Source organism: Henckelia pumila, chromosome 2 (genome assembly GCF_033568475.1).
Source record: "Henckelia pumila isolate YLH828 chromosome 2, ASM3356847v2, whole genome shotgun sequence".
In the NCBI taxonomy this organism is placed as follows: Eukaryota; Viridiplantae; Streptophyta; class Magnoliopsida; order Lamiales; family Gesneriaceae; genus Henckelia; species Henckelia pumila.
The window spans coordinates 53,781,860-53,853,948 of record NC_133121.1 but is presented as its reverse complement, the minus strand read 5'-3'; the positions used below and the strand labels follow the sequence as shown (position 1 = coordinate 53,853,948).

The following is a 72,089-nucleotide window of genomic DNA, read 5'->3' as shown; positions in this document are numbered from 1 at the left end:
TCTTGCTAGAAGGTTGACAGAAAATGCTATATCTGGTCGAGTACAATTTGCAAGATATGACAATGCACCAATTGCACTAAGATATGGTACTTCAGGACCAATGATATTTTCTCCATCTTCAAGTGGACGAAAAAGATCTTTATTAGTGTCAAGTGATCGTACGACCATTGGTGATGCTAATGGATGTTATTTGTCCATGTAAAAGCGTTTTAATATTTTCTCTGTGTATGAAGATTGATGAACAAATATTCCTTCTGATAAATGTTCGATTTGCAATTCGAGACAAAACTTTGTTTTTCCCAAATCTTTCATCTCAAATTCACTTTTTAAATAATTGGCAGTTTTAGTGAGCTATTCGGGAGTTCCTATAAGATTTAGATCATCTACATATACTGCCACGATTGCAAAACCCTCATCCGTCTTTTTTGTAAAAACGAATGGGCAAATAGCATTATTTGTGTAACCTTCTTGTAGTAAATATTTGCTAAGGCGAATGTACCACATTCGCTCAGATTGTTTTAATCCATATAATGATTTTTGCAATTTAATTGAGAACATGGTCTTGGGAATTGTATCACTTGATTCTGATGGTTTAAATCCTTCAGAAATTTTCATGTATATGTCGTTATCAAGTGAACCATATAAATATGCAGTGACCACATCCATAAGTCGCATATCCAAATTTTCTGATACAGCCAAACTAATCAAGAATCGAAAAGTGGTGGTATCCATCACAGGTGAATATGTTTACTCTTAATCGATTCCAGGTCTTTGAGAAAAACCTTGGGCTACAAGTCTGGCTTTGTATCTTACAATTTCGCCATTTTCATTTCTTTTTCGCACAAACACCCATTTGTATCCTACGGGGATTACATTTTTGGGTGTTTGAACTACGGGTCCAAACACTTTACGTTTTTCTAGAGAATCTAATTCAGCTTGTATAGATTCCTTCCATTTTGGCCAATCATTTCTTTGATGAAAATCTTTAACAGATTGTGGTTCGGGATCATCAATACCTTGCATGATATCAAGAGCCATGTTAAGTGCGAACACATTATCGATGTTCGTATTTCTGCGATCCCATATTTTACGAGATATCAAATAATTTGTTGAAGTCTCAATATTTTCATGTGGTTGTGATTCTTCATGGATCACGTTATCCACATATGTTTCATTTTCATGTAAGGTTTCTTCTTCTAGAGTTTTCAAACCTTGTTTTTCTTGTACCTATCTTTTTCTGGGTACTGTATCCTTTGAACCAATCGGTCGGCCACGCTTCTGGCGTATTTTAGATTCATTTGCGGGTAAAGTATTATATGGTCCTGCAGGGACATCGATCTTCACTGGGGTATTTTCTACTTGTATGTGTGACTTTGTTACATTTTTTGTATTAACAAAGGCATCAGGTAATTGATTTGCAATTCTTTGCAAGTGAATGATTCTTTCAACTTCTTGCTCACATTGATTGTTTCTGGGATCGTAATGAGTTAATGTTTTCTCATTCCAAAAGATTTTTCGTTGTTCTTCAGGATACAAATTTTCTCCACCCAATGTTGGAAAATTTGTTTCATCAAAATGGCAATCTGCAAATCTTGCATTAAACAAGTCGCCTGTTAAGGGTTCCAAATATCTAATGATAGACGGTGACTCATACCCCACATAAATTCCAAGTCTACGTTGGGGACCCATTTTGGTTCGTTGTGTAGGTGGGATAGGTACTTGTACCGCACAACCAAATACTCTAATGTGAGAAACTTCAGGTTCTTGACCATATGCAAGTTGCAATGGTGAATATTGGTGGTAATTAGTTGGTCTTACACGAATTAACGATGCAGCGTGTATGATAGCATGACCCCAGGCTGAAGATGGCGGTTTTGTTTTCATGATTAGTGGTCTTTCAATTAATTGCAGTCGCTTAATAAAGGATTCTGCAAGATCATTTTGTGTATGGACATGGGCTACTGAATGCTTGACCGAAGTCCCTATTGACATAAAAAAGTCATCAAATGCTTGTGATTTAAATTCAGCAGCATTATCAAGGCGAATTGCCTTAATTGAGTGGTCAAGGAATTGAGCTCGTAGTTTAATCATTTGCCCAAGTAGCTTTGCAAAAGCTATATTTCGAGTTGCAAGAAAACTAACATGTGACCACCTAGTTGATGCATCAATCAATACCATAAAGTATTGAAATGGACCACATGATGGGTGTATAGGCCCACAAATATCCCCATGAATTCTTTCCAAGAATGTTGGAATTTCAATATCAATCTTTGTTGGAGAAGGCCTTATAATTAGTTTACCTTGTGAACAAGCCACACATGAAAAGTCACCATTTACGAGAACCTTTTGATTCTTTAAGGGATGTCCACGCGAATTATCTATTATTCTTCGCATCATTTAACTCCTAGGGTGACCAAGTCGGTCGTGCCATAATATGAAAGTTTTCTTGTCAACAAACTTCTTGTTTGTGACTGTATTTGCCTCAATTGCCTTTATTATTGTGCAATACATCCCAAAAGAGAGTGCACGTAATTTTTTTTTTATATATTTTTTACCACATATCATAGATGTAATACAAAGGTATTCATTTTTACCTTGTTTACATTCAATGTTTCAATATGATATCCATTTATGCGGATATCTTTAAAGCTAAGCAAATTTCTACTGGATTTGCTAGCGTAGAGTGCATTTTCAATATATAGAATTGTCTCATTTGGCAGAATGATTTTTGCCTTTCCATGACCTTCAATAATTTTTGATGCACCCGATATTGTTATAACATTATTTTCAACTAATGTTATTTCCAAAAAATACCTTTTACTTTGAAGGATGGTGTGAGTTGTACCACTATCGGCTAGACATATGTCTTGGTATTCTCCCATTAATCTAAAAGAAATGCATAATAGATTAAGTTACAACTTCAATATTCATAAGAAGGAAATTATATTAAATAAAGTTCTCAAAACATTAACCACCATTATAACTGAAAATAAAATTGTACTGAATAAAACCAAAACCAAAAAGATAAATCTGACTATTATAGAAAAAAAACATAGATATCCAAAAGCACTAATCTTAGGGACACGAAAGCATTAAAGGTAGAACTTGATCACTCTATAATTTCTAGCACACCACCCCTAATCAAATGATCAATATTCCCGTCTGGTTGTGCAAAGAAATCAGAGACATCCAAGTGAGTTATATCAACAGGGCCATCATCATCAGCAAAATTTGTCTCTAATCAATATTCCCGTCTGGATGTATTGCACAATGTTATAAAATTAGTTAACAAATAATTATATATACGTGCAATATATATATATAATTATGTTAACAAGCATCTAATCACAATTATGGAATCATATTTATTAACTTTCCTAAGAATGATAAATCTTCACATAAACAAATATCAATTAATATCGAGTAAAAATAAATGCATAAAAAAATATAATATCCCAATATAAGACACAAGCATAAAAGTGTATAAAAGTCAATATTTTTCGGGAATATTGATAAACTTAAGATTTTGGATAATATTCTTCAGGAATATTGAAAATCTTATATATTTATATTGTATCCATAGATCTATCGAGATTTTCAATAAAAATATGTTGTGTTACTTCAAGAACATCAACATAAAATTAAAATTAATGCTTCTTCAGGAGCATAATATGAAACATAAAATATGAGATACTTTGAGAGCATCAATATTAACTTTTAATATTGTGCTACTACCGGATCATTGAAACTATTGGCAAAAAAATAATAATAATAATATTTGTGCTATTTCGAAAGCATCAATATGAAAGTTACGTATTGTGCTTTATCGAGAGCATCCACACAAAGATTACGAATGAAAATTATTTATGAGTTCTACCTTGAAGCTAGAGCACTCATGCTGATAACGTGTTATTAATTTAGTAGAAAAAGATGATAGAATAAAAGACAAGAGAGAATATAATAGAAGAAGATGAGTGTTTAATATATGGACTAAACACCTCTATTTATAGGGTAGAGGGATTAGTGTAGAAAAGGTAAATTACAATGAAATCAATCAACTATATTACATCTATATATAACAAAAATCAAGCAAAGGCAATTTTTTTTTTTTAAACCCATGGTGGCTCGCTCGAGCGAGCCTCACCTCTCGCTCGAGCGAGAGCCACTCGGGATGTCACACCCATGGCTCGCTCGAGCGAGCTGTGCTCTGTCCGGCCTGCTGAAAATCTGCTCTTGAGCTGTTCTAGGTTGGTTTATTCAAGTCTATCCATCTAAAAATACCAAATATGATATATAATGAAGACTTACACGAAACATTGCTGATATATAGATCTAGATTAAAGGCTAGTCTCAAGCTTTAATACAAACATCAAAACATGAAAATATATTAAAATCTCAACCAATGTTTCAACAACTCAACATTGGAATCCAAATCTAACATGTTTGACAAAACATAAACTTCTTCTAACACCCGAGTCTCCACTCTAATCTCTCAATCTCTCGCTTCCCTGTCAAGTCCGACTCGCTTACTCTTCAACCTGATGCAATGCACACATACAAGCAAAACAACAGCCGGATAACTCCGGTGAGAATAAATCTCATTATGAAAGACATCTATATAAATCCAGTAGATATAATTCAATTAAGAAATCACTATCAGAATCATCATTTCCTTATACCCTTACCTGTCGAATATAATTCAAAGAAAATTCATTCAATAACATAAAGACTCAAAGACAAGTCGAGGGTTAAAGGATTCAAGTCTCACAAAATCGATATTTTTAAAAATCATTTCGTTGGGATCCCGGGAATATAATAAGGCCAAAAATCAAGCCTCCCACCTACGCTTCCGCTCGAGGTGGTCAATCTCGTATTCCCTGGACTGTGAACACTATACTGAGAACCGTGGCAAAAGAAATCAAGTCAGATATCTAGCCTCTCATATACAAGTTCACCAAGTCCAATATCTTCTTTTCGATTCTGTTTTCAAGGTTTCGAAAGAATTATGGCTCAAGAGGTTTACTCTCAATTCTATAACCAATCTACCATAACTCAACAATTCAGAATAATCTAAACTCATCAATCTCAAATAAATATTCAATCATCAATATCAACAAGTAATCATGTTTAAATCAAACAACTCATATAAGATTAAGTAAAACAACTAATCATGCATGTATGTGATTTAATAAACTCGAAAACCACCACATTCTCGAGTTATTCTACCTGTCAAGGTTAATGTCGAATCATACCTTTAATCTGAACTCAAACCTCTGAAACTCTTGCACTACTTGATCAAACATAAGCTGTCCAGAATTCTGCTCAATCCTTTCAACATCTGCTCACTCAACCATTGCTAGTCCAAGGTGTTAGTTGATCCAACTTTGAATAAACTTCAATCAATTCGAACTCGTCGACTCGACTTCGATTTCCTTCAAGCTTATTCTGAAATGTCATAGAACATAGCTCAATATTAATTCCTCAAATTCCTTTCTACTCATCAAAGTTCATCAACTTCAAATCTTGTTCCAATAACCGAAAATTCATTCGACGGCATATCAATTCGAAACCAACTATACTAACAATTAAACATCATTCAAACAACATTCTAAATCACATATCATCATCAACTTTACAGCTAAATCTCGAAAATGGCAGCCCCTTATTTTCAGAATTTCAAATCAATTTACAATCTTCAATTCGGCGGCGTAACGGATCGAAACTGATATTTCCAAATAAATTAATATCATCATATCAATCATCTAAGTCCAACATCATACTTAAAATCATCCTTAAATTTCGAAATATGCAGCTCCCAAAAATCAGAATTATCAAAAATATTCAAAAATTGATAAACATGCCCAAACGACGATCTTTTCGCGATTCAACTTAAATATACTATCTTCGTTTATACTATAACACATTTATACAATCAAATATTAATTCTAACAATATCTTCAAAATTAAAACATCTCAGAATTTAGCCAAACTTACGTCAGAGTGTAGCACTCGAAGCCGTGATCGCAATTATACTATCAATTCGAAAATCTACCGGCCGGATCAAATTCTACAATTTTTGAAATGAAAAGAAACGGCCATGGAAGCTCATTTCTTGATATCTCGGCTTTGCTGCTGTGTTTGGAAAGTGAAGAAAGTGATTACACGTTTCAACACATGCAAACATATCTAAAGTTGACAAGTCAACTCTTTAATTGCACCTTGGTCCCTAAGCTTCCTTTGAAATTGAAATTTAATCTTAAATCAATCCTCCACCTTGGAGCTGAAATTCTGATACCCTTCCACCATTATACACGTATATATATCTATATACATGCCACCTTTCCAATAAAATAAGGTATTTGCATTTAATTCCCTAAAAATTTGATATTTGCAATTTAGTCCCTGCTCGAGTTTCTTCTTCAAATTAAATTATCTTTAATTTCCAAAACTCGGAATTTCAATCTTAATCCTATAAATATTCAATTAGAATATTTATTCTTTTAATTTAAGAATCCCGGAATTTAATTCTCAAATATCCGTAAATTCTCAAATTAAATATTTTCGGCTCGAAAATTACATCTCTAACTTCCATAATTTCCAAATTGAATATTTTCCAAATACGAAATTTAAATCTCTAATTCCGTAATTAATATTCATATTTTCAGGGCCTTACATTAGTTAACCCAAATGGCATAACCAACCACTCATACAACCCATACTTAATTTTGAAAGCAGTTTTTCATTCATCACCTTCTCTCATCCGAATTTGATGGTAACCACTTTTAAAATCAATTTTACTAAAGATGCTAGAACCATAAAATTCATCCAACATATCATCTAGTCTAGGAATACGATACCTATACTTGATGGTAATATTGTTAATGGCTCTACAATCAACACACATTCTCCATGAACCGTATTTTTTAGGAACCAACAAAAGGAGACAGCACAAGGAGACATAGACTCACGCACAAATCCCTTATCGAGAAGTTCACTTACATGCCTTTGTAGCTCTTTTGTTTCCTCCGGGTTAATCCTATAAGCTGGACGATTCGGCAATGCAATTCCGGGCACAAGATCAATTTGATGCTCAATTTCCCTCAAAGGTGGTAATCCTTGAGGTAGATCCTTCGGAAATAATTCTTCAAATTCCTGCAAGAGAGAAACAACACTGCTCGGAAGATTTCCGGCTATATCACTTGTGTTAAGGAGAATCTCCTTATAGAAAATCAACACAAGTGAAGTATGCACATGTAACATCTCTCGCAACTCACTCTTTTGGGCCATTTTTTTTTTTTTATCGGCCTCTTTTCTCTCAATTTTTTTCTCATCTTTTTTTCTTTCATTCTTTTTTTCTAAGGCCACCTCACTTTTTTGTTCACTCTTTTTTTCGGCCTCTTCTCTCTTTTTCTTTTTCAAATGATCCTCCAATACTTGCTTTGGAGTCAGAGGTAACAATACAACAGACTCTTTTTTCATAGTAAAAGAATAACGATTTTTAAAACCGTTATGTATCACCTTTCTATCAAATTGTCATGGCCTACCCAACAAGATATGACAAGCTTGCATAGGAACGACATCACACAACACTTCATCCTCGTACTTACCAATGGAAAAAGGTACCACAACTTGCCTAGTCACCCTCACCTTCGAACTATCATTAAACCACTGCAATCTATATGGTTGAGAATGCTTTAAAGTAGGCAAACTCAACTTTTCAACAAGCTCACTACTCATCACATTAGTACAACCACCCCCGTCAATGATAACACTACACACTTTGTTTTTCACAAAGCATCTAGTATGAAACAAATTTTCCCTTTGATTTTCTTCCTCCTCCTTTTTTTGCACATTCAACACTCTCCTAGTCACCAACAACTCTCCAACCACCACGTCATATCCCTCATCACCGGGATCCTCCAACGCAGGAATACCATCATAATTCTCCTCCTCACTCTCCGACTCAAACTCACCACAAGCATTTATAATCATAATTTTTTTATTTGGACACTGACTAGAAATATGACCAACACCTTGAAATCTAAAGTATTTGATATCTCTAGAACGATTAATATGAGTTTCAGATTTACCTTGCACTCCTTGCTTTGGTGTTTCTTGCTTAGTGTCAATTTTTGGTTAGGACACTGGCTTGACATCCTCTCATTTGCCAACGTTTGGATGCCAAGGAGTAGAAGAACCTCCAACAGTAGAGTTTCGACCCATGCCTCTTCTTTTGAGTTGATGTTCCACTTTCATGGCAATTTGCACCATCTCCTCAAGATCCATGCAATGTCTAAGCTCCACTTGGTCTTGAATCTCCCTATTCAAACCACATAAGAAATGAGCCATAGTTGTTTCACGATCCTCTTCAATATTAGCCCGGATCATAGTAACCTCCAACTCATTGAAATAATTCTCTACACTCTTTGGACCTTGCTTCAAATTCTGTAGCCTCCTAAACATGTCACGATAGTAGTAATTCGGCACAAATATTTTCCGCAAAACTTTCTTCATCTCATCCCATGTCTCAATAGGACGCTCTCGATTCCTCCTCCTAGAAATAACGAATTGATCCCACCAAATAAGAGCATAATCCTCAAACTCAACAACCACCAATTTTATTTTTTTTGAGTCACTGTAGTTGTGACAATCAAACATCGACTCCACTCTCATCTCCCACTCCAAATAAGCCTCCGGATCAGATTTCCCATGGAATGAAGTAATCTTCATCTTAATCCCACTTATATTTCCATCCTCTCGACCCCCTTCAATGTATCTTCCTCTCACCGCTCCCCTTCTATTTCTACCCCAATTTTCACCCAAACTTTCTTCACCCTCACCACCGTCATCCTCTTCTTCAAATATTTTATTTTTACTTTTACTACCACCCCCACTAACTTCAAGCTTATCCAACTTCTCATGTATTGGTCCCAAAGCCGCCATCATCATCTTGGTCAATTCATCCATTTGACCTTGAAAAAAATTTTGGCTAGAAGAACTCATTGTACCTGCAAGAAAACGTTAGTAATAAAATTCCTCATCCAAAATCTCACAAGTCACTCCAAAGGAATTCACTCAGCCACTTTTTTTCACTCGAAATTTGTGTAAAAGGCTTTTTGCCTTGTGTAGAAGTGAATCAAACTCTCAAGTTCACAACTTGTAAACACTTGAAGATTGACTCTCAAAGATTGACAAAAACAAGAAGAAGAAAATTATGGAATTGAATTTTTGACTTGCACCCAAGGATGAAAAAGAGCAAAGTAATTGACCACAAGTTATCTTGATTCTTCAATATAATTTTTTTTGAAGCTTTTTTTTCGGTCCTTCACGATTTGTGTGTTTTTTTTTTACGATTTTTCCACTATTTTTTTTTTGACTTTTTTCGAGATAACTTGTAGCACAAGCCACGAAAACTTGGGAGACAAGATTGACACAGAAATGACTTAGAAATTTGAAATAGAATAGACTCAGATGAAGAATGAAGAATGAAAGATGAAGAACGAAGAACACGAAGAACATGATGAACGAAAAGATATGAAGATAAGATACTTACTTGATTCAAAACCTTGACTTTGATACCAAATGATATGAATTCTTAATGTATGGAAGGCAAACACGACTATATTAAAATTGTACCCTCAATCCAATAACAAAAGAAATCAAGAAATTGCCCAATCTTGAAAACAAGTAAAGGTTTTGGATTATTCACCTCTAGTTTACTTGAAACTAGCAACAAACAATCACGAAGAAAAACAATTGATCACAACGGGACCTTCAGAAAACCTGTTTCTGACAACCCACGAGGATAATCAATCGACAAACGCCACAAAGTATGAACTTTGATAAGTTTGATGTTTGAACAAAGCACAAAGCTTCAATAAAAATTCTAAAGAGAATTTTGTGTAAAAAAATCTGAAATCTTAATTGTATTCAATAATGAATGTTTGTTGTATTTATAATACAACTACAAAAATAATAAAAGATATCTCAAAATATATCTAAAGATATAATAATATCTCCTAAAAGTTTTCTAGTAGGAATAAAAGACTCAAAATAGGAAAATAATGCCAAAAATATCAAAAAGTCTCGCACACATACAAAATGCCAAACTGTGTGAAAGAGAGTGCAGGCGCGGGCGCGCATAAGGTTCTGTCTGGAAATCTTGAAAACACTCGGAACAGGCGCGGGCGCGCACAAGGTTCTATCTGGAAATCTTCAAAATTGCAAGGACGCGCGGGCGCGCATGCTTCACGGACTATGTCACTTATTTTTGTGTTTTCTTTGACATTTTCTCCACTTTCTTGACGTCTTTGGACTTCAATAATATTGTAACATCCCTCAAAGTGATCTTAAAGCATTCCAATGCCTTCTTGACAATTCATCATCAACGATTGAAGCGCATCTTTGAATCTCTTAGCTCGACCTCTCGTAATTGATCCTCTTGGCATCTCCAACGGATCCTTAGCCACGTGATCAACATGCGAGCTATCCATGATCGCATCACACCTATCCCTGACAGCATCAGGCAATAGCTAATAGTAGTCACTGGCACTCATCTTGCGCCATTTTAGAACTACTAACCGCTACCTTGTTCACTCACAGCGAATCACCAAGGAGAAATAAAACCCAAGGAATTTCCCTCGATCTATCAACCTAGATCATCCCATGGAAAAATCCTATGCTTAGTCTCGGAAGAAATCAGAAGACACTCCGCGCCATCACTGATATAAATCCGACTACCTACTAGGTCCACTCATCAAGAAATATCTCATAGGTCAAACCTATCTACTCAGAGCACTCACTTGTCAAGGAAATCCCTCCAAGACTGGTTCTGACAGCAGAAAAACACAAACCAATATCTCTGACAAGGTCAGACGATAACTAAACCACTGATACCAAACCCGATATCTATCTATACCAAGGTCATACCTAGTTGTGACTGTTACCAAATCCCTAGAATGAGTATCCTTCCCACCGCCACTTCCTGAAGCGCAAGGGCTTCCAGGTACATCGGCATAAGGTCGCGCCTCCTCACGTCGCCTCCTGGTAATATCTCACAACTCTTGGTATATACTTGACCTGGTTTCTGATGAAAACCCATCATCACAAGGTCATAACCTAAGAAAGTCAAACTTTTTACTGTTCTAAGGAAAAAAACCTAGAACAATACCCATTTTTCTGATAAATCACTTCATCGCTGACACTAACTTAGTCCACCGACTAACTAGGCCATCCTAGGAAAACACCTAGAACCAATCAACTAAAACCATGCTAAACCTTAACAAAATTACTGCAGTCAAAAACTGACCAACAAATCGCTGGATTTATCTCCAAAATAATACATGTATCATTGTTTCAAGTTTATGTACAATTTATTTATTACAATCCCATGTAATACAAATTCAGTATCCAAAATACAAAAAATGTACAACCAAAAACTTGAAATGATACAATTAGTGTCTGATGATTCATTACAACTGAAATACTGTTTACAACAACACAGTATTAGTTCATTGCACTTATCTTGATTTTGAGAATGAAGTTTCTCATCTGTCTAAGCATCGATGTAAGCATACTCCGACAGACGTATTTATTCATGCTTCAAACCTAGACATTCTTTATCACTTAATCGGATGCGTCACTGATATATGCGCAACTCCCGATGGATGAGATAAAATCTCTATAACGATATCTCCAACTACAAGTGGAGAATATTCAGAGGTGTGTCATCATGGCCGAACAGAACAGATGCAAACATCAAGTGTGTCCCAACCAATCCTCTGCCACTGCCTCTGACATCTGGTACTCGATCCAAATCTAGGATCCACATGAGTAGAAATCTCAAAAAATCGGACACAATCCTTCGCTCCTGTCCGAACTTGCTGGAAACCCATAAGCCAAATCTTTAAAAATCCTGTCGATGATGATAGTCTTCGGAAAACCTAAACGCCTCATCATCATTACTTTTAAAGGTCTCATCATCTCTACAAGGATAACCCAAAGTCTCATTACTATGTCCCAAAAGTCTTGTGCATGCGCTCTGATACCAATAAATGTAGCGAACCAACCCAGATCCACTACCTAATCAGAGTTAGAGCATAATTAAGCATGCAATTAAAAATACACTGCAAAAGCGGAAAACTTAAATAAAAGCTGACCGGCAGAATACAACCGGTTAAAAAAATTCGATATACAACCAAATCGAATAAATCTTAACAACAATAATACCTACAGTTAATCCTATTGTCCTCACTGGTCGATGGCTTCTCCAAGCTACTGGGCACACTACTTGTGCCTCCACCTGGCCCGTCGAATGGGGTGTCCAGACATACAAAAAACACTGGATGTGAGTGACTACGCTCAATACGGAAGCAATGATATATAAAATATATGAAGCACATAAGTGACTTTAAAACAAGGGTAAATCAGTCTGCTCAGGGGAGCCACTGAATATAAAGCGCTGTGCTGGATAGCTAGTCCGCGGGGTCGCTCGTATATTCCCCTATCAACTATAGCGTCTACTCCACCATCGTGGTCGCTCCTAGTGATAGCAAAACCAGGGGCTGATCCTCCCCAGACCGAATCCATAAAGAGTAACTCATCACCGATGGAAACTGTCATGACTCATATCTCACGGGATGCAGTTTAGTATGTATAAAAACATGCATGTGCTAAAGCAGTAACACATGGTAAAACTCATAGCACATACTCATGCAACACATATATCATATATCATGTTGGCCATCCCAGTTAGTACTCACGTACCTCACTAAAGGCAGTCCTAGCAGTCCCACTCTAGGTTTCAAACCTATCATCAGCTCTACAATGCAAATATCCATGCATCATTATTTAAGCTCTAAAAGCCTTAACTAATCTTTTGCACACTCCTAAATAGTTTTAGGAAGCAAAAGCTATATCTGCGTCCGTTGTCTGCCTCCTGATGGCGATTTCTTCCAAAACTAAGGCACAGCTCCGCTACTAGCCCCGTAGCGCCTAGCCACTTCCGGTTTGCCAATAGGACGCCTAGATAGCCCCTAAAAAAGCTAAAAGACTACAAGAAGAAGAGGGGAAAGGGGAAAAAGTGCACTTGAAAATGGGCCTCGACACCCCCTTATATAGACGGAGATCGGACCGTCCGATCCCGTCATCGGAGCGTCCGTTCTCCATCGGACCGTCTGTTAGTGCTTCCGATCTCTCCTTTCCAACCACGTGTCCATGACACTGTTTGGAGTGTCCGATCGTCACCAACGGAGCGTCCGATGTCATCTCCTAAACGTCACTGCTTTCGTAATCATGATGACGTCACCTTGGACATCTGTCCGGTCCGGATCGGAGCGTCCGATCCTGCCGACGGATGATCCGATCTGTCCATCGGATGGTCCGTTTTCTATCGGGTCGTCCGATCCTAAGTGACCCTTCAGGCCACTTTCGAGTGTCCTGAGTTCGATTCTCAACTCCTTAATTCCTTTAGGAAATTCCTTAATCACATATTATTTAATCTAAGCATGATCACTTGATTACTTATCAATTAATCATTAATTCAGGATACAGGTTACTACATGAATTGACTACAACTACTGCGATTCAAGAAGCCTTCAAAGTTAAAAACAGTAGAGGTACAACATGCATCTCCCCTGCGAGTTCAGGTTCCAATTATTATTTAATGAAGAGAAGGACATTCATGTAAGGGTGTGTTTGGTATATAGGATAGACGTGGGATAAGGTAATAATCCCTCGTTTCTCCAATGTTTAGTTGGTTTTTTGTTTTAACTTTTGGGCCGTGAAATTAATGAAAAGGCCGCACTGTAGCTGTAATTTGTGGGACAAAGTAAACCCTCCACAGAGGTGTGATAAGTTCTCTCAACTTGTGATTGACATATGCATTTACTATAATACCCTCGAAAATATTACACAAGCAAATGGATGTTTTCTCGCTCCAAAGGTAAGGAAGGGGCAATTAAAAAAGTAGATCAATCTCAATATTTATTTTAAAAACTAGACCAACAAAAATTTTATTTTGGTCAAATGACCTCTTCAAAACAAAATTAATAAATAAAAATAAAAACCTATTGTATTTTATTATATTATATTGGCACAAAAGCGTGAAGCTCTTCCCTCCATCTTTCTCACAACAACGGCTCCTCCATCTTCTCACAACGGCTCTTCTTCTCATCTCCTCTTTTTTTTCTTTCTTCCTCCATATTAATCAAGATCACATTGTAGTTATTTTTTTCTACTACAAAGCCGCAACTTTTCTCAATATAAAAGAATGTGAAAGCTTTTAAATTAGGTACGATTTTAATTTTTGGCAAAAAATCTACTTGTTTATAGATTTACTGATCTGTATTATTGTGTATATATTGTAAACATAATTTTTCATATATTTTCATCCTCAATTGTTCAGTCGCCCCTAACACTATAAGTTCAGTCGCCCAACTATGTATTCAGTCGCCCAAAATTTTTATCGCAAAATTTATTTTTTTTCATTTATTGCTTTGTATTCTTGTGTACATATTGTAAACATAATTTTTTATATATTTTTGTCCTTAATTTTTCAGTCTCCCAATACAATAAATTCATTCGCCCAACTATGTATTCAGTCGCCTAAATTTTTTATCACAAAAATATGTTTTTTTATTTACTGCTTTGTATTCTTGTGTATATATTGTAAACATAATTTTTCAAATATTTTCATCCTTAATTGTTCAGTCGCCCAATACAATACATTGAGTCGCCCAACTATGTATTCAGTCGCCCAAATTTATATGGTATGCAATCTGTATTTTGTGACATGTTTATTACTTATTTTGTATAGGAATGACGATCATCCAGATATTGATTAATTCTAACGGGGAGTGGAAGATTGACAAACAAGACACTTATACATGGGTATGCAAATCAAAAGAATGGACGACTATTTCGATTGATGATTATAGTTTGACCATAGAAATTGTTATGAATGAAATATTTGAGATACTTGATCTAATTAAATTAGAATTTGAATTGAAGTTGAGTTATTTACCAGTAGTAGATACATGAAAACCATGTCCTATCTATATACGTCATTCACGATCGTTGGCAACATATTTATCATTTGGTGATTCACGTACTAGATAGACCTGTGTTGCATGTGGAAGTCATTAAGATTTGTGATATTGGAGTTCATAAAGAAAATAATAATGATTTTCATGTGCAATTTGGAGATGTGGATGTTATAAATGCAGATGTTAGAAGAGAAGAATGTGATTTTGATGAAAATGTAGAAAGTGGAAGAAAAGAGTTTGATTTGGATATGAATGGTTTAAATCAGGGTATACGTGATGAATATTTTGGTTGTACTTTTATCCAAGATGGTATTGAATTGTCTGCGGCAACGAAAGAAGTCATTGTTGAAGAAGATAATTCCAATGAAAATTTGAATCAAAATGATGATTTTGATCGACCAAGAACACAAAGTTCCACATATTGATTATCATCATTCTTATATAGTGGAAGTGATCACACAAAATTTGTTTGCAATCAGTGATGGTGTCGGTGCATATTCATTTACCGATGGATCGAATTTATCATTTGGTCAAGAGTTAAGCAGTAAAGCTGAACTTAAGAAAGAATTGACAAAGATTTCTCTGAATGCTTCATTTGAAACGTGGGTTGAAAGGTCGACAGAGAAAATTTATGTAGAGAGATGCATCACAAAAAAATGCAGTTGGAGAGTACGAGCAACAAAAAAAGAGAATTCAACTCAGTTTCAAATTCGAATTTATTGTAACACACACACTTGTGACCTTTCTCACAGACGAAGAAGACACCGACAAGCAACTTCTGTTGTAGTTATAGATGTGTTGGTAAAAATTTTAAAGGGCAACAAAGCATCCCCGCACCAAAAACTATAATGACGATGATGCAAAATAAAGGGCTTGGTGTTAGCTACTAAAAAGCTTTGATGGGCAAGCAACTAGTTCTTAAGCATTTGAGAGGACATCCGGAAGAGAGTTACATAATCATGGCAGCTTATTTATTTGTTGTTAAGCAGGTGAACAAAGATACTGTAACTCATTTGGAGATTGACTCTAGTGAAAGATTTAAATACATGTTCTTAGCTTATGGGGTATGCATATGTGGATTTCGTAGAATGCGAAAAGTTATAGCAATTGATGGTAATTTTTTGAAAGCAAAATATAGGGGTGTTTTACTTCTTGCAACAGCCCAAGATGGAGATTTACATCAATACCCCCATTGCATGGGCTGTCGTTGACTCGGAGAATGAAATGTCATGGACTTGGTTTTTGCAAAAATTGCATGAATTGATTCCAGATGATCCTGATTTGGTAATTATATACGATAGACATGCTGCCATTATCACTGCAGTGGCGGCGGTGTACGCCTAGGCATTCTCATCATCTACATTGCATATGGCACCTTTCACAAAATATTGCTACCCATTGTGGTAAAAAAAGGTGGAGGGGTTGAGTTGTTCATGAAGACTTCTTATGCATGCAAAGTATCTGACTTTAACATGTTGTACTAGAAGTTGAAAAATCAATATCCGAGTGTGGCTAGCTGCATATCTCGAGAAAAGCACATCACCGTACAAATGGTCTAGAGCTTCTGTCGAGGTAACCGATATGATATTATGACAACTAATGGGGCTGAGTCGATAAATTCTAGATTGTCCGAGGAAAGAGAGTTGCCAATCATAGCAATGGAATGCACTTCAAATAATGATTTCATTTTGGTTCAACAAACACCGCACATCGGCAGAGTTAGCTTCAAGCAGAACGAAGTTAACTCCATCGATAGAGTTGATTTTGCGAACCAGGTTTAATGAGTCACAATGCCTAAAGGTAACTCAATTAAATTATTGTGAATATCATGTAGTTGGCGATGATACGGATGAAGTGGTTGATTTCTCCACCTACTCGTGTAGTTGTTGTGTGTTCCAATGTGATAAAATCCCTTGTAAGCACGCATTAGCAGATTCCCGATGATATTTCTCGATCTCTCTTAATTTTTCTTTGGCTTATTTATCACTTGATTCAAATTTTGTAGCTTCATATCAATGTGAATATACAGTGAAAGATTGAATATATCAAATTTTGTAGCTTCACACTTGATTCAACATCCATTGACTCACTTTTTTTACTATATCACTCGGTCGCCCTCAGTCGCTCTTTGACTTATTTCATACTTATTCAAATTTTGTACAAACATATCCATGTTAATATACCGTAATAGAGTAAATATCCTTAAAAACATCCATTGACTCACGTTTTTTACTATATCACTCGGTCGCCATTCGGTCGCCCTCACTCGCTAATTATTTCACACTTGATTCAAATTTTGTACAATCATATCCATGTTAATATACCGTAATAGAGTAAATTAAACTTTCTTAAAAAAATTAAATGACTCACTTATATAAGACAATTACTAAATTGTGGGATCCAAAATAACACAAAACACTATTTCAATACAACCGCTGCAGATATTAGTTTTTGTTTGCACTTGTACGAAATTTTAAAGCTACAAAACATGCAACACCCACCAATTCATGTTTACAAAATCCAATCTCCATTCCAGACACATGCTGCTAAATAAGATCTTAATGAGTCGACTATCTTGTCATTTATTTCATACGGACTGAGCCATGCCAATGCAACCTCGATAGTCTTGATCACCCATGCACCGCAATCACCTCTACAAAAAACATGTTATTAAATTACACATCAAAGAATTGTAAAATAAAATTACATTAAAATTAGTAAACAAACCCAGCATTATTTTGAGGGAAAGACGGTGGCCGTGTAAACTTTTATGTTTCAGTTGTCTCTACACCCACAATATTCAATAATCGAGGAATAAGAACTTGCAGTGGACGAATATATGACTCCATATCAATATCTTTGTTCAAACTGATTCTGCAATCATAAATTATGATAGATGTGGACTTTATATCGATTTTAACAGCGACCCAGTGGTCGGGGACATGGTAAGGCACAAGGATAAATGATACATCTTTCCACGGTGCTACTTTTCATTTCCTAGATGATCCTCTAGCCATTTGAATTAATGTTTCCCATTGACAGTGAGCCATACCCTTTTCAATTCTTGAATGGACATCATCCATAGCTCCGCTAAAATAACCACCCATTATGGAAATGTCTTGTGGCACTAAATGAGGATGCTTCTTTTGAAGCAGCAAAAACCCATTCATGCACCCATCAATATGCTATAATAAGAAAAAAAATTAACGATTATCATAAAAACATGAAGAATTAATATATAAATTAAATAGATGAGATCACTTATACTCACAGAAGATCCAAGCCATGACCTAGGCAAGAGCAAATCATTAAACCATTCTTTATCGTATGCACCCATTAGGCATTGACGAAGACCTTTCATTTCTTTAATTTGCTCCTTCAAACCTATAATTAGCTTCGCTGAATTTGCTATTTGAAGTGGTTTAAATGTTCCATTATATGTTCCAAGTTGATGGCTAGCTAATACAGGGGGTGTCTTTGATAATTACATGAATGGCGACGATAGGTACGATGACTTCTTGATTTCCTTTTAACCGTGACATATATTAATAAAGCTTTCTTGTCACCATTATTGTTCACATCTCCAACTAACTGGGCATCAGAAGATCCTTCATCGACTATGACGTGTTGGGGAGTATGCATGATATGATTGCTTCTTTGGAACATGGAATGTCCATTTAGAGGAGATGTAAAACCTGTGTGTAAAATTATATATCTTAAAATATTTAATAAAGTAACATGACTTATTAACTAACACATGTGACTTATGGCAAAACTTCTTCATCAACACATTTTCTATCAAATATCTTTTGTCTTTTTGCTTTTGGAAGTATAATAGTTGGCCGAAAGGGTGTCTCTGCTAGTGTTTTTTCTTGCTTTTATACTTGTTCAGATACCTCCTTAAGCTTCTTCTCAATCTTTGCAAGTCTTTCATCCACACATGCTTGCAATTTTGTAAACTTCTCGTCAATATAATCTCGAAGTTAGATAAAATGATTTGGGACACTAGGAGAACATGGATCAATATGTGTGGAGGTATGTGGTTGACCTTCTTCTTGACGAAGTGGAGGCGACTGCTTGTCATGTACATCCACTCTTTGGGTTTGCATATTCTCAAAAGAATTTTTTTTCTTGGTGTGGTGCATCAAATGTTTCAGGGCATCTATCTCTTTCAGGACTGCTATCTACATAACAGTATACAATTTCTCTCTCCGATAGCAATGGCAGAATATGAGCTAAATCAGGGTCTGAATCATGAAATTGACAATTCAAAATGTACGGGGCTTCTAGTTCCAGTTTTGAAGGTGTCAACACACCAATAAACATCTGTAAATTTCAAATAACAATATTCCATTGGTTAATTACACTCGAGTATTCAAAATATTAAATAAATATATCATTGACTAAATATTCACCCGATTTAAAGACTCATGTGATGCTCTAACAACTTCATTGTACTTTGGAGATGATTTCACATGTCAATCATTTGAAATCCATCCACACATGCGCGGAAGTATTCTGTCAAATCCATCTCTTCGCTTGCCAAACTTCTTTTCAATGCCAGGAATACATTCATATGCAAGAATCTACATATAAAAAAGTATAACTAAGTTAATATCAAATATATTGATTTATAGATGAAAACAAATAAATATCTTACTTGTAACGGATGAACAAATCTGTAACACCCCGATTTTATCTTAATCAACTTTATTTGAGATAATCGGAGATTCCCGAGTTCAAGAGCCGACTTGATTTTGATCAGGGTTCTTTTTGCAAATTTTGGATTTTTTCAGGGACTAAAATGCAAATATGGACTTTTATATATTATCTTAGCCCTTTGACTAGTCTTCATTTCACCTCCTTCTTCCTTGCACGATTCCCCTCCATTGAAGACGCCTCCAAAGCTTTCCAAGCTTTGGGATTTCAGTTCGAGCTCGATCCGTCCGTTAGAAATTATTTCTGAAGGCAGATTAGCGATCACTGCAGCAAGAGCTCCGTTATATCGTAAGTTTTTCTACGATCAGGTTCTTTCTAGTTTTTGGATGTTGTTAGAATCGTTCGAGATTCGAGTATGTTGATCTTGGCAGAGTTCTGATCGATTATTATCTGTCGATTTTGAAATAGAGCGACGTTCGGAATTGTTATGAATTTTTGAAGGGATTTTCGAAAGTTGAGTTTTATGATTTGTTAGAATTGGTTTGTTTTGAGTGATTGTTGGTTGATTTGAGTCTATTGGATTGATATTAGGCTGTCTGCATTTCCGGATTGATCAGATTATAGCCGTTATGCCGTCAGTTTGAAGTTTGGATATCGTTTCGTAGTTTTGATTGAGTTATGTTTGATTGAGAGATTGAATGCAAATATTGATCTTGATGGCTTCTTTTGATAGATTGATTGAAGCTAGTGGAGTTGCAAGATTTCAACCTTGTGTAGCTTTGAAGATTGTAGCCAGTTTGGAGCATCGACATTGTTGAAAAGAGGTATAAGATGACTTAGATTGGAATGGAACGTGTGACTCGAATCCGACTTGATTCGAGTGTTCCAAAGAATCACATACTTGCATGTTATTTGCTTTTACTTGAATCTAGTTGATTGAGTTATGTTTGCATTGCATTCATCTTGAGCCAAGAATCATTGATTTGAGCAGCGGGTAGGACGGCCCTTTTATGATAAACGCTTTGGGGATTATATTGTGAGTGGCCTGGGTATAGCCGTTTCACCTAGTGCTAGCATACTCCTTATAGTCGCATCAAAGTCTAGAGGATGGAGATACGTAGCACCACCTCGATCGGGAGAGTCGGTGAGTTGTTTACGTGATCTCATCCTTGGGATCCCAAAAGCAAAAGCAGCAACTCTTTTGATTATCCGACTTGATAATCCCAGATTTCAAAGACATGCATTGCATTTATGCATATGAATTGAGTTTTAAACATGCTTGTGGAATTGCATGGTTGTTATTTGAATATTTGTAAGATGATACATTTCGTTTGAGATGTTTTTATGATATTGCATGATAGTCTCTTTTACTGGGAATATTATTCTCACCGGATTATCCGGCTGTTGTCTTTGTTTGTATGTGTACTTGGCGACAGGTGGGGCAGGACCGAGTCAGAGATTGCGTGACTAGGTGGAAGAGTTGATAGAGTGAGGCCTTGTTGTTTTATAAGTTGAGTTTGTAACCGAACTTAGATCGTATTCGAACTTGTTTTGTATTGAATAAGCTAGACGGAAGCATGTTCTATTAGTTTGAGATTGTATAACTTTAGAACTACTTTGTATTGGAGTATGCATGTGTATTAACGTTTTGAGTTGCGTTGTAATGCATGATTTCGTTTTGGAAGTTTTGGAGTCGAGCCTCCTTGTTTTTCTGCTGTTCCCTATTTCTGCAGCAGGGGGCGCTTGGGCTGCAGTTTTTAGCTGCACGGGTTCACACCTCCCCCCCACCCTCTCCTCGAGCAAAACAGCAGGTTGCTGTTTTGGAAGGCACCCGGGCTGCAGTTTTTAGCCGCCCGGGTGCACCCCCTGGTAAAAAAAAAAAAATTCTTGCTTTTAGTCTTGGATCTTTTTTGCTTGATTGTTGTCTAATCCAAGATTAGTTGTTTAGAATTGAGGTCTCACATTAAGTGGTATCAGAGCGATAAGATTCTTGGACTGAATTTAGAAGTGAGCGGGGTAGATCGAGTCCGCATGAATTGAATTCTCGCATGTGATTGAGTTATTTAAATTGATTTGTTTGAATACCATGCGAGCATGCTTTATTGTTGAGAATTATTTGAGTTACATGATTATGTGATTTAATTTGTAAAGCATGAATTATTTGAAATATGAAATGTAATTCACCTGTATCCGGAATTCTGAGAGGTTGCAAGGGCACCGATTGCAGCGATTGAGATATCTTGTGTCCTAACCTTTGATTATCAGATGGGTCCTCGACGAGTTATTAACAGGAACCCACCGCCAGTTACTCCTCCGAATGAGCAAGCTAGTACTGAGACTGATCAGATGGATGCCACAGCGACACCTATGGAAACCCTGCTGAAGAGGTTTCAATCGTTTAACCCTCCTTTGTTACTGGGTACAGAGAATCCCATTGACTGTGAGAGCTGGCTGGACGACATTGATCAGTTGTTTGATTCCCTGGACTATTTTGATGACCGCAGAACCAGGTTGGTCATTCATCAACTTCGTGGTGTTGCTAAGAACTGGTGGATCACGACGAAGAGGTCCATGGAGAACCGAGGTACAACTATTAACTGGAATCTGTTTAAGTCTGAGTTTTATAAACGGTTTTTTCCAGTTTCGTACCGAAAGGACAAGGGAGCCGAATTTGCAAATCTGAGACAAGGGAACTTGAACATTGAGGAATACGTAGCCAAGTTTCATAGCTTGTTGCGTTTTGCACCGCACATTGCCGACAATGAGGAAGCTAAAGCCGACCAGTTCATTAATGGTCTGAACCCTGATATCTTCACGCTGGTAAACACTTCTAGGCCTGATAATTTTGCGGATGCCATGAATCATGCAAAAGGTGCTGAAGCAGGTTTGTGGAGACAGAGAGGAGGTCAGTATGTGCCGCAACAGCAACAAGGACAGTTTCAGGCACAACCTTCTCAATACCAGAACCAACCATCGTATTACCAGAATCAGTCCTTTCAATTTCAGAATCAACCACTGAGTTTTGAAGGTTGTAGCAGTGGAAGTAATAGAAAGGATTACTATCATCCGAAGGGGAAGAAGTTTAAGAAGCACGGAACCAGTTCTTCGAGCTCTAGTGGCTCGAGACAGTTTGGATCGAGATAGAGTTCGGGACAGTCAGGCATGTCTTGTGCCAATTGCGGAGGTCGACACTCCAGTTATCAGTGTAGAGGTATTTTTGGAAGCTGTCATATTTGTAACCAGGCGGGGCACTTTGCAAGAACGTGTCCTCAGCGTGTCCCTGAGCAAGCACAAAGTGGAAGTTCTTCGAGACAGTCAGCTCAGCCTCAGCAGCAAGCACCTACCGTCCACTCTTTCCAACCTCAGCAGCAGAATTTTCAGGAAGGTAATCAGTATGGAAGCCAGCCTCCCAGACAATAGGCACGAGTTTTTGCTCTGTTTGAGGATCAGTAGACTCAGGCTGCACCCGATAATGATAGATCAGGTAACGTTTGAATTTGGTTTCCTATTCTTATTGGACTGTTAGATACTGGCGAGTTTCTTGCCTTCTTATTGAAGAATCTGTTTAATGTTTATCGTGCCTCTAATCAATTGTTGAAATCGTTCGAATTGATGAATACTCCAGTAGTGTTGTTAATTTCTATTCACCGGATTTTTTCAGAAGAATTAGTTGAGACTAGGAATTATTATCGTTGATTTCTTAGCTTTTTGGAATGAGAATTGTACCGATCTTTCAGAGTTTTTGAGAATCGTATTGCGGATATTGGTACCAAGCAGTTGTATGTTATTCTTCACCGTCTGAATTCTTTGGGATCGATTGGTCTTCTTCGATTGTGTGATTGATGTTGGAATTTAGGCCGATCAGTGATCTCTTCTTATCGAGATTTTGGGATATAATCTTATTCAGAGGAATCACGCTCTAGTCTAGTCATCGAAACAGCTGAAGACGCTCGAGACTCAATTTCTGAATCTGGACTTTGAGCTCGCTGCGATCTTATTGATCAGAAGATCTGTTATCTTTTGTCTTATGAGGAATTTTCATGATCTGTTCTAATCTTAGGAATTGGAGTACTTGTTTTCGCAGACGGAACTGATTTGGAAATAGAGAAGAGGATTAGATAATATGAGATTTCTGACTGCGAATATTTATCTGAGGAATTGTATGCAGCAACTGATGTTTTGAGCTGTTCTTATTTTATCTACTATCTAACTTCGATTGACCGATTATTGGAATCGGCTACCATTTTCTGTACAGAATGACTTTCAGTCAAGACTAGAGGATTGATATCTTGTTAGAGGTCGTCAGATGTCATGTTTTGCCGAAGTCTGTTAGTTTAGACAGATATCCTTGATGCACTCGTTCTTCGGCATAGATTATGATGATATTTTGTTGTCTGATTTCAACTTTTTTTAGTTCGATATCCTCAGAACGACGGAAAACCAGAGCAGATGAGTTGATCTTTTGAAGTTATGCCACGAGTTGTAGTGCTCGACTTAGCACTAGTTGGCAGAACTCCGAATTATTGTGGAGACTTCGTACAACGACAGTTTTTTTTTGGTGAATTCTTGAATGCACTTTTCAAGAGTTGTACGAGAAGAGAAGAAGATTTCCATTGATTGGAGGTGATTTTCTGTGTCACCTGTTTTGGAACCAAAGATGAATCGAATTGTGACTAAGCAGAGGAAGATTATTCTAACGAGAATGAGTCAACTTTGGATTGACGGACTTGAAGGAGTAAATTGGAGAGACACAGTTCGTGTTAGAACCGTGTTTGATTTCGAGGACGAAATCTTTTCTTAGAGGGGGAGAATTGTAACGCCCCGATTTTATCTTAATCAACTTTATTTGAGATAATCGGAGATTCCCGAGTTCAAGAGCCGACTGGATTTTGATCAGGGTCCTTTTTGCAAATTTCGGATTTTTTCAGGGACAAAAATGCAAATATGGACTTTTATATATTATCTTAGCCCTTTGACTAGTCTTCATTTCACCTCCTTCTTCCTTGCACGATTCCCCTCCATTGAAGATGCCTCCAAAGATTTCCAAGCTTTGGGATTTCAGTTCGAGCTCGATCCGTCCGTTAGAAATTATTTCTGAAGGCAGATTAGCGATCACTGCAGCAAGAGCTCCGTTATATCGTAAATTTTTCTACGATCAGGTTCTTTCTAGTTTTTGGATGTTGTTAGAATCGTTCGAGATTCGAGTATGTTGATCTTGGAAGAGTTCTGATCGTTTATTATCTGTCGGTTTTGAAATAGAGCGACGTTCGGAATTGTTATGAATTTTTGAAGGGATTTTCGAAAGTTGAGTTTTATGATTTGTTAGAATTGGTTTGTTTTGAGGTATTGTTGGTTGATTTGAGTCTATTGGATTGATATTAGGCTGTCTGCATTTCCGGATTGATCAGATTATAGCCGTTATGCCGTCAGTTTGAAGTTTGGATATCGTTTCATAGTTTTGATTGAGTTATGTTTGATTGAGAGATTGAATGCCAATATTGATCTTGATGGCTTCTTTTGATAGATTGATTGAAGCTACTGGAGTTGCAAGATTTCAACCTTGTGTAGCTTTGAAGATTGTAGCCGGTTTGGAGCATCGACGTTGTTGAAAAGAGGTATAAGATGACTTAGATTGGAATGGAACATTTGACTCGAATCCGACTTGATTCGAGTGTTCCAAAGAATCACATACTTGCATGTTATTTGCTTTTACTTGAATCTAGTTGATTGAGTTATGTTTGCATTGCATTCATCTTGAGCCAAGAATCATTGATTTAAGCAGCGGATAGGACGGCCCTTTTATGATAGACGTTTTGGGGATTATATTGTGAGTGGCCTGGGTGTAGCCGTTTCACCTAGTGCTAGCATACTCCTTATAGTCGCACCAAAGTCTAGAGGATGGAGATACGTAGCACCACCTCAATCGGGAGAGTCGGTGAGTTGTTTACGTGATCTCGTCCTCGGGATCCCAAAAGCAAAAGCAGCAATTCTTTTGATTATCCGACTTGATAATCCCATATTTCAAAGACATGCATTGCATTTATGCATATGAATTGAGTTTTAAACATGCTTGTGGAATTGCATGGTTGTTATTTGAATATCTGTAAGATGATACATTTCGTTTGAGATGTTTTTATGATATTGCATGATAGTCTCTTTTACTGGGAATATTATTCTCACCGGATTATCCGGCTGTTGTCTTTGTTTGTATGTGTACTTGGCGACAGGTGGGGCAGGACCGAGTCAGAGATTGCGTGACTAGGTGGAAGAGTTGATAGAGTGAGGCCTTGTTGTTTTATAAGTCGAGTTTGTAACCGAACTTAGATCGTATTCGAACTTGTTTTGTATTGAATAAGCTATACGGAAGCATGTTCTATTAGTTTGAGATTGTATAACTTTAGAACTACTTTGTATTGGAGTATGCATGTGTATTAACGTTTTGAGTTGCGTTGTAATGCATGATTTCGTTTTGTAAGTTTTGGAGTCAAGCCTCCTTGTTTTTCTGTTGTTCCCTAGTTTTGCAGCAGGGGGCGCTTGGGCTGCAGTTTTTAGTCGCCCGGGCGCAACCCCCCCCCCCCCCCTCGAGCAAAACAGCAGGTTGCTGTTTTGGGAGGCGCCCAGGCTGCAGTTTTTAGCCGCCCGGGCGCACCCCCTGGTAAAAAAAAAAAAAAAAATCTTGCTTTTAGTCTTGGATCTTGTTTGCTTGATTGTTGTCTAATCCAAGATTAGTTTTTTAGAATTGAGGTCTCACAAAATCCATTCAAGATAAACGCTCCATATTCGACAATCTTGTCTTTCTTCTTATTCGAGTTAAATCTCGCTTTAAACTTTTAAGCACTTCTCTATAAGCCATCGTTCCCCAAGGATATTTGTTAAAAAAATCCAAATCTTATACCAGACGCAAAAGCATATCATCAACTTGAGGAACAGTCTTTTGTCGAACTGGCCAAAGAACAGCTGCACCAAAATATTTACAAGATTTTCTGCCACCTCCTCAATACATACATTTTCATTTCCACCAAAATGTCTATCTCAAAATTGCATCGTCTCTCTAACTACAGGAAGCTCTTCCGAACAGTCAAGTCCAGTTATAAGTGCATACTCCATTTTTGAAAATCTCAAAGTGCGTTGATTCACAACCATCCACTACTCATCACTAGTAGATATGCATGTTTGTCTAGCCATTAAGAACCATATGATCTGGATGGATAAATTGTAATCTCCGACATACTTAATTAAATTACCAAATTGAGTTTCATCAACCATATTCATCATCTCCGCATCATTGAGGCATTCTTTGATTGTCTCTGATACACTTTTGAAATGAGAGTTTAAACTTAACTTGCATTCAAAGTGTTTCTTTCTCGATAATTGAGGCTTCAACTTTACCTACGCTAAAAAAAAATATAAAAACATAAATAACATAAAAAAATATTTTAAAAACTAAAGAACAATAAAATTTTGAACACAATTTCTCAACAAAACCACAAATAGGTTATTCATTTATTACTTACAAACATGTAAGCGATTTTAGGCATTAGACTCAATCGCATAAAAAATAAACTATAACTACGAGTAAAAACTCTATACAAATGATATAAAAATATAAACTTATCCAAACTTCTTCCTCTGCCATTTTAATTATATTATAAATTTTAAATGTATGGTTGTCGTTCGATGTTCAAATAGCCCTTGATCAGTGAACTTGACCATTGATTGATGGATAACTTCAATGGAGCTAAGAGAAAATAGCTCGATCACCTAAAGAGGGAAAAAATATATTGTTAGTTTGACATCACTCATAAAATACTCATAGTAAAGATAATCAAAATTAAGAATTGAACTCACAAATAAACAATTTTTTGAAAGATTTGTAAAAGAGAAGTAAATTAAACTCGAACAGAAATAATTTATTAATAATAATACATTTAGAAGAAAATTCTGAAAAATTGAGATCACACTTTTGGATAAATTTTAAGTGTGGCTAAGTAGAAACATATTATTGTTGGTGAAAGTTCTGATGTTGCTTCAGCAATATTGTGGAGAATATAAAAATCACACGATACTAGCCAGTTTTAGGTACAGTGAAATCTGTTGAAATAAAGGGGTTTTTTGGTTTTTTCTTTCAGACATGATGTATTTGAACAATTGAGGTGATTAATGGTTGAACTGTTTAAAGATTCACATCAAAAGAAATAAAAAAGGACAGAACTTCAAGTAATTTTTGCGAAAAAAGACATGTTTTTTTATGGGAAACAAAGAAACCAACTTTACATTCGTTCTTAAGAATTCCCAAGAAAGTAAATATTAGAGTTGGTCAAATTAGACCATTTTCGTTTATCTCATCATTTTTATTCTCTACAGAGGAACACACAAATAATTTGAAGTACAATGTTTAAAAATGTAAATTCCAACAAAACAGTATTGAGTTAACTTTATCCTAACCCGTCTCAATTCTCTACTCAGAACCAAAGTATATTAAAAACTACATCTCCACCAAATAAGAAAAGAGAGTATATATGGATATGCATATCAAACAATTTATTCAATATTTCAATGAGATTTTCACGATGTATAAACAACAAACCCAGAGAATGGTTAGCAAGAACCACACGCAAACAATAGTAAGATTAAATGTGAAAAAGAAAACAATGAAAACAAGCATAACGAGAAACCTAAAGTTTGGTATTTGCACAGTAATGGTGTTAAAAAAAAAAGAGGCAAAGATAGTCATTAGCATTTTATTTTGTGCTATCTAGAATTCAACCAAGAACAAATAAAAACCATCCCACCCCTTCCAACCCTTTTACCGATCATGTAAAGTAAGAGAAGAAAAATTTTATTCAAAATAACTCGAAAAAAAAATAATGGAGAATGGGAAGAAAACAGATTAATCAATGTTACCATTTATTCTTGAACACCAAAGTTGATGATGTTGATTTTTTCCTCCGGGTTCGGTCTGGTAGAGCGAATCTCCAAATCCTCCACAAAACGGGTCGGGTCGGGTCTCACATGCACTGCACGGACAAAAGCCAAGTTAGGGGACACCGAAAGTGTTTTCGGCGTGACCCCTCCGATGCCTAAGTCAGTGCTCGAAAGTAAAAGAGCGTGACTATAAGGAAGAACAAGAGAATATGCGTGCGTGAGTGTGTGAGCAAGAAGTGAATATATGAGATGAATCCACAAACCATGAACCATACCTATATTTATAGGGGCTGGAGGGGTAAGTTACCTTGTCAAGGTAGAACATGTGTTAGAGTAGGACTCTACTCGGGTAGGAGTCCTGACCAAGCAAAATTCTAATCATCAACTTTAAAGATAGTACCAAATCTTGAATTCATAAGATATTGTCCTTATCTGTTAAGGATCTTCATGTACCCGATAGTAGCGGAAAGTTCTAGATATTGGGCCCTTCCTGGGCTCGGGTTGGGCTCCGACCGAATTAGCTAGGACTCAAGCCCATGAATTTTTGTTTATGATCTCCTTCCCTAACAGGACCATTTTCAGACTGGGTTTTTCGTAAAATAAACTAAATGGGCCTCAAAGTTTACTTCCCAAAAATATGGATCATTGGGCTTGGGTCGGGTTAGACCCGTATATTTTTTAGGGGCATCAATAGTACCTCCCCCTACTGGTCTAAAAGAAGTATGAAGTTTAGACCATGTGGTCTGGTCGGATCCCGAGCCCCATATATTATGATTGTAATGCAATATACCCCAAAGTGTTTTTCTCTGGATGGTTCGGATCTCAATCTCCGTCATGTGCTTTCTCTGAACGGTGAAGATCTCGCGACTGTACGATTCCCGAGAGATTCCTTAGGTGACGTGGCCCATCCCGGACCGCTGATCGGGATTATCATCCAACGGCCAAGATCAATCCCATCTTCCTATAAATAGGTCAGGAAAAAACTTCATTTTTACTTTTACAAACTGGACGTTACTCTGTTAAAATTTTGAGAGCTCTCCCGACCCGAGCTGATATTCCCGTATTTTCTCTGATCGGTCAGTTATCAAGCTTCTCTTTTGTAATTCCCTACCAACCATCTTTTTACGTAAGCTTTTATATTAAATATTAACTTAAGATATCCTCCCCTGATGAGTCTAATATTAGGGAATTAGCCCTTTTTATAGATGCTCCTTCCTCTCCTCATCCCGATTCCCCTGAACCCTCTGATCAGGCAGAATCGGATGCCGACCCGAGCCCGTCTGAGACTCGGGAAGCTAAGATGAGGAGACTTCATCGGCTTAGGAATGACGAAGCCCAATTAAGAGAAGATGGGAAGCATTGGTTCGAGGTACTTGCTTCCCATCTTAGCCCGGACATGGGTCCAATAATTAGAGATAGGTCGGGCATGCCCGAAGCCTATACATTGATAATCCCGGGACGTCATGACCGGGCTCATAAACCCCCCAAGGGTTTTCTAAGTTTTAGCTTAGACCAAGTGAAAATGGGCCTTAGGTTCCCCATCCCGAACATCATCCTTGCTCTATGTCAGTATTTTTGCATATGCCCGAGCCAACTTACTCCCAATTCCTTTAGTTCGATATTATCTTTAGGGGTTTTATTCTGTTTTTTCCGAGTCCCCTTGGACATAGGGAATTTTACCAAATTTCTCCAAATCAAGAAAACCGCCCCGGGCAGATTTTATATTTCCCTTCGATCTGAATACCAATTTCTGAAGGGAAAACCAAGTTCCCATAAAGGTTGGAACAATAGATACTTCTTTGTTAGGCCCGAGCCCAAACAACCTTGGTTGTGTCGATCCAATTGGGCTATGAAATTTACTTCCCCTGATCTCCCTGCTCAGCCTAGCCACAATTTTACCAACTTCTTGGCCACCCTTTCTGTTAAAATCTTCAATATTGAGGGCTTGATCAAGGATGATCTCTTATGCACATATGGCTTCTGTAAAAAAGGAGTAGAAGTCCAGGGTGATTTAGGTAGGAATACTTAACATTTAATCACTTGTTACTTTACTCCCCCGTGCACCCCTTATTTATTTATTCCCCCCTCTTATTTTTTTTTTTTATTTTTTTTTTACATATGCCTATATATGTTTAACTTATTATATATATATTTTTTTCTAGGTGACCGAATAGCTCAAGCAGAGATGCCAGCCGATTTCCGAGCTGCGGCCAAGAGGTTGAAAAGAAAGAAACCCGAGGCCTCTGCGGAATCTGCCACTGGGTCCGACCCGAATATTCCCGAGATGACCTCCAAGAAGACCTCTAAAAAGGTCCAAGGAGATGAAACCCTAAGCAAGACTGAACCTCTTTCTCAGGCCAACATGGCTGTACCCAGGAAGGGTAAGGAAAAGGTTTTCATTGATCTCGGGTCTCTTCCCGAGCATATGGAACGAGGTGACCCTGATCACCCATACAGTCCAGGAATCTCCTTCTTCGCCCGTCCAGACCAAGTCGGGAGTTTGAATATTCTACAGCACCTGGTCTCTACTGAGGACCTAGACATAATCCGGGCAGTCCCGAACAAAGAGGCTGAGGAATCCTTGGCTCTGTCTTTTATGCAGGTAATTCCTTATAATTCTTACTTAGAATTTTTTCTTTCCTTGAATAATACTTTGGCCTTTCATTTGCAGAACATGGTCTGGGCAGGAGAGGTCACCGCTCGCTCCTACCAAGCCCGGGCAGACCACTCTCTGAACCAGGATGCTCTGATAAAATGGATAACCGCCCTCACCAAACAGATCCGTGACCTTAAAGATGCTCATGGCCAAGAAATACATGACATGAGGTCGGACATCGAGACTGCTCAGGATGGATGGGATGGAGCTAAAGAGCGCATTAAAGAGTTGGAGAATGCTCTCCTAGCCAAGGATCAGGAATTCGAGGCTGGATGGGCTAAGAGGAAGAATGACTTTCTCACTTCCTCTGATTTTGCCGACCTGTGTGCTGAGAAGAACTTGGCCTTTTTTGAGGACGGCTTCAAGGGATGTTTAGCCCAGATCAGAGCTGAAGGATATTCCGCGGCCAAACATCCTTTCTCCTCCCTGGATTCTGCCAAGGCCTTGGATGACTTTCCTGACGAGGAAGATAAATCAGAGCAAGAAAAACTTGAGCAAGAAAGGAAGAAACCCGAGCCGGAGGCGGAGAAACCCGAGCAAGAAGAAGATGTTGCTTCTTAATATTTTTTCTCTTTTAATGTTGAAGGCAATTTCCCGAACAAGTTCTGTTTTAAGACCCTGCTTGGTCATCTTTCCGATTTTTAACTTGTATAGTACTGTTTATGAATGAATGATCCGGGTGGGGTGTATGAATTATTAAAATTTTTTCAGAGTATAATATTAAATCCCGAGCTGGAATATAAACAAGATTTTGCTAAGTATTGAATGAGTTCCCGAGCATGAATGTTAACAAAATTTTGCCAAGTATAAGATTGATTCCCACGCTGGAATATAAACAAACTATGACATAGGATTGATTCCCGAGCTGGGATCTTAACCAAATTATGACAAGTATATGATTGATTCCCGAGCTGGGATCTTAACCAAATTATGACAAGTATACGATTTATTCCCGAGCTGGGATCTTTTATGATATCCCCTTTACTGTGAACTTTAGTCTGATCCCAAAATACGTGGTGAGTGTCGAACTGATCGGGCTATGATTTTAATTTGACCACGAATGGCGTGTTGTGTGCCGAGTTGATCGGGCTTTAATTTTGATTTGACCACGAATGGCGTGGTGTGTGCCGAGTTGATCGGGCTTGGTTTCTGACCATGAATGGCATGGTATGTGCCGAGTTGATCGGGCTTGGTTTTTGACCACGAATGGCGTGGTATGTGCCGAGTTGATCGGGCTTGGTTTCTGACCACGAATGGCGTGGTATGTGCCGAGTTGATCGGGCTTGGTTTCTGACCACGAATGGCGTGGTATGTGCCGAGTTGATCGGGCTTTAATTTTGATTTGACCACGAATGGCGTGGTGTGTGCCGAGTTGATCGGGCAAAACATGTCATTTTTTCATTGATAATTCACAAAACATATCTCAAAGATTTAAGAAATAACAGAAGAACTCAACTACTACTACTATCAAATTTAAAACAAAAAATAACAAAATAACTCACAACCCCGTGCTCTTTATGAGGTCGGTTGATGCCCTAACTCTGGTTAGGATCTTAGGAGTAATATTTCTTCAAATGTTGAGCATTCCACGGCCTTTTTCCTTTCTTTCCTTGCGAATCTTCCAAGTAATAAGCAGCCACTCCTGCTTTCCCTACCACCTTGAAGGGTCCTTCATATTTTGCTTCTAGTTTTCCTCTCTCCCCATGGTGTTGAATTTTCCTCATAACCAAGTCCCCCTCTTGAAAGGCCCGAGGGTAGACCCGTTTGTTATAGGCTCGGGTCATTCTTTTATGATAAGCTGTTAACCGAACTGCTGCTCTAGCTCGGTTTTCTTCCACCAAATCTAAATCCATGGCCCTCAGTTTATTGTTATCCGGGCCGTAGGCTATGATCCGGGCACTTTCTTATCCAATCTCAGCAGGAAGGACTGCCTCCGTCCCGTACACCATATTATATGGTGTTTCATCCGTTCCGGACCTTGTTGTAGTTCGATAAGACCATAATACGGATGGAAGCTCATCCACCCATTTTCCCTTAGCTGAATCTAACCTGGTCTTGAGTGTTTGCACAATAGTTCTGTTAGTAACCTCCACTTGTCCATTCCCTTGGGGGTAAGCAACAGATGTAAAAATTTGTTCAATTTTCATCTGTTTACACCAAGCTTGGACCTTAGAGCCACAAAATTGTCTTCCATTGTCTGATATGAGCCTGCGCGGTATTCCGAACCGACAAACAATATTCTTCCATAAGAAATTCAAGACTTCTTTTTCTGTGATTTTGGCTAATGGCTCGGCCTCGACCCACTTTGAGAAATAATCCACGGCCACCAATAAGAATTTTCTCTGACCCGTGCTGACCAGGAATGGCCCGACAATATCCATTCCCCATTGATCGAAAGGACAGGCGGCTACTACTGCCTTCATAAACCTGTAAATTGGCATGCCTCTGGAAATTGTAGCATGAATTGACCAGGACAGAAGCATCCTTCTTCATAGTGGGCCAGAAGAAACCGGCCAGGAGGGCTTTCCGAGCTAGGGCTATGCTACCCAAGTGATTCCCACAACAGCCTTCATGAATCTCTCGCAAAACATAATTAGCTTCATCCGAGCCAAGACACTTGAGCAGAGGTTGAGAGAATGACCTTTTGAAAAGTATCTTGTCAACCATCACAAAACGCAAAGCTCTCCTTTTAATTTCTCGAGCCTTCTTGTTATCGTTCGGGAGCTCATCCTTAGTCAGATATTTGTGGATGTCATACCTCCAATCTCCTTCAGGTACGTCTGCTATCAGGTCGTCCAAACTTTCAAGTTGGGATACCAGCTCTTTCCCTTTTAGTCCGGGCTCGAGTGGCTCACCCACGAAACTTGCGAGACGGGCCAAGTAATCGGCTTTCGTATTTTCAGTTCTCGGGATCAACTCCATAGTGAGCTCGGTAAACTCTTCCTTAGCTTTATCTAATGTTTGAGCATATTTTATCATATTTTCATTCTTGGTTTCAAACTTCCCCTTGCTCTGTTGTATGGCCAATTGTGAGTCTGAATAAAGGGTAGCTCGGGATATACCAAGATTCCGAGCAGCTTTTAGTCCGAGCAAGAGGGCTTCATATTCTGCTTCATTATTAGATGCTCGGAAATCCAACCTTATCGAGATGTTGGTTTCCTCGCCCCAGGGTGATATTATCACAATCCCAACCCCGCTTCCTGTTTGACAAGATGATCCGTCTACAAATATCTTCCAATGGTCCTCTTGTTTTAACTGAATAGTTTCTGCCAAGAAATCAGCTAGGGCTTGAGCTTTGATGGCAGTACGGGGCTCAAATTTTATTTCGTACTCACTTAACTCTGTAATCCACTTGATCAGTCTTCCCGATGCATCTGGGTTGGCTGCAATTTTTCCCAAGGCACTATTGGTAAGAACAGTGATCGGGTGGGATAAGAAGTAAGGTCTCAATTTTCTAGCTGTAATGACGAGGGCCAGAGCTAACTTTTCTTGAGTTATATAATTGAGTTCTGCTCCCTTCAGGGCATGACTGACAAAGTAGACCGGCAGATGATTCACCCCCTCCTTCCGAACCAGGACCGAGCTAGCGGCCCGGGGTGTGATAGCCAGATACACGAAGAGATCTTCTCCCTGTACTGGTTTGTTCAACACCGGTAACTCTTTTAGATAATTTTTCAACTCTTGGAAAGATTTCTCACTCTGTTCTTCCCATTCAAAATTTTTAGTTTTTCTGAGTGCTTTGAAGAACAGGAAACTCTTATCTGCTGATCTTGATATGAAGCGAGCCAATGCGGCAATCCTTCCAGATAGCCTTTGTACCTCCTGTATATTTTTGGGCGACTCCATAGAGATAATGGCTTGAACTTTTTCCGGGTTAGCTTCAATTCCTCTCCTAGTGACCATATATCCCAGAAATTTCCCAGTCTGAACCCCAAATGTGCACTTGCTCGGGTTTAACTTTAATCGATAATCACGTAGTGTCTGGAATGTCTGGGTCAGGTCGGCAATGAATTGATGAGCTGTTTGGGTTTTGACCAAAATATCGTCCACATATACTTCGATGTTTTTGCCTATTTGTTGCTTGAAAACTTTGTCCATTAGTCTTTGATAAGTGGCCCCAGCATTCTTGAGCCCAAAAGGCATAACTACGTAGCAATAAGTTCCTGTAGAGGTGACAAAACTCACCTTATCTTGATCTTGCTTAGCCAGGGGAATTTGATGATACCCCTGATAAGCGTCCAGAAAAAACAATAACTCATGCCCAGATGTGGAATCCACCAGCTGGTCTATTCGGGGCAAGGGATAGCAATCTTTCGGATAGGACTTGTTCAGATCACGGAAGTCTACACACATGCGCCATTTACCCGAGGACTTGGGTACCAAGACCACATTTGACAACCAAGTCGTGAAATATACCTCCTGAATGTGTCCGGCCTTCAAGAGTTCCTTAACTTGCCCCTGAATCACAGCGTCTTTTTCGGGCCCAAAATGTCGTTTTTTCTGAATAATAGGGAGGTAGTCTCGTATAACATTCAACTTGTGCTCCATTACTTCTCTTCGTACTCCCAAGAGGTCGAATACGGACCAAGCGAAGGCGTCTTTGTTCTCCATCAAACACTGTATTAGCTATTTTTTAAAAATAGGTTCTAGCGTCCGAGCAACCTTGACCGAACCAGTTGGGGGGCAAATTATGATCTCTTCACACTCTTCCTCAGCCATAACAGGGGCGTTTTCTTCCAATAAGTTTACTTGTTCCCGATCTCTCGGCCCGGGTCGGTCATCATGGTTGATTTTGACTGCCTTTTGTTCTATCCGTACCTCTTCCACATAGCACTTTCGAGAAATCTTTTGATCTCCCTGGACCTCTCCCACTTCATTACCCACAGGGAATTTTATTTTTTGATATAGTGCGGAAGCCACGGCCATGAACGTAGTCATGGCTGGTCTTCCCAAGATAACGTTGTATGTTGATGGTGCATCCACGATAATAAAGCTGACAATCCGAGTTTTACTTGTACGATCCTTGCCCAAAGTGAGCGGCAAATTGATCAATCCAGTAGGTCGGATGGAATGACCCGTGAACTCGAACAACGACGTCACAACCGGCTCTACCTTTATTCCCCCAAATCCATCTGGTTTATGGTTTCTTGGAACAGTACATTGACCGAGCTTCCCGAATCCACAAAAATTCGGGCCACGTCATAATTAGCGACCAGAGCTCGAATAACCAATGCATCATTATGAGTAGTATCCGACAAACCTTTCAAATCACCCGGGCCAAAGGAAAGGGTCGGGCCTGTTCTAACCACCTGGTCAGCTATCTCTATGTTGCTCAGTTTCCGACTACTTGTCTTCCTTGCCCTATTGGAATCTCCATCAGTCGGTCCCCCAGATATCATGTTGATAACACCTTTTGTGGGAGGGGGTGGTCCCTGGTTATTCCCGGGCTGATTCTGGTTCGGGCGTTGGAAATTTCCCTGGGGTGGACCAAGTCGGGGTCTTGGTGCGTAATGATCAGGACCCTCGTGACTCCTTTTATTCGAGGGATATCCTCCTTTTTGTCGTGCCAACCTATCCCTCATCCCTGGCTCCTGTTGTATTATTCATTCAATTTCCTGCTCCAGTTGAAGAAAATCATTAGTATTGTGCCCATACTCATTGTGAAAGTCACAATACTTGTCAGACTTTGGTCTACGGGGCCCCTGCTCGCTCCATGGAGGTCTCTGTAGAAGTCTTTTTTCTTCACATATTCGCATAGCCTGAGTTTTACCCATCCTTAGAGGAGTGAAAGAAGTGAATTGCCCAAGCAGCTCGGGTCGGGGAGATGGTCCCATCCTCCGAGGTGTGTTAGGGGCCCGGGCGTTCTTCGGACTTGGTGGCCTGTCCATCCCATTATTCATACGAGAAACTTGTACCTCCTCTAGATTCACATATTTTTCAGCCCGAGCAAGCATTTCATCGTAGGTAGACGGCGGTTTTTTGATCAGGGATTTAAGAAAATCCCCTGTAGCAAGTCCTTGGGTAAAGGCACTGATAAGCAGGTCAGTGGTGGCAGTAGGTACTTCCAGGGTCAAGGCACTAAATCGACGAACATATACTCGCAAATTTTCTTGACCTTGCTGTTTGATAGCAAAAAGACTAAGAGTAGTCGTAGGGTGTTTTTTGCTACTAGCAAAGTGGTGTAGGAAGGCCTTGCTGAAATTCTTGAACTCCTTGATATCTCCTTGGCGTAATAAGTTGAACCATTGTTGAGCCGGTCCTATCAAAGTATTGAGAAAGACCCGACATTTGATCGGGTCAGAATATTTGTGCAACAACGCCGCATTCTCAAAACAGGACAAATGCTCATCCGGGTCCCCTTTCCCATCATATTCCCCAATATGCGGAAATTTAAAGTTTTTGGGGAGTTCGGACTCCAATATTACAGGAGAGAAGGGAATATTCCGCACTGGCGTGGCTAGGTATCCGGATTGTTTCTTCTTCAAGAGCTCCATCTCCTCCTTCAGTTTCCTGATTTTCTCTAACTGCGCGTTCTGACCTAGTGGTGGGGGAGGGGGATTGGTTTCCGCCCTTGCAGCCATAGCTCTTTCGACAGCAGCAGTGATAAGTTGATTTATTTCTTCGTTGACTCCATTTGCATCAGCCATCTCAATTCTTTTTCTTCAAATTCCCACAGACGGCGCCAATTGATGATGTCGGTTTTTTCCTCCGGGTTCGGTCTGGTAGAGCGAATCTCCAAATCCTCCACAAAACGGGTCGGGTCGGGTCTCACATGCACTGCACGGACAAAAGCCAAGTTAGGGGACGCCGAAAGTGTTTTCGGCGTGACCCCTCCGATGCCTAAATCAGTGCTCGAAAGTAAAAGAGCGTGACTATAAGGAAGAACAAGAGAATATGCGTGCGTGAGTGTGTGAGCAAGAAGTAAATATATGAGATGAATCCACAAACCATAAATCATACCTGTATTTATAGAGGCTTGGAGGGGTAACTTACCTTGTCAAGGTAGAACATGTGTTAGAGTAGGACTCTACTCGGGTAGGAGTCCTGACCAAGCAAAATTCTAATCATCAACTTTAAAGATAGTACCAAATCTTGAATTCATAAGATATTGTCCTTATCTGTTAAGGATCTTCATGTACCCGATAGTAGCGGAAAGTTCTAGATATTGGGCCCTTCCTGGGCTCGGGTCGGGCTCCGACCGAATCAGCTAGGACTCAAGCCCATGAATTTCTGTTTATGATCTCCTTCCCTAACAGGACCATTTCAGACTGGGTTTTTCGTAAAATAAACTAAATGGGCCTCAAAGTATACTTTCCAAAAATATGGATCATTGGGCTTGGGTCGGGTTAGACCCATATATTTTTTAGGGGCATCAAAAGTATAAATGAAAGGAATGGAGAGGTGATCTCGGATAAGATTGCAGCTGTTAGCATTTGAAAGTTTTTCTTAAAATTTTTTGACCGAAAGTCTCAGCAACGATATTGCCGTCTAAAGAAGGGAAGGAACAAATAAATGATAATAAAAAGAAAAGGAGAACTAACGTTAATTTTAGGACAAAGAAAAAAAAATTAAAAAAGATTTAAAAAGGGGTAGGATGAACTTTTCAACCTTGAGAGTTATTTTTTGAAATACAAAGTTGTGCAGCGTCTTTTTTCTAATTTTCCGGGTAAGGAACCGTTCTCAATATTGTTCAAGAATAATTCTGAGGAATGGATCAAAATTTTATTTGAAAAAATTAATAATAGTAACAAAAACGAAGGAGGATTGTGGTTAGAATTAGAAGGGGTGGAATTGTTTTGGGTTTTCAGATCTGCTTTTTCACTTTATTCTATAAAAAGTATTAAATATTGTTAGATCAAAAACTGGAAATCAAAATCAGATCGTTATTTATTTGGAAGGGAAAGCTTGGTAAAAGAGTCGAGGAGGTGATGTGGCGAGAACAAAAATATTAGAAAGTTTTAAATTGAACATATTTGTATAATCGTACGTGTATTTCTTTGGTTGTCTGCTATGAAGTTGGTGTAGCTACGTGATATGGAGGAAGGAAGTTCGAAGAAGAGGAAAGTTTGGCTGCAATCTAAATATTTTTTGCAATAAATATTTAATAATGTTTTTTTAACGATTTGTAAAATTTTTTGAACCTGTTTATTTAATTTTTTTTTATTTAATATTCTTTGATGAAAGTAATATTAATAAATTGCTTCCCTGGAAAATTTTGATAACCTAAATATGAGAAATTCTTGAGAAAAAAGAAAATTGGATGTCCGTAAATACCTAAGTAATTGTTAAACATGATAGGGATATTTTGGTCATTATAGCACAATACAAAAAATTAATCCACAATCTTAAAATCATATCAATCACAATATAATTTATCATAATATATTTTTTATCCTTGTCTCTCATATTTTTATCACTCTCATAATCAATCATTCATTTCTCCCATGACCTATCACATGAATGTTTGCCAAAAGACAATTAATGTCTTCATGGAAGGTTTTGAACTTATCTAGGTGAGGGTAGATTTCAACCTAGCTATTGGGTAATATCCCAATGATAGATCTAATGTTTCATGATTTGCGACGTCAGCAATATATAATTAATTGCGCCTATGTGTAAAAATACGATGAAACATCCTAAAAGTACTACTGATTTTTTTTTTATCTCTATCTCTAATTATAAAATAATGAATATAAAAATATATATGCAATACATATATATATATATACATCATACTTAAAAATAAATTTTCTTAATTTAATATGCATCTACACGATAAACATAAATAATAATAAAAGTACAAGCATGCAACTAAATACCTAACATTAATTACTAAATAATCATTTATAAAAATTTCCATAATAAAATTCCTAAATAATATCTCTTTCACAAAAATCCATGAAAACTTAGAAAATAAATACTTAAATCTAAAATCCATGCATATACTAACAATCCAAAATAATAAAACATGTGCGGAAATACATATTTTATATCTCAACATAAATATCGTGATAGAGCTATGGTCACGGGTTCTAGCCGCCTGGATACTCATACGCCCTCGCCGCCAGTTGGAACCACATTAACTTCATTAACATTCCACTCACCTGCACCATTTAAATCTAGTGAGCCTAGAGGCTCAGCACGTTCTATCCTTATATAACAAAATGAAACCACACACAAGCACACATCATATAAAATACGTGAATATAAATATACGTGCATGATCTTAAAATTATATACATATAAACATGAAATTATACTGATTTATCATAATGTTAAACATGTATCTGAAAGAGTAGGTGCCCGGTGAGCCAACTTGTGGCTAAGGGCTTTGATGACTCTTTGTATAAACAATCTTTTGTTTAATATAATTTACACTTTTATTAATGGCAATGACTTTATCTTTCTTCATATTGTTATATTGTGATATACTATTGTTGTTTTGATAAAGACCTTGAATATACTATAGTGTATGTAAGATGTGGTAGAACATGGAGATGTCTATCATGAAACACATCTTATAGTCACTGTGTATTCTAAACTGTTCCTAGTCGATTGAGCCGTCCGATAATAAGGATAAGGATCGCTCGAGTTTGAGACTAGCATTTGCGATGCAGAGTACCACGTTTCATTGGTAAGGAACATAGAGATGTTCGAAGCATGCAAATGGATATTCATACGATGAATGATCGAACTACCCTATCCGGACTTTCCAAGTGGTTATCACTTATCGAGTGGATAAAGTCCGCGGTTTTGGTTGTACACCATTAGTCCTTACTACTTGAAACATCATTGAGACTCTATATGCTAGTACTGTGCTTTGACTCGTTTACCGACTCTATTGGGGTCATCAGGTGTCGGGATTGGGTACAGTTACAACACATATAGGAGTCGATGCTTTGTTGTCAAGGATTCACCACATACTTGCGAGTGTGGATATCCTATGCGATCTGAGGAGATATTAGTGTGACGAATCTCTGGCCAGAGTACATGATGTGTTTTAAGAAATGGTTTCTTAGTAACACATGCGATGTCACTATTTGATTTTCAAGATGTATTGCATAGTTATCGAATCTCGAACGACTCTCGATTTACCAATGGTTGTTGATTCGATCGGGATATATGGATGAAGGGACCGTACTGTACGCTAACCAAAATCTATTGGTTCTTGCAGGCACTATCAGTGATACCTAGGGAATCATGGGGCGATGTTGCTAGGCGCTCTTACCATGATTCGATGGGCAAGTCGGAAATTGTTGTTCCGAGTCACAAGGAGTTGTGAGTCCACGGCTAGCTGTATCCCTGAACCATTGAGGGTCACACAGAGTAATGGATTTTTAATCCCCGTTGAGATAGTTAAATTTAAAGAGTTAAATTTAATGAACAAAGAAGTTGGACTTCTTAATTATGAGTAGAGGAGTAAGATTTCCTAAAATGACATAGGGATGGGCATTTTTGGAAATCACTGAATTCGGATTCAGAAAAATTTATCTTGACTTTAAAAGGTGCAGAAATGGTTTCTGTGCACATTGGTGAAATCGGTTTATCAATCGGAGTCATGATGAATTTTATATTAATTTCTGAACATGCGGGCTTTGCTTGTCGGGCTTGAACTTATGACTAATGGGCCCTAAGCTGTTAGCGGCCTACATTATAAATAAGTTATTGCAGTACAGAAATTACACACAACAGGTCACAATTTTCGAAAACCTAGTTATTTTCTCTCAAAGGTGGCCGCCCCCCTCCCCTCTACTCGGGAAAAATCCAGCCTGTGAATTTTGAATTACAGTCTGGTTTAACGGATCAAATTCGTTAATTCTCTTCGTAGAAACTTCTGATAGATTTTCTAGTGTAATCTATCAGAGGGATTAAATATCCGTTCGTGGACCTGATTGAAGAACAGTTCGTCCATCAGTTCCAGGGATATACAACAAGAGCAGAGCAATCTGTTGGTGTCCATAATCTCGCTTCGAGATTGGAGGTAAAAATTTATAATTGTTATTTAATTTTTACACACACAATTTAATCGTAAGGTTTTGATACCCATTATGGAATCGTTCCATATAAAATTTTTAAACTTCCGCTGCACCGGGTATCAATCCTGATTGATCTGATCGCCGCGTTCTCCCACAGTGGTATCAGAGCCAGGTTGCTCAGATCAAGCGATTAAATTAATCGATTGTACAAAAATTTTTAAGCCTCGGTTTTTGAAACAAAATAAATATTTTAAAAATAAAAAAAAAATTTTCGGGCAAAACCTTGGCAGCGATTGGATCGCTGCCCGGGGGGGCAGCGATGGTCGCTGCCCAGCGCAGCGCTAGGCGCTGCGCAGGGCGGCGCACGGCGCTGCGCAGGGCAGCGCACGGTGTTGCCCAGGGCAGCGCTCGGCGCTGCCCAGGGCAGCGATCGTCGCTGCCCTAGGGGCAGCCGGGCAGCCCGGGAGTGTCCCGGGCGGCCCGCGAAAAATTATTTTTAATTTTTAAATTAAATTTTAATATGTTAAAATTCTATTTTTGATCCGATCGAAAATCGTTTTTGATTGGTCCACGAGGCGTCGGATCAAATTGTTCGAGTCCGAAAATTTTAAAATTGATTTTTGGATAAATTTGAATTTTTTGAAAATTTAAATATTTTATCCGTTAAATTAAATTTTGAAATTAATTATTTTTGGTACAATTGATGATAAGATATGATCTTATGGATATATTGAGTAAAATATGATTTTATGTATAAAATTGGATTTTATAGATAAAATATGATTTTATTTGATAAAAAGATAAAATATGATTTTGTATGTAAAATAAGATTTTATATATGAAATATGATTTTATCCTTTTAAATTTAAATTGCCATTGCATGTTATCCAATAAATTAATTTTGAATTAAATGTTATTGGATAAGGATGATCGATTGCCATGACCAATTTTGTAGGTGTATGTTAGGAATTTACATTTGTTTTTATTGTTGTTGGATTTATTAATGGGCCTGGTTTGTGGCCCAATATGAATTGTCATATGTAATAAAAGTGGGCTTGGTTTATGGCCCGTTCCCACCCCTTAAAAATGTATCCCCTACTTGTCATTGTTATTTATTGTAAATACATTAGATTTAGTGGAAGATGAAGATTTGAAGACGGAGGTGGGCCCAGCAGACAATAAAGACAGAAGAAATGTAAATTGAAAGCACAATGTAATAGGATTGCATTGCATACTGCATATTACCTAGGATTGGACTAAGACTCGTGATTGGCAACTACGGGTCGATTAGAAATGGAATCGATCATCCTATATAATATGTGATATTATTGTTGTATGCATGTTTTAGACAAAATTGTGTGAATCCGGCAAGCATACAAAATTTTAAAAATGATGAGACAAATTTTCAAAATTAAAATCCCTCATTTTAAATATGATTTAAAATTGATATCAAGATAAATAAAGGAAATTTAAATTTGTTTAAATGTTCCTACCTTCCATCAACGATCAATGTATGAGATGCTACCCGCGGATACGGTCCGGCTCATATTATTGGGGGGGCCCGTTCGTCGAAAAGTTGTACATTGGATCGACACATGTTGTAAGTTGGGTGGAACTCCCATGGGATCGGCTCATATTATTGGGGATCCACATGGCGACCGTCCATCACAACTTAATATTGATGGGTCATCTTGACATGTCACAATAAATGGCGTCATATTATTGGGCCCTTATTGGACATGAGGTAAAAACGTGGAGGTTGCTTTGGAAGCAATTGGGCTCTACCTTTTGAAAATTATGGTTGGCTGATATTATTCGAGACCATAGTTTGTCAATTGGACTCCATGTTCTCACTAAGGAAAACAGTTTCCCGTTTTCACTAGAGGGTAGTGAAATCGTTAAAATAGTGGGAGTGAGATTCATAAAATAAATTTCGCCTATTTTATGTCTTAGTAAATTAATTAAACAATCATCGATAATTGTCTGTTTCATCTCAGTATATCATTATGATGAATCTTCGTAATCCACATGTCTCAATTCTCCAACAAAACAAAACTACTGGCGCAAACAATACAGAATGATTCCATAAGTTAAGATTGTCCTAAGTTCGGAAAAGATTTTCTAAAGTGTTAGAAAAGGCTTCTCCAAAAACAGCCCTGGCTGATGTAACTACCGAAAGGTTGGCCGAACTAAAGAAATGGTTGGACCATGATCTCAAGGCCAAATGTTACATGCAAAATTGGACAAGTCTAAACAAGTTTGCCATCACTGCAAGAAACCCGGTCATTGGAAACGTAATTGCAAGGAATACCTCGAACAGTTACGAACTGCAATGGGTATGTTTTACATTGAAATAAATGTTTTACTTCTTGGGTATTGGATACCAGATGTAGATCTCACATTTGCAATGAGTTGCAAATGATGGCAAGAAGTAATAAGCTTAAGAAGGGTGAGACCCAGCTAAGACTCGGAAATGGTTCTAGAGTTGAAGCCAAAGCTGTAGGAGACGTTTATTTAATTTTGCAGAACGATTTTAAGTTACTTTTGAGAGATGTTTTATTTGTTCCAGATTTGATTAAAAACATTATTTTTGTCTCTATGCTTGATAGAGATGGTTTTTCTTGCAATTTTGTGAATGGGATTTGCAATATTTACAAGAATGAATGTTTGATTGGAAATGGACAACTTGAAAACGATCTATATAAACTTAAAATTAAAAGACGTTCCAATAAATTATGTTGATAAACCGGTAACAACAAACAAAAGAAAAATCAATAGTCAAAACCCGGCAAACCTTTGGCACGCTAGGCTAGGTCATATTTCCTCAAGGAGGATGAACAAGCTAGTGGGAGAGGGCATGTTTGATATGTCTGATATTAACTCTCTACCTACTTGTGAATCCTGCCTAAAAGGAAAAATGACTAAATCTCCTTTTAAGGGGAAACCTGAGCGTAGTCAAAATCTGTTGGATTTGATCCATACAGATGTTTGTGGACCATTTAGAGTTGGTACTCAATATGGCCACACCTACTTCATTACCTTTACTGATGATTATTCTAGGTATGGGTATTTATATTTAATGAAATATAAGTATGAAGCATTTGAAAAGTTCAAAGAATTCAAGGCTGAAGTAGAAAACAAGCTAGGTAAAAGTATTAAAGCACTTCGATCGGATCGAGGTGGAGAATACTTAAGTACCGAGTTTTTGGACTATCTGAAAGAGGATGGGATTCTCTCTCAGTTGACTCCTCCTATGACACCACAGCTGAATGGTGTATCGGAGCGTCGTAATCGAACTTTGTTGGACATGGTTCGATCCATGATGAGCTTCACTGAGCTTCCACCTTCGTTTTGGGGCTATGCGCTTGAAACGGCGGTATTGTTGTTGAACAACGTCCACACTAAAGCAGTGGACAAAACACCATACGAGTTATGGAATGGCAAAGCTCCTAAGTATTCGTACTTGAGGATTTGGGGATGTCCTGCTTACGTGAAGCAGACAGTGGGAGATAAGTTGGATAGTCGATCCACCTTATGTTATTTTGTAAGGTATTCGAAGAATTCAATCGGATATTATTTCTATTATCCTGCTGAAACAAAGGTGTTTGTTTCAAGGAATGCCACCTTCTTGGAGAAGGAGTTCTTATTGGATAAGAAAGACGAGATGATGGAACTCGAAGAAATTCGAGAAGAACCCGAAATACAAAATAACGATCCTACACCTCAGGAACCATTGATAGACACGCCTATACCTAGAAGATCCGAGAGGACTTCTAGACCTCCTATTCGATATGGTCTTCTTCTTGAAGGGGATCAAGATGAACCCGATGTTGGATGTGATCCAAGAAACTTCAAAGAAGCAATTTCTGATGCGGATTCAAATTTATGGCTTGAAGCTATGCAGTCGGAAATAGATTCGATGCATACAAACCAAGTTTAGTCTTTAGTAGATCCTCCCGATGGAATTGTTCCAATAGGGTGTAAATGGATCTACAAGAGAAAGCTTGGGCCTGATGGTAAGGTATTGACCTACAAGGCGCGATTGGTGGCGAAAGGTTATACTCAAAGACAAGGAGTTGACTATGATGAAACCTTTTCACCAGTTGCAATGTTCAAGTCCATAAGAATCCTTATTGCCAAAGCTGCTTGGTATGACTATGAGATATGGCAGATGGATGTGAAGACTGCTTTTCTTAATGGAGACATTAAGGAAGAAATCTATATGAAGCAGCCTGAGGGGTACACATCCATGGGAAGCAAGCATAAGGTATGCAAGCTTCAGAGATCAATTTATGGTCTAAAACAAGCATCAAGAAGTTGGAACCAGAAATTTGATGAAACAATAAAGGATTTTGGTTTCATCAAGAACCCGGAGAAACCATGCGTGTACAAGAAAGTAGTTAAGGATGCTGTGACATTCTTAGTACTTTATGTTGATGACATCCTACTCATTGGAAATGACGTAGGGATGTTGCAGTCAACAAAGATATGGTTATCAGGTAGATTCTCGATGAAGGATTTGGGTGAGGCATCCTATATTCTAGGGATACAGATCTATAGAGATAGATCTAAGAGAATGATAGGACTCACTCAATCAACCTACATCGACACCATATTGAAACGGTTTTCAATGGATGGGTCCAAGAGAGGACATCTACCCATGTGTCATGGAGTTTCTCTATCCAAGTCTATGTGTCCCAAGACTGATGAAGAGATAGAGAAAATGACACATGTACCATATGCGTCAGCCATAGGTAGTATCATGTATGGGATGATATCTACCAGACTGCATGTAGCATTTGCTCTGAGTGTCACGAGCAGATATCAAGCTAATCCCGGTCAAATGCATTGGAAAGTCGTGAAGGACATTCTTAAGTACTTACGAAGGACTAAGAATATATTCATGGTATATGGAGGAAGAGAACTAAAATTGGAAGGCTATACCGACTCTAGCTTCCAAAGTGACGTGGATGACTCGAAGTCAACCTCTGGATTTGTGTTCATGCTCAATGGCGGTGCTGTCTCTTGGAAGAGTTCCAAGCAGGACACCACAGCGGATTCCACCACTGAGGCAGAATACATTGCAGCATCAGCTGCTGCTAAAGAGGCCGTTTGGATGAGGAATTTCGTCCAAGAGTTGGGCGTCATTCCTGAAGTTGTTGGTCCAGTCCCGGTGTACTGTGACAACACGGGTGCCATTGCTCAGGCAAAGGAACCAAGGTCTCATCAAATATCCAAACACGTACTAAGGAAATACGACATCATCCGGGAGATTGTGGAAAGAGGAGACATCACTGTCGAAAGAGTGGCCTCTGCAGACAATATCGCTGATCCACTTACTAAGCCCTTGCCAGGACCATTATTTGACAAACATCGCGAAGCAATGGGTCTACGTAGTATGACTAGTTGGCTTTAGGGCAAGTAGGAGATTGAAAGAGTAGGTGCCCGGTGAGCCAACATGTGGCTAAGGGCTTTGATGACTCTTTGTATAAACAATCTTTTGTTTAATATAATTTACACTTTTATTAATGGCAATGACTTTATCTTTCTTCATATTGTTATATTGTGATATACTATTGTTGTTTTGATAAAGACCTTGAATATACTATAGTGTATGTAAGATGTGGTAGAACATGGAGATGTCTATCATGAAACACATCTTATAGTCACTGTGTATTCTAAACTGTTCCTAGTCGATTGAGCCGTCCGATAATAAGGATAAGGATCGCTCGAGTTTGAGACTATCATTTGCGATGCAGAGTACCACGTTTCATTGGTAAGGAACATAGAGATGTTCGAAGCATGCAAATGGATATTCATACGATGAATGATCGAACTACCCTATCCGAACTTTCCAAGTGGTTATCACTTATCGAGTGGATAAAGTCCGCGGTTTTGGTTGTACACCATTAGTCCTTACTACTTGAAACATCATTGAGACTCTATATGCTAGTACTGTGCTTTGACTCGTTTACCGACTCTATTGGGGTCATCAGGTGTCGGGATTGGGTACAGTTACAACACATATAGGAGTCGATGTTTTGTTGTCAAGGATTCACCACATACTTGCGAGTGTGGATATCCTATGCGATCTGAGGAGATATTAGTGTGACGAATCTCTGGCCAGAGTACATGATGTGTTTTAAGAAATGGTTTCTTAGTAACACATGCGATGTCACTATTTGATTTTCAAGATGTATTGCATAGTTATCGAATCTCGAACGACTCTCGATTTACCAATGGTTGTTGATTCGATCGGGATATATGGATGAAGGGACCGTACTGTACGCTAACCAAAATCTATTGGTTCTTGCAGGCACTATCAGTGATACCTAGGGAATCATGGGGCGATGTTGCTAGGCGCTCTTACCATGATTCGATGGGCAAGTCGGAAATTGTTGTTCCGAGTCACAAGGAGTTGTGAGTCCACGGCTAGCTGTATCCCTGAACCATTGAGGGTCACACAGAGTAATGGATTTTTAATCCCCGTTGAGATAGTTAAATTTAAAGAGTTAAATTTAATGAACAAAGAAGTTGGACTTCTTAATTATGAGTAGAGGAGTAAGATTTCCTAAAATGACATAGGGATGGGCATTTTTGGAAATCACTGAATTCGGATTCAGAAAAATTTATCTTGACTTTAAAAGGTGCAGAAATGGTTTCTGTGCACATTGGTGAAATCGGTTTATCAATCGGAGTCATGATGAATTTTATATTAATTTCTGAACATGCGGGCTTTGCTTGTCGGGCTTGAACTTATGACTAATGGGCCCTAAGCTGTTAGCGGCCTACATTATAAATAAGTTATTGCAGTACAGAAATTACACACAACAGGTCACAATTTTCGAAAACCTAGTTATTTTATCTCAAAGGTGGCCGCCCCCCTCCCCTCTACTCGGGAAAAATCCAGCCTGTGAATTTTGAATTACAGTCTGGTTTAACGGATCAAATTCGTTAATTCTCTTCGTAGAAACTTCTGATAGATTTTCTAGTGCAATCTATCATAGGGATTAAATATCCGTTCGTGGACCTGATTGAAGAACAGTTCGTCCATCAGTTCCAGGGATATACAACAAGAGCAAAGCAATCTGTTGGTGTCCATAATCTCGCTTCGAGATTGGAGGTAAAAATTTATAATTGTTATTTAATTTTTACACACACAATTTAATCGTAAGGTTTTGATACCAATTATGGAATCGTTCCATATAAAATTTTTAAACTTTCGCTGCACCGGGTATCAATCCTGATTGATCTGATCGTCGCGTTCTCCCACAGCATCATCATACTTAATAAATTTCATAAAATAACTTATCATGATTTCTTAGTTCTCAACAGGTCGTATCCATGTCGGTGGCATCATACTAAGCGATTGATCAATCTAAAAATCAACGTACGCGGCTGTGGGATTTTCACCTCTGTGCTGCCACTTCACCAGCCCTCTCAGCTGGATCCATAAGCTCATCATACTTATACATCATTAGGAAGGTCACCGGGCCCAGGTATCCCGGCCTCCAACCACATCACTTTCCACCTTCACTTCAACTTCCATAAAATATATTTTTCTTAACATGCGTTTAATTAAATTTATCATAAAAATTCTTACATGATGCATGAACTTAAAAATTCTCATTATTTCTTTATTTCATGAAAATTTTGCCCGTAAATATATATTTAATTTATTTTCTTAAAAATCATACTTATATAACTAATAAAATACATGCATGAATTAAATATATATTTACGGACCCTTTTTATTTTCCATGGACTTGTTCGAGCAGCTGACCAATAGACTTAAAGTCAAAAATTCCTAGACTGGCTCAAAAATTCACAAACTGGCCCAAAAATTCTCATGGACTCCCAAGCCCATAAAAATCATTGTGCTAACTTAAATAAATTATTTAAAGCCCAAAATAAAATTATTTGGAGGCCCAAATAATTTTCTATCTAACTAATTGGCCCAAAAACCACTTAAACTAATAATTATTTAAAAATTAAAAATACCCGAGCCCAACTAGTCTAACCCGGACCCGGACCCAAATAATTTGACCCATGACCCAAAAACCCAACCCGAACACCAAAGACCCGACCCGGACTGCCCTAAACCCTAAAACCCGAACAGCCCCCCCCTTACCATGCCCTCGGCCGTGAGCAGCAGGCCTTCATGGCCTACTGCGGGCCGGCTCCGGCCACCCCTTGCCGGAGAAACTCCATCTACACCTATAATATTTTAAGACGTTTCCAGAAAGCCAAAAACCAGCCCAAACGGAGTCCTAACGAAGGAGAACGAACCAAAACAAAATCTGCCTAATTTTGCTCGCGTGCTGCGTGCAACGCCGGACTTTCGGCCGTTCGGCCGCCCCACTCCGGCCACCACCGGCCTAAGGACCACCTGTACTACCTTTCACTTTGTTTTGCGGTTCTAACCCAACTGGAATCACCCTAAAACACGCCCTATGGACCGAGAACGAGCCAATCTCCCAAAACTGCTCATCCTGCGCTCACAGCCCTATACCAGCGGCTTTCATTCCTGATTCAAGCCACTTCAGACCCTTTCCACCCACCAAACCTGACCCCAAGGGACCCTAGATCGACCCCCTAACAAAGGTGCAGCAGTCCCGATCAAGCCGTGGTCAGAAAACTCGTCAACATGAGCCTTATGCATAAAAAACGTGGTTACATGTATGAATCATGAATAATATCCTTAAATTCTGAAAACACATGCATTAACAAATCATTCATAGTAAAAATCAGTGTATATGATTTAAATGGTGGCCAAGAACGGATTCGAGACGTGCCTTGTTGAAGATTTAAACAAAATGAAGAAATTGACGCGTATCGGGCTCGCCGGGACGAACGGCTTGAAAATTCCTTGCCGAAAAACCTCAAGAAAAATCGTGTGTGTTGTGTTCTCTGACATAGAACATGAGAGATGGGGAAGAAGGATGAGGGAGGCGGCTTAGAGAGTTTAAGCGTGAGATAGGGTAAATCTTTTTTTTTTTAAAAGATAATCTGGGTTTAATAAATAAATAGATAATTAAGATAAATATATACTCTAAACATATAGAATTTTAAAACTCTTAAATACAATATAAATTTGATATTTAACCTTAAATCCCGAAATTATAATTAATGAGATTTTTAAAGCTTAATAAAAGTCATTAAAATGACTTATCTTGGGTAAAAACGGACCTATAAATATATATATATAAACACTATAATTTTCTTGAAATAATACCTTAAAATAATATTTTAAGGCTACTAAAAATCTCATAAAATATTTTGGATGAAAACAACATCTCGTCCGTCCACTGTCCCGCCTACGCGATCATAAAATAATTTTTCTCAAATAAATTCATAAATCATGTCATATAAATTTAAATGCCGAAACAATATTTAAAGCATGCAAATAAATCACATAATTCACATACTAACTCATAAAAACAATTCAACACATTTTCACATTATTTTAAAATTATTAAATCTCCTAGTTATGCATGCGGATTTACGTGACGAATTTTTGGGCATTACAATTCTCTCCCCCTTAAATGGAATTTCGTCCTCAAAATTTGATTTAACTTAGTCGTCTAATAACATATGACTAAAAATTTTCCATAACTAATTTTCAAACTTAAATCCCAAAAACATATCTTAATTTGCAAATCTAAAATTCAACTTATATATCAAAAATTTTAACTTGTCAAACTTAAATATGCAATTCATAACTTAATCTACAAATCTAAATGTCAAACTTACATCTCATAAATTATCAAACTTAGTTTTCTAAACGTATATCATTCTAGTCATCCTCGTGTGTAATACGTCTCAAAAGCATACTGTAATTTTCGTAAATTCTCCACGTAACCGCATTGCAAAACTAACTGTTTTTAATTTTAAGATTGTCATAACTTTAAATTCTCCTTTCATAAATCGTTAAAACATTAGTCATGTGTTCCATGCATAAAACATAATTTAAATCATTTAAAACTTACAGACTGGCAGTGCGGCTTCTGAGCTCCGAGCAGCAAGCTAGTAACCCTCCAAGGACCATGGCTCTGATACCAAATGAAACATCCTAAAAGTACTACTGATTTTTTTTTTTTTATCTCTATCTCTAATTATAAAATAATGAATATAAAAATATATATGCAATACATATATATATATATACATCATACTTAAAAATAAATTTTCTTAATTTAATATGCATCTACACGATAAACATAAATAATAATAAAAGTACAAGCATGAAACTAAATACCTAACATTAATTACTAAATAATCATTTATAAAAATTTCCATAATAAAATTCCTAAATAATATCTCTTTCACAAAAATCCATGAAAACTTAGAAAATAAATACTTAAATCTAAAATCCATGCATATACTAACAATCCAAAATAATAAAACATGTGCGGAAATACATATTTTATATCTCAACATAAATATCGTGATAGAGCTATGATCACGGGTTCTAGCCGCCTGGATACTCATACGCCCTCGCCGCCAGTTGGAAACACATTAACTTCATTAACATTCCACTTACCTGCACCATTTATATCTAGTGAGCCTAGAGGCTCAGCACGTTCTATCCTTATATAACAAAATGAAACCACACACAAGCACACATCATATAAAATACGTAAATATAAATATACGTGCATGATATTAAAATTATATACATATAAACATGAAATAAAATAATTATACTGATTTATCATAATGCTAAACATGTATCATCATACTTAATAAATCTCATAAAATAACTTATCATGATTTCTTAGTTCTCAACAGGTCGTATCCATGTCGGTGGCATCATACTAAGCGATTGATCAATCTAAAAACCAACGTACGCGGCGGTGGGGTTTTCACCTCTGTGCTGCCACTTCACCAGCCCTCTCAGCTGGATCCATAAGCTCATCATACTTATACATCATTAGGAAGGTCACCGGGCCTAGGTATCCCGGCCTCCAACCACATCACTTTCCACCTTCACTTCAACTTCCATAAAATATATTTTTCTTAACATGCATTTAATTAAATTTATCATAAAAATTCTTACATGATGCATGAACTTAAAAATTCTCATTATTTCTTTATTTCATGAAAATTTTTCCCGTAAATATATATTTAATTTATTTTCTTAAAAATCATACTTATATAACTAATAAAATACATGCATGAATTAAATATATATTTACGGACCCTTTTTATTTTCCATGGACTTGTTCGAGCTGCTGACCAATAGACTTAAAGTCAAAAATTCCTAGACTGGCTCAAAAATTCACAAACTGGCCCAAAAATTCTCATGGACTCCCAAGCCCATAAAAATTATTGTGCTAACTTAAATAAATTATTTAAAGCCCAAAATAAAATTATTTGGAGGCCCAAATAATTTTCTATCTAACTAATTGGCCCAAAAATCACTTAAACTAATAATTATTTAAAAATTAAAAATACCCGAGCCCAACTAGTCTAACCCAGACCCGGACCCAAATAACTTGACCCATGACCCAAAAACCCAACCCGGACACCAAAGACCCGACCCAGACTGCCCTAAACCCTAAAACCCGAACAGCCCCCCCTTACCATGCCCTCGGCCGTGAGCAGCAGGCCTTCATGGCCTGCTGCCGGCCGGCTCCGGCCACCCCTTGCTAGAGCAACTCCATCTACACCTATAAGACTTTAAGACGTTTCCAGAAAGCCAAAAACCAGCCCAAACGGAGTCCTAACGAAGGAGAACGAACCAAAACAAAATCTGCCTAATTTTGGTCACGTTCTGCGCGCGACGCCAGACTTTCGGCCGTTTGGCCGCCCCACTCCGGCCACCACCGGCCAAAGGAACACCTTTACTACCTTTCACTTTGTTTTGCGGTTCTAACCCAACTAGAATCACCCTAAAACACGCCCTGTGGACCGAGAACGAGCCAATCTCCCAAAACTGCTCATCCTGCGCGCACAGCCCTATACCAGCGGCTTTCATTCCTGATTCAAGCCACTTCAGACCTTTTCCACCCACCAAACCTGACCCCAAGGGACCCTTGATCGACCCCCTAACAAAGGTGCAGCAGGCCCGATCAAGCCGTGGTCAGAAAACTCGTCAACATGAGCCTTATGCATCAAAAACGTGGTTACATGTATGAATCATGAATAATATCCTTAAATTCTGAAAACACATGCATTAACAAATCATTCATAGTAAAAATCAGTGTATATGATTTAAATGGTGGCCAAGAAAGGATTCGAGACGTGCCTTGTTGAAGATTTAAACAAAACGAAGAAATTGACGCGTATCGGGCTCGCCGGGACGAATGGCTTGAAAATTCCTTGCCGAAAAACCTCAAGAAAAATCGTGTGTGTTGTGTTCTCTGACATAGAACATGAGAGATGGGGAAGAAGGATGAGGGAGGCGGCTTAGAGAGTTTAAGCGTGAGATAGGATAAATCTTTTTTTTTTTAAAAGATAATCTGGGTTTAATAAATAAATAGATAATTAAGATAAATATATACTCTAAACATATAGAATTTTAAAACTCTTAAATACAATATAAATTTGATATTTAACCTTAAATCCCGAAATTATAATTAATGAGATTTTTAAAGCTTAATAAAAGTCATTAAAATGACTTATCTTGGGTAAAAACGGACCTATAAATATATATATATATATATATAAACACTATAATTTTCTTGAAATAATACCTTAAAATAATATTTTAAGGCTACTAAAAATCTCATAAAATATTTTGGATGAAAACAACATCTCGTCCGTCCACTGTCCCGCCTACGCGATTATAAAATAATTTTTCTCAAATAAATTCATAAATCATATCATATAAATTTAAATGCCGAAACAATATTTAAAGAATGCAAATAAATCACACATACTAACTCATAAAAACAATTCAACACATTTTCACATTATTTTAAAATTATTAAATCTTCTAGTTATGCATGCGGATTTACGTGACGAATTTTCGGGCGTTACATACGAACCGTTGGATGTATGGTTTGAGTATTACCTATATGCTAGGATCTCACCTAGGTTAGCATGCATCTATGAAGAAGGTGGTTCACTAGCAATAAACAATGGCTGGAAGAGGTGGATTGTTGATTCGTATGCAATCAGTTCACTTAATTCAATTCCAACATATGCTCTCTTACCATGGACGATCCAATTGCTGATTCCATATGTAATCTATGCTAAAGTGTAAATTAAATGAAGCTGCAGCTTTGAATCATTTTCGTAGATCCGCAAACTAAATGACACATGAATTAACTACTCGAAGTTTGTATTCCGAAAGAAACTTGGTGTTTTTGAATGTGGTATCCAATAATGCATTTGCAAAATTGTAACAAAATATTTGTTGAACTAGAATTGAAATCGTTTTCATGAGAAAAAAAGTAAATAAATAAAAGTCAAAACAACTTGAAAATAATATAATATAATATACAAGTCTAAAAAATATAAATTATAAGAGTTCTTTTATGGTGCCCAACACTATATGTCCACTTCATGCTCACTTTGTACAATAGATGAGTTGACCGGTACAATAGATAAGTTGACTTATACATGGTGGACATGAAGTGAACATATAGTGTTGGACATCATAAAAGAACTCTAAATTATAATATATATATATATATATATGTATATATATATTTAAAAATTTACTTCTACAGATAGATTTGGCGGAGAGCCGAGTCTAACCCGGAACCGGCTCGTGGTCAACGAGGTTGGACGGGTTCGACCCGGCCCGTTTGATTGGAGAAGCCAATAGGCTAAAAGCATTTTTTTTATATAAAAAAAAGTTCTTTTTCGAAATGTGTATTGTTTGTTTACCATGTTTTTTTAGAAACTAGTATTTCTGGTTTTTAGAAACATTTATCCAAACACAAAAATCGCTACTGTTTAAAAAGCTGAACTTATTTGAGAATTTTTTTTATGTCACTTTTGAATCCAAACTGATTCATAATAAAATATTAGTATTCTGCTGCACGTGTTGCGTGCTTGTACATTTCATTTTTTAAAAAAAGACAATATATAATAAATTGTAAAATTAAAAATAATAAAACAATAAATAATAAATTGTAAAATTAAAAAATAATAAAAATATAACGTTTTTCTAAACAAATATTCACAAAAAATATATATATCTTATAAAGTGAGTGTCATATTTGTAAATAAAATAATATCAAAGGGCACAAAGCGAACTTTTAATGACTTCAAAAGAGGAAACTGTATAAAATAACTATTTTGCCCAATAATTTTAGTTTTATTGAAAATTAAGTTATGATATAATGGTAAGTTTAAATTAAGATTCACCAATTAATTAAAAAATAACACTCCTGTAAAGCAGTTTCACGGATCTATGTTCGTGAGACGGGCTACCCACAAGTATCAAATTACCCGATCCATTGGTTACGGTGGAATTCGGATTCGGCCAAAATCAGTAAAACGGGATTTCTTTTTCTATTCTCATTTCTCACGGCCAAGTTTTTCCTCTCCCAAAAAGGATCGATCATCTTCTGATCGGGCGATTCTAGCTGGATTCAACGCTGCTCTCTCCCCCATTGCCGCTTATCTTTGCAGCGCAGGTGATTCTTTGCTACAAAATTGATTCTGGATTTATAAAATTGAGATTTTTTTTATCTGTTTGTGGATTTAGTTGTTTTTTTTTGGAGTTTTCGTATGGACACGGGTTTTGGTTTCCGCTGGTGAATTGCTACCAATTCTTGTTTTGTTCTGATTTTCACTGATTTTACATAATTTCCATAATCATATTTCAGATGCCGTGGGATCTGAATATTGGCTTTTTGATGTTGTTAGAGTTTATCTTTTAGATGTTCGAATGATGTGCACTTGAGTTATGATATTGAATGCTTGCTTCTGATTTTCACATCTCCTATGTTTTTGTAATTTGAACTTTTGGGTTTGTTTTGTTTAAGAATGGCATGCATCATGTGTTTTGAACGGAATCTTCGTCTATACGATGTGGATAAACGTGAGCTAAGATTAGAAGCTCAAACGGATGGGGAAGCTCTTCTTGATTGTTGTTTTGAGAGTGAGGCGAGGGTTGTCTCTGCTAATTCTGGTGGTTCCATTCTCAGGTTTGTGCATTGATAATTTATAGTTACCTTCGTGGCAGTGTGTTTGAACCAATGTTAGTTATGCCCAAAAACATGATTCCCCCCCCCCCCCCCCCCCACCCCCCCACCTACCCATCTTTTCTCAGAGAAAAATACCAATTTTTGGCAATCGTTAGATAACGTTAATGTTTGGTTGTAGTGTTTTATTTATTGAACCAATGTTTCACGAGACACTAAAAAATTGCAGGAATGTAACACTAAAACAAGGTGGGCATCATTTCAATATTTTCTGAAATTAAATCTGTACCTTCCATGTTAAATTTACTTTTTGGTTTACTTCGTTGTATTTTTTGGACGCGTTCTGTCATATGAACTGGTAGTTTGTGTTCTTGTTGTCTGCTTTTGATAAGGATTACTGTTTCATATGCCAACTTCAATTACGTCTAGGATTAAAAGTTAAAAAGATTGTAACTACTTGGTACAGAAGCAGCTAGATCCTCAAGCATTTCATAACATTGTGTTTCGTGCAGAGCAATCTGATTCTCTCGTGTTTATCTACTCATGATAATTTGTTTGCATCTTGAGTATGCTCTGTATCGTGAAACCTTTGATTTAAAATTTCCTAGGTATGACATGCATTCGGGAACCAGCCATAGATTAGGACATCATAAAGCAACTTGTATTGAATATTCTGAGGAAACATGTAAGAGATGTAACATGAATTTTGTTTATCTTCTGCATATTGCTATTACTTTGTGGTATTTCTTTCATCGAGAAACTTAATTTTGAAGCTAGAAAGATGTGAAGTGTCATTACTATAAAGAGTGTTAATGAAATTTTTGTAATGGTTTATGGAAATGTTTTAATTCTTGCAACTTGCAAGCCAGGGGTGGCAATTATATGTGAGGAAAAGGCAAATTTATATTTCAAATGCCTAGCCAACAAAAATTCCCAAGAGCTTATTCGACAGTTATGTTTATTCAATCATGAAAGTATCATCATAAACTCACTTGGATCTGTGTGTAGGTCAGATTATTACTGGTGGTTTGGATAAAAAAGTTATGTTTTGGGATGCACGCTCTACAAGTTCTCTTGGTCCCATACTATTATTGACTTCTAGTAATGTAGTACGTGTTTCGTGGTCCCATTTGAATTCACCGTTGCAAAGGTTCTTAAACAGTTAAAAGTAATTGCTAAGTGACAATATGCTACTCCAAGCACTGAAAAGCAGAGGTTTGGAAGATCGTCTATGCTGCTGTCAGCCTTTATTTTCGGGAGTCCTAGACCTCCTTGGATATGTAAGTTATTGATAAATACATTGACAAGGCTGCTTAGAATTATCGATAAACTAATAAATTGTGTAAAAATAATTTCATATTGCTATCACTTGAATTGTGTTTTGATTGTGGAGAAAATATTTTGTTAAAGAACTCCACAAATCATGATCGATAATATGAGCTTTGAATTCTAGTTTGGAGTACATGTGTTAACCTCTTTTTTGTGACTGAATTTGTGTTGCTGTTCAATTATTCGCAACTTGTATCTATTTAAGAAATATATATGAAACAAAAAGAGTGGCATGAAATTTTTTTTCTTTTCATGTCTGGATTTTTAGACGCTACTTTCCTCGTGTTATTCAATTAATGGTTGCATAAAAATATGTGTATGTTGTGTGCTTTTCTTGTTTTGTTCGGAGTTCCAATATGCTACGAATATTCATTAATCCTTTCTGCACTTTATTTCTGAAGTTGTTATACGTGAAGGATTCAAAAATTGAAGATATCCTCGAGAACATGAATTTGAATAGCAGAGTGCATAGTAGAGGTGGCAGAAGTTGTAGAGTTTAATGTGTTCAACCTAGAGTATCCGACTATCTTGAGCTTTAATGTGTTAAACCTAGAAAAAGGGGAAGCGTCACTACAAAATACTTTCAGTGCCATCTTTGCTTCTCCAAAGTAAACAGTTTCACCTCGGATAGTAAAAAAATATCATCAAACAGGGAAAAAACTTCACTACTAGGCTGATGGACAGAGGAGATGATGGTTCTTCCATCTCAAGCAAGATTCTTAATCTATTTTTCATTTTTCTTATATTCCTTCTCTTTTTTGTTACATGATACACAAGATGAGTAGCTTGCATGTTGTGTAGTTTTTGTTTCTTAAAATAATTCAGTTATACACGAGGTCGTGAATTTAGGAGTAGAATATACAAATCATAAATTATTTTGTGGTCTCATAAGCATGGTGTGTATCAGTGTGCTTAAAAGTGTATGTTAAAGGACGATTTATTATTGGTGATGTACTGTTATGTCCTTATAACTTGTGATGGTAAGGAGAATACTATTTGCTATTTAGGGAATATACAAGACAACACCAAACGATTATCTTTGAAAAATCTTTTCTTTCTTTCTTGTAGTTGATCAAATTAAAAGTATTAGTTTTTTCGTTAAAAGTCTTAATTTTAACGCTTTACATAAAATATATTAGTTTTCCTCTAAAAAGTATTATTTTTTTAATAAAAAGTATTACGTACGTTTTATGATAAAAATTTTATTTATATAGTATTCTAATTTGACATAAAAAAGTATTAAATTTTCTTAGAAAGCGTTAAATGTATTACGTAAACTAATTGGATATAAAAAAGTATTACTTTTTCTTAGAAAGTATTAGTGTTTTATTAAAAATATTAGTTTTTATGATAAAGTGTTAGTTTTTATGTGACAAAAATATTACTTATAACTAATATATGCTTATTTAAGATAAAAACTAATACTTTTAATTTTAAAAGTATCACTTCGTTGTTCAAAAATATTAATTTTTCTGATAAAAGAATTAATTTTATCATTTATCAATTTGACATAAAAATATTGTTTTTTTAGTTAGAAATATTAATTTTTTTATAAATAGTATTTGTGTTTATGATAAAAGTATTACTTTTACTATCAGTGATTTTGACATAAAAAAATATTATTTATTATGACTGGTCTTATAGCATAAATTTGACAATGGTTGCATAAATTTCAGCTCTGATGAATGACTCTTGTTTTATAGCATCCTACAATCAATCAAGCAAAAATAATTAATAGTTTTGACATAAAAAATAATACTTTTGCAGCAAAAACTAATATATTTACCATAAAAATTAATATTTTTGAGTCAAATCAGCATATATTACAAGATAATACTTTTGATATAAAAAGTAATAACTTTGTAATAAAATTTAATAATTTTGACATAGAAAATAATAATTGAATCAAATAAATATACATTTTAAAGTAATATTTTTAATATAAAAAGTAATACTTTTACTTTGAAAACTAATACTTGTTGCATAAAAAATAAATATTTAACATAAAAAATAAATTATTACATATAATTTATGCTAGTTTGAAATAAAAAAATATTACTTCTTATACCAAAAATATTAGTTATTTGTCAAAAATATTACATCTAACCTAATGTATGCTAGATTTTTTTTAAAAAAATAAAGATTTGGATTTTAAAAAAAAATTAGACAAAAGATTTAACAACTCACTCTCATTTAAGGAAATATTGTATAACATGACCTTGGTCAAACTGTTTTTGAAAATTTACCCTCCCCAAATGTATTTGAAATGTTTTAAATACACTAGAGAATGTTAGTTTTCAAGAAAAAAGTTTGAATAAGGTCATTTTATTATATCTCACAATTTATTAAACACTTAATTTTCGTTTAAATCCTTTATTGTTAAACCCTAGAATACGCTAATTTTTTTCACCCGCATCGCTTGAACACGAATACATGACACAAGATTCAAAGTCAAGCCAATGTTATTAACAAATATTTGAGCAGAAGTAACAAAACAAAAAGGAGAGAAACGAGGTCCAAAGTCAAGCCTAACTTCTCTGAATTGTGGGAATTCATAATAATCTCATAACTTCATATACAAGTGGGACAAAAAACAGAGTAAAAACCAGTTTCTTGAACATAACCAAGGATTTGACAATTTGATTTTGCTTCCATGATTATACATAACTAAGCATATGATCAATAAGTTAGAATACTTTACAAGCACAAGAACAAAAACAGATTCGATTTCGATCCTTCATACTATATCTGCAGCACCAGCTGTTCAAACATCTGTATAGAAGAAGCTGGCAATCCAAGAACCACATTAACACTCTTCCTTTCTACCCATGTGGAAGAAACAGGACTAATTCTTTCCCCGGCAACACGACCGGCATCGATAAATCCGGCTCCCCCCAGCCAAAATCCGTCATATGAAATGATAGCCTGGACCAAGTAGTAAGCAGCAAGGTCGCAGCCAAAGACGGCTTAGCTCGAGTCACTTCGACATAATCTATAGCTGATCTCATATACTCATCTGTCATCATTTTGACAGCTTCTTGAACCAGCTTTACGGCATGCGTAATTTCATGGAATCTTCAATGTCATCCTCGCAAAAGCTGCAACTGTGGCTGCCTATTATGCATATCTGTGTCGTGTGCTGCATACCAAATCAATGCCTCGCTTGGATCTGGTATTCTAGTACCTAGCAAACGCCACGATCAAACCAATGTCGATGCAAAACCCAGAGCGCAGCCCACCACAAATCCCATCTCCGCCAATCTTTCTTTATTTATATGAAAAAACCAAAATCAATCATGTGACTGAAATATGAAAATTTGACATAACTTTCTAGTTTCAACAGATGGAACAGAAATCAATCAAGCTTAAATTATTCATTTCACCTAATCTCTTCTTCACGATGTTCATAAATCACTTGAGAGACAAGAAACTCCCGACCACAGTAATTCAAAGATTTTAACTTGCCTACTACCAATAGCTTTGATCATCGTGAAAACCTTGATAATCAAAATAGGAAACAACGATTGTAAACATGATATCATCTTGATTACAAAACCGTGATCGAAAAGGCCGAGTAAGTTGCAAGAAATTAAAATTTCAAATCCAGCGAAAAACAAGAAAACGAGTAAAAAACTGAGAAATGGTTTTTGGAAAGAAACCGTATACCTTCTTATCGATAAATACAATGAGATCACCAACTTTCGGATAAACAGGATCAACCATGGCAGTAATGGCGTTCTCCACTGTTTCGACGATGGATTTCAGCGAACCGGAGTTCTGTTAAGCGTTTTGTTACAGATTTGACACCACCATGAAGCTGTGCACAACCAGAATCTTCATAAATCTTCTGAAATTCAAGGGGTTGAAAGTTGGGAATTCCTAGATTGGAGATGGACCGAGAGTTTCTCCGTTGAATTTCGTAGGAGAACCGATGGAGTTAGGGCTGAATTTATAGTTCAGAAATTCAATTTGGGTAAGAACAAGGCGGGTCGGATTGTGGATAGTCCGTCTCACAAAAAAGACCCGTGAAACGGTCTCATAATATGAGTGTTTGTCTTAATTAAAAGTTTGTTAATTAGAGGATATCTACTTTAATAATATAATAAGATATAATAGATTTTTTATATAATATGTTGAAAGTTGAAGCGAAATATATTTTTTTATTGAATAAATATAGTAGATTTTTTTATTGACGTAATAAAATAATTGATAGAGTTTTATAACATCAATTATGCAATCATTTTTTTAATATTTTTAAATATTTATAAAAAAATAATTTTTTCAAAAAATAAAAGGATATGTTCGGACCTGAATCACCAGTTCCACGACCGACGGGTCGGTTAAAGGTCTTTTGTCAACCCGGACCCATTCCATGGCCAGGTCAAAATCCAAAAAAGAGGTGTCCGGGTCTCTACCAGAAATTAATGGAGAAATGAAGCATCAAACAGACCCATGACATTTCTTACATTTGTTAGGAAGCTTAAACTGTACAGATCACAACCCATTTTATGCTTTTCTTCACAAGTTGCACATTCTTTTCCTCACCGATTTGTTTCGTCTCAGTGTATAGGGGCTTCCGCTCTGCCTTTCATGTCTCAAGCATTTCGTCGAACAACATTCAGACCATGTACACAGACACCTCCTTTGGGCAGTTTCCACCACACCCAAAGCCAATGGTTTTACCAATTTATCAACTTCGACGACGAGATCGACGAAGCTTATGGAAATATGCAATTTGAAGTGAATGAGATCCTCGAAAGAGTAAAAAAAACAAAGGACTTACATTCTGGGGATGAAGCCATTGCTTTTCTTGATGCTTCTAACGTAAAGCCCAATGAGAATTTGGTCCTTTCACTTATTTGGGCCTTGAGAGAAGAGTGGAAGCTTGCATTCTTAGCGTTCAAATGGGGTGAGAAATGGGATTGTGTAGTGGAGAAGACTTGGTATTTGATGATATGGTTGCTGGGTAACCATAAGAAATTCAGCACTTCTTGGGCTCTCATTCATGAGCTTCATAAAGCTTCAAGGGATACTCAACAAGCACTGCTCATCTTGATTGACCGGTGAGCATTAAACCTTCCCTTCAAAGCCAGTTTAGTGTGATTTTGTATTTCTTGGACAACATTCATGTCTCCATTAAAAATCTTGGAAAAAACATATATATATTTCATAAAAATGTGATCTTTAGTATGAATCATTAACCTTTTATTCCAAATATGAAATGCTACTACGGTCCTACTTGATAACCCAATTTCTAACATAATTTGTTTATGTAGTTTGTGCAGTGAAACTTTATTTTTTCGTGTTTTTCGAATTTAACATGTTTTTATTGCAGAAGGTATTAAATACTCTGCTTCCCGCTTGTGATATAATGTAGTCAATCATATATGACAGAAGAGAATGCAACAAGTGTTATGTTTATTGCCAATATAACTATCCCTAACTCGTGAATTCCCAGAATGGCCCAACTTAACCGTAGAACCGATAAACTTTTGTTCATAAATTTGATTCAGCTTTATGTATATGCCATTCATCTTTTTAATTTTGTATTTAACTTGATAGTTACGCGGCTGCAAATCATGCAGACAAGGCTATAGAGACTTTTCACATAATGCAGAAGTTCAAGTTCTCTCCTGATCAAAGGACATACTTCACATTCTTGAAAATTCTTTGCCAACATGGGAACATTGAAGAAGCCGAAGAGTTTATGTTTGTCAATAAGAAGTTCTTCCCATTAGAAACAGCAAACTTTAACATAATTCTCAACGGTTGGTGCAACATATCCATTGACATCTACAAAGCCAAGAGGGTGTGGCGGGAGATGTCCAATTTTTGTATTTTGGCTGATGGGACTTCGTATACACACTTGATTTCCTGCCATTCAAGTGTCGGTAATCTCTTTGATTCGTTAAGATTGTTCGACGAAATGAAGAAAAGGGGTTGGATCCCTGGGGTGACTGTCTATAATTCATTGATTTACATACTGACTCGTGAGAATTGCCTGGGTGAAGCAATCAAAATTATAGATAAGATGAAAGAAATGGGTTTGCATCCCAATTCAACAAGCTACAACTCTATCATACGTCCACTTTGTGAAGCTTCAAAGTTCGAAGAGGTAAGAAATATATTAGCTCTGATGTTGGAGGAAGACATCAACCCTACAAGTGATACATACCATGCGTTGCTCTTGCTCGAGGGTGGCAGTACAGAAGGAACCTTGGAAGTTCTTAATCATATGAGAAAATCCGGTTTGGGTCCAACCAGGGAGACATTTCAGCTTATTCTTGTTAGGTTTTTTAAATTAAGTCGAACTGAAAATGCATTAAACATTTGGTCCCAAATGGAGAGGTACACTGTTACACCAGATCATGCACTTTACAATGTTATGGTGGGAGGATTGGCAAAATGCGGGCTTATCGCCAAAGCTAAAGAACTCTATGCTGAGATGAAATCTGTTGGGCTCACAGTCGATCCATCACTGAAGAAGCTCGTAGAAGAACCTCTAAGGATCAATTCAAGCAAAGGAAAACGGCAGATGACCGTTGTGAGATGCATAAAAAAGGGGAAAGATTTCTGGCATGGGAAACGAAAGCTTCATCAAAAGAAGAAGACGTAATAAGCAATGTGAAGAAGTTAACAAACCTTGTAGGCCTCATCTCTGATTCCAGAGTCCATCAATTGTCTCGAGTTCTCGAACTACTAAGCTAATCTTGAGAGAATATGTTGATAGTTGTTGGATCAATGTACGGACAGAGCTAAATCTTGCTGCTGAAAAATATGTATGTTACGTTTAAAATGTCTTGGGCGGATAGAGGAAAGGGAATAGTGCCCACATAAAGTTGGCAGTAGGTTTCAAATTTGAATTGATTGTCCCCATTCATGTGGAATAGGGGCATTGAGGTTCGCATTTTCTGTAGCTTGTCCAAGTCATATCGTTCACATTATGGATCTGTTGTTTTTAATTTAACACGAAATAGGGCAAGAGATTTAAAGAATAAAAGTAACAGAACCATAGATATCCAAACTTTTTGTCCCCAAAACCCATAAATGTATATATATATTATTGAATAAAAACAAATTCACAATACGTCCACCTCCAAAAAACATCATTTGGTGACCTAAATACCCATTCTGCGAGTTTGTTTTACGGACAAAATTTCTTGTGAGACGATCTCACAGGATCTATGATCGTTAGACTAGTCGACTCGGTTCATATTTACAGTAAAATATAAAAAAAATAATTCATTTTTAAGAGTCGAATAGGGTTGGACATTCATCTCAGACGGTTGCACAAGAGTTTTTGGATATGGACAAATACTCAACACTACAATCGTGAATATATTGTTCTTTAAATGTATGGAAGATCGTTAGTGACTAATTATTTGGGCCGACACTGAGTCGTGCATAAAATAACCCACAAGAATATTGCCATATTTTTGGGCCTTCTTGTTTCTTGTAAAATCCATTTCAATTCTGAAACCAAACCAAACCACAGTGGTGACGTATCGCTTGAGCACTTCTTTGTGCTAATAGAATGTGAATTTATGTGATGGTTGCTGGATGTAGACCTGGCCAAGGGTCGGGTTGGACCCGGTGAAACGATTCGATCCTACTACTATTATTTTTTTTTACAAATAAATAACTAAATATTTAATATAAAATATATTTAAAAACTATGCATCCATAAATAAATAAATAAATAACTAATACTTAATATAATATATATATATTTGAAACGTGTAAATATATATATTAAATAATTACTTTCTAAAATAATTATAAACATAAACAATTTCCATAAAAATATTCCAACTAAAAAAAATCATAATAAGAATTTGCATGCAAATAAAATAAGTATAACCCATGCAATAAAATCATCATCAACCTCTCAATAAAAATTCTAACCTAAAATCCATAAACCCATAATTAAATCATAAAACATGTGCGAAAAACATAATAATATTCAATTCACTGAAAACATGACTAGAGCGATGGACACGGGCTAGCCAACTGTCGGGATCTCATACGTCCTCACCGCCAGTTGGGGCAAAATGCTCTACATCAGTGTCTACCTGCTCACCTGCACCATTTAAGTCTAGTGAGCCTGGAGGATCAGCACGATCTATCTCATAATAACAACATAAATAAAAGTGATGCACCATATAATACATGCAAGATACATAATAAATAATACATATATATCCATGCATGTCTTATTAAGACATGTATCATAATCATCACATAACATAACATACATACTCATGCATAATCATCATGTATCATAATAAGGGCATATCATCATTTAAAAATCTGAAGGTTATATCCATCCTGTGTGACGTGTCATGTCGATTGATCAATCTAAAACCAGCGTACGTGGCGGTGGGATCCCCATCTCTTGGCCACTTCACCAGGCTGACCCCGGATCCGTAGACAAAATAATCATAATCGTATGGAAAGGCAATCGGGCCCCAGTATCCCGACCCACAGTCCCGTGTCATATGAAAAGGTCTCCGGGCCTAGGCATCCCATCTCCAATCTCGTAGGTTGTCACACACCCACTTCAACTCCCTTAAAATATTTTTCATTGTCCATCATCACACATATACATATAGCATCATGCATATACATAAAATTTTTCATGATCTTTTTTTCATAAAATATTGCCCGTAAATATATATTTAATTATTTAATAATAAATGTAAAAACAATACTTTTTCATACTTAAAATATTCATGCAATAATTAAATATATATTTACGGACCATGCATAATTTTCATGGATTGGTTCAGGCTGCTGACTTCTAAGACTTAGGCCCATAAACTTCTAAACTGGCCCAATAACTCAACTTAAGCTCATTAACTTAAATTTAAGCCCAAATAATTTATTTAAGCCCAATAATACATATTTGGTCCAATAACCAAGCCCAAGCCCATTTATCACCTAGACTGGCACAATATCCTAAAAATTGGCCCAATAAATTCTACAGGCTCTAAGCCCATAAAAAATATTGGACTAACTTAAATAATTATTTAAGCCCAATTTATTAAACCCATGAAGCCAAATAATTAATTAACCCAAAATAGGCCCATAATCTCACTTAAAATATTAATTAAATTAAAAATTAAAACACCCAAACCTGACTAACACAACCCGAACCCGGACCCAACTGACTTGACCCGAAATTATTTTAGACCCGACCCGAAACCAAGACCCAAGCCCGACCCACCTAAAAACCCATAACCCGAAATTAAAAAAAAGAAAAAAACCCAATTTCCCGAAACCAAGCATGACCTGCACAAATTTTATGCTTGTCTCGGCCGTGCAGCAGCAGCCCTTTATGGCCTGCTGCCGGCTAGCTCCGGCCACTCACCGGCCGGAGCTCCACCTCCCAGACGTAGCCCACATCGGGGCGGTTCCAACGAGCCAAGCCTCGGCTAAAACCGATCCCTACACAGGCCTAGCGAACCACTTTTGGAAATCCCGAAAATTGCCGACTTGTGTAGCAAACAAAAGTAGAAGGTTTCGGCCTTCATCCTCTTAGCCTCTAGCGACCGAACCAACATGAACTCTAGACCTATAGGGACCCTGATACAACCCCTAACCAGTAGCAGCAGCCATGGCCGATTCATGAGAAGAAGAAAAAAAAAAACATAAACGTCAATGTTCATGGCTTTAAAAGAAAAACTGCATACACATACACACATAGCTCCACTTAAAAACGAATATAACATGCTAAATCATATAATTCATGCTCATATCAGAAAAAAGGACTTAGATGGTGGCCAAGAAGAGAATTCAAACGTGCCTTAATTAATTTTTCGACGAAAAACAAGATCACGACGCGTAGGACGATCAACGGGACAAACGACTTCAAATCCTTGGATTAAATCTTCAAAAAATTGTGTGTGAGAGTGTGTTTTCTGCTGAATAACGTGATGAAGGAGAAGGAGATGGCGGCTAGGTATTATACGTGAAGAAAGATTGAAGATAATAGGCTAGAATATTATTTGTTTTTTAAAAATATATTGAGTTAGAATTTTGGGAAGATAACATATCATATTTAATACAGAAAAATATAAAACTCTTAAAAGTTAAATATATTTTCATAAATTTTCGTAATATATATTTATATAATTTTTAAAACTCCTTAAAAGTCTTTTAAATAGCTTATTTTTATGAAAATTGATTCATATATACATATATATATAAACTATTATTTTATGAAAATAATACTTAAAAAATAATATTTGAAGGCTCTTAAAATTATCTCAAAAAAATTTATAATAAAATCCATATATCTCGTCTGTCCACGGTTTCGACTACGCGATCGGAAAAACTTTATTTCTAAAAATCTCATAAATAACAAAAATGCGGGTTAAATGTTATAATTAATATTTAAATCATTCAAATAAAATCACATAATCCTCATGAAGTCATTTAACCCATTTATTAAATTTTAATTTAATTATTTCCTAGTTATGCATGCGAAATTACCTAAGAAAATTCTGGGCGTTACAACTCTCCCCCCTTAATTTGAATTTCGTCCTCGAAATTAGATTACGTACCAAATAACTCCGGATAACGAGTCCTCATGTCGGCCTCAGTCTCCCAAGTAGCTTCCTCCTCGGAATGATTCAGCCACTGGACCTTGACCATCGGAATAGACCGCGTCCTAAGCCTCCTTTCCTCACGAGCCAAGATCCGAATCGGTCTCTCCTCGAATGCTAGCTCTGGTGACAATTGTAGAGGCTCAAATCCAAAACATGCGACGGATAAGAAACATACCTCCGAAGCATAGATACATGGAACATGTTGTGAACTTTCGCAAGGCTCGGTGGTAGTGCCAAACGATAAGCCAACGTGCCAATCCTCTCCAAAATCTCGAACGGACCGATATACCTCGGGTTGAGCTTGCCTCTCCTACCAAAATGCATCACGCCTTTCATAGGCGAGACCTTCAAGAATACATGATCTACCATGGCAAACTCGAGGTCTCGTCGTCGATCAGCATAATTCTTTTGACGACTCTGTGCGGTCCTCATTCGCTCTCGGATCTGAGCTACAATATCCGCTGTCTGCAGCACAATCTCGGGTCCTAGCAAGACCCTCTCTCTATCCTTGTCCCAATGCACAGGAGATCTACACCATCTCCCGTAAAGAGCTTTGTATGGAGTCATACCTATAGACGCCTGAAAACTGTTGTTATAAGTAAACTCCACTAAAGGCAATCTCGACTCCCACGAGCCCTGGAAATCAATCACACATGCCCTCAACAAATCCTCAAGTGTCTGAATTACTCTCTCCGACTGACCATCATTCTGAGGATGAAAAGCAGTGCTGAACAGTAACTTAGTCCCCAAAGATGTATGCAGACTCTTCCAAAATGCAGAAGTGAACCTTGGATCTCGGTCCGACACGATGGACACTGGAATACCGTGAAGTCTGACTATCTCCTTAATGTAAAGTTCTGCAAATTGAGTCATAGTAAAAGTAGTCCTCACCAGCAGAAAATGTGCAGATTTGGTGAGTCGATCGACAATCACCCAAATCGTTGTCGATCCTCCAGTACTCCTCGGTAGCCCAACTACAAAATCCATAGAGATGTTCTCCCATTTCCACTTTGGAATGGGAAGTGGTCGTAACAATCCCGCTGGTCGCTGATGCTCTGCCTTGACTTGCTGACAAGTCAAGCATTTGGAAACAAACCGACCAAAATCTCTCTTCATACCCGACCACCAATACAAGCTCCTCAAATCTCGGTACATCTTCGTACCCCCTGGATGGATGGAATACGGAGATGCATGTGCCTCTGACATGATATCTTCTCTCAACTGATCAGTACTCGGCACCCACATACGTCATCTATATCGAACAATGTCATCATCCAATGTATAAAGAAGACTACCCTTCAACTCATCCTTGCGCCTCATGCGCTGCAACTGCTCATCAGTGGTCTGTCCCTCTCGAATCCGATCCTATAAGGTCGGTTGTAATACAAGAGTGGATGTGACGACCCGAGTTCTAATTTTTCATTAATCAAATCATTATAAAATAATAGACAAAGAATCAAAGTCTAAACAAAGTAAAAAAAAAAATTTTTTTTTTTTAGAAAATGAGCACCTCGCTCGATCGGTAAATATTACCCGATCGAGCGAGCCATACAGCTCAACTCTCGGGTTTGCAAAGTTTTGGCCTCGCTTGATCGGTCATATTTCACCGATCGAGCAAGCCAATTTTGCTCACCTGTCTGTCCAGGAAATAAAGACCTCGCTCGATCGGCAGGAATCGCCCGATCGAGCGAGCTCAATTTCCAGAAAAACCAACTGGTGCAATTTTTCTGTCAAAATGTTTTCCTTTATTCCTTCATCAACTACTATAAACTCATACAAAGCCTATTCCAAATCCTAAGCTATCATGCATTCTAACATGATCAAGTTGATAGAAATAAATCATAACAAAGCCTTAAAATCAATTCAAGATAGGCTAACATATCAAACAAGAATCATTGTATACAACAACAATTCAAGTCCTAAGAAGTAATATACATCATCTAAAGTCTTGAGCATATAAGTAATACATCAAACTCATAGCCAACAAGTCTTAGTACATGTAACTACAACAAGATCATGTTTTTGGACTCAACTCTAACATTGACAGCTCAACCCATCTAAACTTGGATCATCACGCTAATCTCCTCATCCCTTGTTCTTCAAGATCGCTTATGCCCGGTTCCACTCCCGCCTATTGCCATGACACATACAACATAACAATAGCCGGATAACTCCGGTGAGAAATACATTTCCCAGTAAAAGCAACTAAACATGCATAATAAAGCATATGTCAAATTCATGATATAAAAGTAAATACAATGCATGTTTTAAAACAAGGTTCTCTAGTTCATCGTTTGGGATCCCGAGAAGAAGATATCATAACTAACCACCGACTCTCCCGATCGAGGTGGGGCTACTTATCTTGCTTTTCTAGACTTTGAAGCCATTATATATGTAAATCAGACGCTAAGCTAAGTCAACCACCCCAGGCCGTACATATATAATCCCTCAAATCGTCTATTCGAACGTTTCCGTTCATTTCAAAATCAAAGAATAAGTCTTGCAAGATGAATGCAACATATATCATCATAAAATCATTCATTAACATCAAAGACTCATTCAAAAATTCATAGAAGAGCATATAAAAGCAAATAAGCAAATAAGTATGTGATTTAGGGAACTCGATACAAACCATCTCGAGTTATAATCCCAATCGAATCCTAGTTCACTTTTACCTTTCAAATGTGAGGTTTATGGTGTCTTCTAAGCTATCCAAATCTGAACAACAACAGAACCACACCTCTATCAAAAATCTGCACTCAAGTTCAACTCAACTTCAAGGCAAA

The 72,089-nt window shown here is 37.2% G+C and overlaps 4 protein-coding genes and 1 long non-coding RNA gene across 7 annotated transcripts in view; 2 read left to right on the top strand and 3 right to left on the bottom strand.

Moving 5' to 3' along the window:
• The window catches only part of LOC140877617 (secreted RxLR effector protein 161-like), a 780-nt gene extending 612 nt beyond the window's left edge, over positions 1-168 (bottom strand). Inside the window, exon 1 of the mRNA XM_073281155.1 lies at positions 1-168. This exon is cut by the window's left edge and continues 612 nt beyond it. Coding sequence (XP_073137256.1) covers positions 1-168 — 168 coding nt within the window.
• Positions 169-33,188: 33,020 nt separating this feature from the next.
• LOC140877616 (uncharacterized) lies at positions 33,189-36,222 on the bottom strand. Its single transcript, XM_073281153.1, has 3 exons — positions 35,947-36,222; positions 33,589-35,901; positions 33,189-33,431 (listed from the first exon to the last, which is right to left on the bottom strand). The coding sequence occupies exons 1-3, from the start codon at positions 36,220-36,222 to the stop codon at positions 33,189-33,191; spliced, it is 2,832 nt and encodes a 943-aa protein (XP_073137254.1).
• Positions 36,223-36,887: 665 nt separating this feature from the next.
• On the bottom strand, positions 36,888-37,931 carry LOC140877615 (uncharacterized). Its single transcript, XM_073281152.1, has one exon. It carries the CDS (start codon positions 37,929-37,931, stop codon positions 36,888-36,890), a length of 1,044 nt encoding a protein of 347 aa, XP_073137253.1.
• An 18,783-nt stretch (positions 37,932-56,714) lies between these two features.
• Positions 56,715-59,676, top strand: LOC140884249 (uncharacterized). 2 transcript variants are annotated; one of them, XR_012150609.1, is made up of 4 exons: positions 56,715-56,854; positions 57,206-57,367; positions 58,373-58,644; positions 59,095-59,676. It is a non-coding gene; the product is annotated as an uncharacterized lncRNA (long non-coding RNA). The 2 variants fall into 2 exon arrangements; XR_012150608.1 differs by lacking the exon at positions 59,095-59,676 and having other exon boundaries at positions 58,373-58,798.
• Positions 59,677-63,081: 3,405 nt separating this feature from the next.
• On the top strand, positions 63,082-65,625 carry LOC140883730 (pentatricopeptide repeat-containing protein At1g80880, mitochondrial). Of its 2 annotated transcripts, XM_073290310.1 has the most exons (3): positions 63,114-63,180; positions 63,257-63,756; positions 64,256-65,625. In XM_073290310.1, the coding sequence occupies exons 2-3, from the start codon at positions 63,284-63,286 to the stop codon at positions 65,307-65,309; spliced, it is 1,527 nt and encodes a 508-aa protein (XP_073146411.1). In that variant the 5' UTR covers positions 63,114-63,180; positions 63,257-63,283; the 3' UTR covers positions 65,310-65,625. The 2 variants fall into 2 exon arrangements, with proteins under 2 accessions (XP_073146410.1, XP_073146411.1); XM_073290309.1 differs by having other exon boundaries at positions 63,082-63,756.
• The last annotated feature ends 6,464 nt before the right edge of the window (positions 65,626-72,089 follow it).

Coding starts and splice junctions, on each gene's coding strand:
- LOC140877616 (XM_073281153.1), bottom strand. CDS start 36,222: ATGACTACGTTCATGGCCGTGGCTTCCGCACTATATCAAAAAATAAAA. Junction 35,902..35,946: donor CCCCAACTGGTTCGGTCAAG/GTTGCTCGGACG, acceptor TAGCTAATACAG/TGTTTGATGGAGAACAAAGA. Junction 33,432..33,588: donor GCCGTGGATTATTTCTCAAA/GTGGGTCGAGGC, acceptor TGGTGTAAACAG/ATGAAAATTGAACAAATTTT.
- LOC140877615 (XM_073281152.1), bottom strand. CDS start 37,931: ATGGCTGATGCAAATGGAGTCAACGAAGAAATAAATCAACTTATCACT.
- LOC140883730 (XM_073290309.1), top strand. CDS start 63,146: ATGACATTTCTTACATTTGTTAGGAAGCTTAAACTGTACAGATCACAA. Junction 63,757..64,255: donor CTGCTCATCTTGATTGACCG/GTGAGCATTAAA, acceptor TTAACTTGATAG/TTACGCGGCTGCAAATCATG.